The sequence below is a fragment of the Bactrocera tryoni genome, chromosome 5 (genome assembly GCF_016617805.1).
Source record: "Bactrocera tryoni isolate S06 chromosome 5, CSIRO_BtryS06_freeze2, whole genome shotgun sequence".
Lineage (NCBI taxonomy): Eukaryota > Metazoa > Arthropoda > Insecta > Diptera > Tephritidae > Bactrocera > Bactrocera tryoni.
Window position 1 is genome coordinate 3,337,410 of NC_052503.1, and position 60,948 is coordinate 3,398,357.

General features: G+C 39.2%; 2 protein-coding genes across 2 annotated transcripts; one reads left to right on the top strand and one right to left on the bottom strand.

The window, feature by feature from the left end:
- Positions 1-31,804: 31,804 nt before the first annotated feature.
- LOC120778716 (polycystic kidney disease 1-related protein-like) lies at positions 31,805-36,202 on the top strand. Its single transcript, XM_040110679.1, has 4 exons — positions 31,805-32,660; positions 32,716-32,873; positions 32,934-33,147; positions 33,210-36,202. Exons 1-4 carry the CDS (start codon positions 31,805-31,807, stop codon positions 36,200-36,202), a joined length of 4,221 nt encoding a protein of 1,406 aa, XP_039966613.1.
- A 1,239-nt stretch (positions 36,203-37,441) lies between these two features.
- LOC120776571 (laminin subunit alpha) lies at positions 37,442-60,329 on the bottom strand. Its single transcript, XM_040107334.1, has 15 exons — positions 59,809-60,329; positions 58,139-58,285; positions 49,409-50,033; positions 49,140-49,349; positions 48,791-49,063; positions 48,585-48,722; positions 48,016-48,288; positions 47,102-47,954; positions 46,769-47,035; positions 46,311-46,701; positions 45,948-46,231; positions 45,445-45,670; positions 39,795-45,391; positions 39,486-39,703; positions 37,442-39,427 (listed from the first exon to the last, which is right to left on the bottom strand). Exons 1-15 carry the CDS (start codon positions 60,058-60,060, stop codon positions 37,800-37,802), a joined length of 11,382 nt encoding a protein of 3,793 aa, XP_039963268.1. The 5' UTR covers positions 60,061-60,329; the 3' UTR covers positions 37,442-37,799.
- Between the last annotated feature and the right edge of the window lie 619 nt (positions 60,330-60,948).

Here is a 60,948-nt window from a genome sequence, read left to right on the forward strand (position 1 = left end):
TTCTTCGATTCAACTTTTATACCCTCAATTGAGTCAAAATGATGTCCTTGGAGTGGTCAAGTGAATTTGCTGAATAGCCAGAAGTTACACGAAGGTAGGCGAAATGAAGAAATTCTATTCGAAAATCACGCGATAGTTAAAATGGTTCTAGGTATAAAGCTTGCAGAGAGAATATTTTTACAGAGAGTTGCCCATTTTTCGAAATCTTATTTATTTAGTACTCTTACATGGAAAGTAAATATAAACTTCTTCTTCTTTACTGGCGTAGAAACAGTATTACAACAGCGCGGCAGTCGTTTCTTTTTTTCGCAAGGTGGCGCCAATTGGAGATTCCAAGCGAAGCCAGGTCATTCTCCACCTGGTCTTTGCAACTGAGTGGAGGTCTTCCTCTCCTTTCGTCGGCGGGTACTGCGTCAAATACTTTCGGAGCTGGAGTGCTTTCGTCTATTCGGACAACATGACCTAGCCAGCGTAGCCGCTGTCTCTTATTAATTCGCTGAACTATGTGAATGTCGTCGTAAATCTCATACAGCTCATCGTTCCATTGGATGCGATGTTCGCCGTGGCCAACGCGCAAAAAACCATAAATCTTTTATAGAACCTTTCTCTCGAAAACTCGTAACGTCTACTCATAAGATGTTGTCATTATCCATGCCTCTGCAACATATAGCAGGACGGGAATAATGAGTGAATTATAAAGTTTTGCTTTTATTCGTCGAGAGAGGATTTTATTTCTCAATTTCCTACTTCGTCCGAAGTAGCACCTATTTCCAAGAGATATTTTGCGTTGGATTTCAACGTTGTTGTTGGTGTTGATACTGGTTCCAACATAGACAAAATTATCTACAACTTAGAAGTTATGACTGTCCACAATGACGTGGGAGCCTGTCAAGTTGAGTGCGACGACTGTTTTTTTGATGAAAGGAGATATTTCGTCTTGCCCTCGTGCACCACCAGACCCATTTGCTTTGCTTTCTGTCCAGTCTGGAGAAAGCAGAACTAACGGCGGAGTTGTTAAAGCCAATGATATCAATATCATCACCATACGCCAGCAGCTGTACACTCTCAACGCGCTGTATAACCTAATTAGTTTATATTCTTCCGACCTTGTAACTTTGATTATCAGTTTTTTATTCTTAGACCAAGATATGACACAATAATGAATGAAAATTTGTTTTTAATGTAATTTAGCTTTGGAAAGTCAAATTTCTGTGGAATTGACCATGAATTAATCGGACGCTAGAAGTTCAGTGCTCATTTAAACAAAAGTCAGTAGTCAAATCCTGATCCCGTCTAATGATAGCTTCCAAATATCACAAATCAAAGGTGTATTTAAAGTCCAAATTTTGTACCAAAGTCAATTTTCAGATATACCAATGTAATCTAAATGAACTCTCCAAACCAAAAGACTTTTAAAATTCAATAAAGTAAAAATCAAAGATAAAATGTGTGTAAGTATAACTGAAAGAATGTACGCGCGTATTCTTAGCCATAGAAACAAATTATTCCATAGGCGTAACTGTGCGATGAGTTCCCTACATCTGCAGTTGTCTGAGTCTGGTGTAGATAATCTGTGATTTAAAAACTCCCACAGGTCAGACGAGCACATCAATTACGTTGGCGCTACAGAGCTGCAGTCACAAGATCCGGGCAATATGCCAGCCAAGAACAGGCGGCCGATGCTGCAGATGCCGAAGTTCGCGATCTTTCAACGGGCTAACGGACAGACGTACTGAAACAACAATGCAAACAACACCAACAAACCAACAACTAAACGACAGTTACACGGCGTAGAGATGAGTCTGGCTCGAGCATATGGCACTTGACGTTTCGATTGAGCCAAGAAGACACACACAAGGCGCACACTGCAAGGCCCGCGACTGCAACGAGTGACCTCTCAATTTATCGTACACCCTTAGAGGCGCTGAGCGGCAATCATAAGCAATTGTGGCAATAGTGTAGGCCGTATGCACAATGTAAATACTACGAAAAATGCATTGGTAATAAGAACAACAACAACAGCTGCAACAATTACTGCATCAAAAACGCTTTAGTACCCATCAATGCGCTGGCGCATTGCCGACGAGACCAGTCACTGTGCCGGCACACACAAACACACACTTGCTTACAAACGGGGCGGCCCCCAAATGCGCATGCGCCTGCGCACATTCATGCGTTGATTGTTTTATTATGATGATGTTAAATTATTATAATCCAGCAGGCGAGCACACACGCAGCCACAAACACAAATACGAATATACATATGTACACACACACAGACGCATACATATGTACGTGCAAATGACGGCAATTGCAGTTGTCGTCGACGATGCGCGCATCTATCTGCAAGAATGTCTCGCATGCGGCGCAGGCGTAGTGCGGCTTTTCGCCTTGCAACTTGCGAATATCGGCAAAGGATGCCACAATTGCTCCTAAAGATCGCAGCGATGCTCAATGGACGTTGATAATATGGAAAAACAAACAAACGTAAAATATAATTTAATGATTACGATCGACAACGGCGCACACACACGCCCGCACATACACATACATACAAATGCTGGTCTGAAGTGGAAGAAAATACTGAAATTTGTGTGTTTTTGCGCGACTGCTTTGGCCGCCGCGCCGGCTCGCTGGCATCGCGCGCCAAAGTGTTGATGCCCTATTGTGATAATTTTGGGTTGTACTTACTTAATATGCGAAATTTTACAGATGAATGGTGAGAAATAATTTTCATTTGCCATTCGTGCCGGCCGCAACGCTTGCCACGGCGCAGCCAAACGCATTGGAGCAGGCGGCGCACGCGCAGCCGATGGCGCGCATCCAGAGAGATCGCTAGCGCCGGTGCGCCACTCAACCGCCTCCGCATTTGCATCGTTTTGCGATTTTGTATTCCCGTTCGTTTGGTAAGACGGTCTCTTATGGTTTCATGCTTTGTATTGTATCGACTGTCCAGCCGATCTGGCAGCCAAGCGCTCGTGTGTGTGTGCAGCGTTTTGGTGAGCAAAATGATTCTTATTGATTTTTAGATGATATTTCTTTGCGCAGCCAAATCGATTTTGATTGCTGGCGATGTAAAATTTTAGATAATATTAGAAGTTGGCACAAGGTTAACGGGGTCTAATGGATGAAATGTGGAATGAGGCAGCATGGAAATGTGCTCAGGAAGTAACTTGATAAGAAGTGTTGTGGTATTGGGCTTCGCTTAAGTTAGGGCTAGTTATTTGTGGTCTGAGTTTTGTGTGCTGTGTTTTTATTGACTTCGGAAAAGGGAACTCTTGCTACAGTTTGCCTGCCCTTTTAGCATATTTCTTGATTTGAAGATGTTCCACGAACAAACCACTTTTCGTGCTGAGATAAGGAGCAGAATTTAGTCGCCCTTTAAAATATTTTAAGTATGATTTGATTATGAATTGATTTGTAAACGTAGTCCAAGTGAAGCTCAAAAACTTTCGTTTCATCCTTGCTATGAAAATTCATCGCCTGACTATTTTTAGAAGCAGTCTCCGTTGGTGAATTTTTTTCGAAACTATCAGGGTCACACTTGAGAAAATATTCTTGTAAAAAGTTTTGAGCTGAAAAGTATTCTAAGCAGAATCTAGGTAGATCTCTATTCCAAAAAACTTAAAAAAAATCAATCCTTTGCGGTATTAAAGGATTTTTATTGATGAACAAACTTCTCTTCATCAGACTAAAACTTTTCACTTTAAGGTCTCATCATTTCAAATTTTAAAATGTCTTTATAAAGCTGGAATACTCTAAGAAGAGTTCAAAGACTTTGTCGTTTTAATGAATTTCGATCAGACAAAAAATTAGAGAAAAATTTTCAAGTAAAATAAACAACAAAAATAAATAATAAAAGACTATAACTCTTTTCGAACAAACAAAATGGTATGCTGCATTAAGTTAACAATAAATTATGCCAAAATTAACATCCCCAATCTACAAATTTAAAAAAACAATTAAAGAATTACAACAAGTTAAGAAAATCGCAAGAAAGAAATCGCCAAATTTCAGCTAAGCTCTCTACATGACAAAAGAAAATATTTATTATTAATCCAAATAACCATAAGCATATATACATAGATATTCAAAATACAAAACACCAGACAGATATTGAGCTACAAGCTGGTGGCCGTAGCAAAAATATGTGGGCGTTACTAGCATTTATTTTTAGACACACACACACAAGCTTACATGCGGTGATTTCAGTAAAAAGGAATTTCAAAATCGAAATCAAGAAACTGGTGGGACCACATGAGGAGTTTACTGAATCTCTGGCGCTTTCGACGATTAAAAATGTTTTTATAATTGCTCGTATGTTTTGGGGTGTCGACATTCATTAATGCTCTCAGGTTGGCTTGTTCAAATAACTTTTTTGTTTGTGATAAATGTGTGCATAACATAACAGTTAGGAAATGGGCAGGAAAAGCATATCTGCATTGGCGTTAGAACCCCTTGAAAGATATGTTTAGGTAAACTAATTTTTCTAATGGAAAAGCTTGCTTTTGAAAAAGTTCTCACGATTCGAATACGCGTTAGATATAATTTTCTCATATATTGAGAGCATTTGAGGGAGACAATAAATATTACTTTTATTTCGAGCATATTATTAACATTTTAGTTGGAAAATCTTAACAACCTCTGACTGCAAGTTTCTAATCTTTAGATCTTCTTGTCGAAGAAAGCCACACCATTTGCGTCCACTTCTGCAGAATCACTTGCAGTAATATTGATTTTAGTTCGGATTCAACAATTTTTGAACTCTTTTGACTTTCGAACTGGTAAACGTAATTTTACTTGATACAAGTTATAGGTTAAGTTTTCGTTGACTTCTCCTCAGTTGGCATTCCTGACCAAAATAGGCTGAAAAGAGGCGCTGTTTATTACGAAGTTCATTCAGAATTTGGTAAACATTTTTTTACGTTCTTTAATATTCACTAATGAGGTTATCTTTAGATTTTAGAGGGTAGCCGAGCGGTAATTAAGGATGACAACTATTCAACACGATATTTTATGCCAAAAAATCAGTCAATAAATATTTATTGGTACGCTTTGTAAAATAAATTGGATACCCAGGCACATAGAAAGAAATCAAAAATCAGTCGTCATGAGCTTCATGTAGTAGTTCGGCCCATTTTAAGTTTGCATGAGGCACGAATGCGGGGCATACCACGAAATGACTTTGATACTCGTAGTGTGGATTACTAGACTAGTACTTTTTGGAAACACAAGACACATAGTACATACTTCTAATATCTCACCTTCAAAAACAAAGTAAAAGAGAACCGGAAGACTCAGTGACTGACCTAAAATATGTCTCACAATACGGGTAATGGGTTAATTCCCGTCCCGTGGGACTATGTAGGTGTGGAGAGGCAGTTGGTAATTTTTTATTGGCGGTTTTTTACATGGCGGGTCCAAACCCAGCGCACAACCCTGTGTAGGGGATATTTCGGCTTCTCACTTTAGCTCGCCTTCAAACGGATGTTCTTAGGCTACCCAGAGGATACTTGGTCAAAGACTAGAAGTCGTGAGCTGCTTGAGCCATATGTAAAAGAACCGTTTCTGGCCACTCCCAAGTGAATGGCGGTCAGAAATCTTTGCTCACTTGCGTGAACTTCTACACATGACTCCATCCTCCGATCTCAAAAGAATATCGAATTTCCTTCTTTTATGGTCTGAGATAAACACGCGTTTGAGACTATTTCTAACCAAACAAAAACCGAGATATTAATCTATGAACGGGCGATAATATCTGAGAACCACGGTAGCCGAACGTTTCAGTATTACAGCGGTTTGGATATTCTAATGATTTTAGAACCTAAATTGTACTCTAAGTCAAATCAAAAATCATATCAAGGAATAGATTTTTACGTCCAGGACTAACTCTATAATCAAAATACTATAAATCGAGTTTATTGAACACTTTTTTGTTAGCATTAACTCGTTTTACAAAAGTCAGAATTTATTTTTTTAGAAAATTGCTGTAATTTGTTTTCAGGTCCATTATTTGTCTCCCTGTGGGGATAAAAATTTCATATAATCGTTAAGAAAACTCACAAACTAAACTCAAAGTTTCTGAGAAGCCTTTATTAGACCATTAACCCTCTTTCTTAACCACAAAATTTAGCCGTTATTCGCTTTTGTTACCACCAAGACCTACACACACATAGGTACACACTAAGTATCATCTGTGTAATGCCGATGATAAGCGCGACTGTGCTCGTACTTCCGACAGCCGAACATAAACATAATTGCGCCCAGTGAATTGTCAACGAAAACTAAGTATTTGGCATTATCGCAAATTACAAATCTTTAATTAAGCATTATTTCTCCCAACGGGCCGGCTAAGGGAAACAAAACCGCTGAGAAACCGTTGCAACAGATGCAATTACAATTGCCCATATCAAATTTTGTTAAACACACACAACCACAGACGCAGGCGCTTAGTGAGCAACTTAAAAATAAATTCAGCCACATTGTTAGCTGACAGCAAGAGAGCGGCACACATTCGTTTACGGAAAAACATGAAAAAAAGTATTTCAATCGTGATATGAATAAAAATTTTTCCGATTCATATCTTGTCAGTGCGCGTTAGGCAACAAGGACCTGTTGTCTGCTGCCGCCGCCGCCACCGGCACTGCTGAGGCAAGTGAGCTTGCCACAAATATTGTTGTCGCCCGTGCGATTATGGCCCAGCAGCTTGAGTGCGCAGTTAGCAATGCATTGCCATAGCTGTTGTTGCTTTTGTTGCAATTATTGTTGCCATAATGAAGCGCATGCGCGGCGACGCTGCCGTCTAATGCCGCTGAGGCCACTGCACATGGGCGCTTGGCGGCGCTTCAACCGAGCGCCCGCTATCATTTGTTACTGTTGCTGATTGTTGCTGCTACCACCGCCGCCTGCCTACTATCGGCATTATTACCGCTGCTATTTGCGGCCCATTCGCGGGTGATTGGCGTCGCTTGTTGCAGCGCCACAAAGAGTGCAGTAGCCACCTTTTCATGTTGCCGTAAATCGATAAAGTTTTTTGCTTTCGCATTTGTTGTTGTTGCCTCATTGTCTGCTTTTCATTTTTGCTTGTCGGCAAGTGACGCCGATTGCCTTTTTCCAGAGGCGCGCACACATACACACACACAGCCATGGCTGTTAGGAGAATTGTTTTGAGCGGGTGGCTTCCACTTGTCGCGACTTACCCATTTGTACGGACATTTGTGTCCACCATTCGCTTGTATATGGAAGTCACATGATTTATTAAGATAGCCCTGAATGCAGTTGATACATATATGTGTGTGTGTATCCTTAACGGATATAAGTATTATGTATTTTAGGTGGGAGATTGGCTGTAAAATTCAATGCAAATATGTTGGTGCAACAGGCTGAGTTATGAATGGTGTGGTCGTATATGGTTTATGATACCTGCTTGTTGCACAGGTGTAATAACGTGTTGCAAGTTCGTGTATTTTTCCATTTTAAGAAAATATTACATTGTATTTAATTATATGCGAATATAATTAACTGAAATTATTTCATTTAAGAAGCTTTTCTCGACAACTAAGGTCCAAATATTCATGATACTTAACGGTAATGCGGTGTAAAGAGAACAAGTATAGAGTCGATTCGTTAAATCAAAAAACAAATTTCTTTTAAATTTCTTGAATTTTGGTCTTTGACATTCATTTGTACTCAAAGTGCTGATGCCAATTGATTTATAGCATATCATCTTTAGTCTAAATATAATATGTGTGGACAAAAATTGTAAGACTTTCTAATATAAAATTCACACGAAAACCTATCGGTCGAAGTACTTTTTTTTCTAGGTAAAGAATTGGTGCTTGAGAATCAACGATTGACAGTCAGAGATCTTACTGGCATCGTTGGAATATCGGAACTATCAGTGAAAACCATTTTGAAAGATCATTTGGGCCTAAGAAAAGTAAAAAGATGGCATGAAACGTATTATTACTGGCGACGACTCTTGATTCTATGCTTACGACCTGGAAACAAACGATCAATCGGCCGAGTATCATGAGAAAGGTAAATCGAAATCAAAAAACCACGTTGTTGACAGTTTTCTTCGATTATCGATATATGGTGCACTCCAAATTTCTTCCTACGTGCCAAACTGTCAACAAAGAGTAATGGGCCAACAACTATTGGTTTTTGCACAACGATAATGCGTGTCTTCGTGAATTTTAAAGAAACGGCCCGAGAAATTGCTTTAGTATACTATTTTATACTATACGAGATGCAGATTACTAAACTCATTTTTCGGAAAGGCCGCTTTTCAGTCGCGGGCCGCCAGTATATTTCAAGCTGAGGTTGCTATTGCGAAAGCCTCGAAGCTGGCCTCTAATACACCTGCAGGCATTTCCAGAGACAACATCCACGTAGGCAATCAACAGTAATCAAGGCAATAACCTGGCATCGGCCAAAAGTGTTTTGAGAGGCAAGGCAGCAGTAGAAAGTTTAGCCAGAAGAAAGCAAAATCACTTCCACTGGGTTCCTAGCCACAAAGGTATCGAGGGTAACGAAATAGTGCACGAGATTGCCAGAATGGTGTACGGCTAACAACCAAAACCGTGATCAACATTGGGAAACTCATGCATTATACGACGATCTGGACAAAAGCAACATACGCCCGTAGAATGAGGCGGACAGATCGAGCTGTCAGGGAATGTCTAGAGCAAGACATCAGGGAAACAAAGGAGCATCTCAGGTGCACTTGTTCCGCATTGGCTAGACTACGCTGTAAGCATCTGGGGTATCCACGGTATTATACACCGAAAAAGGTATTCATAGTGAGGCCACAGAGTCTGTTGAAATTCGCGTCAAGTTCAGGCATCCTAAAAGATGACTATTCTTCATGGACCTAATAACTGAACTCCAGCTAGTATCGCAAAGGATGACGACTGATCTATGCGTGGCTCATTGGCCAACCAGACTAACCTAACCTATTTTAAGGTCATTTTGGAGTTTAGTGCAATTCCAAGGATCCAGTTATAGGAATTCGAATCTTTAGCTTTATTAACATGTAATATTTCAGATGGTCCCAAGGTGCTTTTTGCCGACTAAACAACTAAAGACTACATACCGAATTATAATACATATAACACTATTTTTCTATGAAATTTGTCGCATAGAAAATGTAATTGATAATCTGGAACTCAAACTATATATATATAAACAATATACATACTGGACGTATTTATATATCTACCAAATATTTTTTTTCGTTATCCTTTTTGTACTAAGATTGGGTTTTTGCGTCAAAATGTGACTCAATTTGGTGATTTCTTTGCAGCGATCATTATCTTGAGGTCTAAGCGTAAAGAAAAGTCACTGGCTTCAGATCCGTTTGCATTCATTTTATAGGACTCTTTTTTTATGTTTCGAACCTTTCAGCCACCAAGTAACTCTAATAACCCAAATAACAACATCGTGGGAAAATCATAAATTTTTGCTTACATAAAATTCATTTTTCTATTAAAAGTCTTAAAAAAGGTAAACAAACCGCCGCAAGCCATATTTGGTTGGCAAAGCATTCGAACGCTTGTATGTATGTACGACAACGAACAATTAATTTAACAAGTACATAACATATGTAAGTGCGAATGGCTAAGCTTACCATAACGGCACGCACAACAATAAGTGCTTAATAGTATTAAATGTTTTAATTACCACAGCCGTGGCGGCACCAAATGTGGCCGCCGATTGTAATCGTTGTCAATCGCGCCAAAACGAGCGAGTGATTGGACGACTTTTGGCCACGGACTAGGAAGGTGCCAGCGCCGAAAATTGAAAATGTAAACGACAAGCGCGTGCCGCAACGGACTAATAACGGCAAGCAGACAGCTGGCAAAGCCGCAAACACATTTGTTGTAATTGTTCTTGTGCTTGTAATTAAACTCTACTTAAAATACTCATGCAGAGTACGCCAGCGCGTATGGGCGCAAGCACACGACTCGCTGCGAGTAGCGTCGGCCACGCACAGGTGTCTCCATTTTGTCAATCATTAACGAACGTTAATTAGTTTATAAAGTAGCTGCGATCGTGCAGTCGAGATTTGTTTCCCATAACACACACATACTCGCTCACACAAACACAAATGCGTGTATAAACACACACACCTTAATAATTAAGGCAGCGACGCAGCGTCTCACAGCTGTGCATGGACAAATATGGCAACGCTTTAACTCGCCGCAGCGACCAAATTAATATGGCATGAAATTATAGTCAGCTACTTAGGAACAACACACACGCACACACACATACTTACCTACTTCGGAGCGAACTTGTTTAAGTAAGTGATCGTCTAAATTGTTTTTAATGTGTCTGCCTTAATTTATTCTGCTTCTTCGATTAATTCAATGCGCGCGTCTGCAATTCGCCACGGCAATGCTAATGCTTGTATAATTGGCTTTATTATTTTAGTATTGTTGTTGTACTACATAAAGTGTTATTTTAATAGTAGATTATCAAGAGTTCGAACAAAAATCGTACAAATTCCCAAGCCGAAAACAGTTTGTATGTTTGCATGTGTGTGAATGTGTGTGTGTGAGTGGGAAGAAATTAGAAATTCAACAATGTGTCAAAAAGTCAGCAAGTGTTGGTCATTACGATCACGCCAACGCTTTTCTGTCAGCGTTTAGCTAACACACAGCTTCTATGAAACTGACCGAAGCTGTTTTTTTGTTGTTTGGCTCGAAGTGTGTCCAATTAATTAATTAAATTTCGTAAAATGTAGTTAAACGTGTTTTCCCAAGTCATTAATAATTTCGTTTGATTTGATTATCTGTAACGCTACTGGTATTTAAATGTTGTTGTTGTAATATTTTTTGAGCAAACGAAACACGAAGACATTAACATGAAATAAAATTGATGATTTACGTGGGGTCAACAATATTGATGTGAAAAAATGCACCAGAAATTGAAATTTAGATTGATGGAAACTAAGATTTCCTTGAGATTAAAAACAAAAGAAGATATTAATAGCATAACATATGAAAAATAAAAATCATAACAGTAAAAAATAAGTAATTGAGGGTTTGATACACATATCTTACGCATTAAATGATTTAGTATAAGTTCTTGGGTCTGACTGAGGCTTAGGTCCATGTGAAGGCTGGAAAATGTGAAGGTAAACTTCAACTATTTTAGTAATGAATTAAAATTCATTAGAAGAACTATTTATGTTAAGTTTAATTCCGATATCTGTTGATTTACCATCTGATCGAAACTTACTCGGACTGGTCCGTTTGAATTTGTGAAAGGCGAGCACACGAAATTGATACGTTTTTTTTTTGAATTTGGTTGAACTCTTTTTATGGTCGTGTGAAAACTGATCCCCATATGTATATTGCTGTGTATGTGGCAGTGTTTTCAATGACGCGAAAAGTTTTCTTGACGATTTTTAATACAGAAAAAAGTTGGCTAGAAATGTTGTGCCTCCAATAAATTTGCGGCTACGGAATCATTAAAAATGTTACAGAAGTGTTTTGGTAGTTTACTTTACTACGAACACAAGTAGTTGAGTGACAAAAATCATTCAGTGAAGGTCGTGAAATCATCAAATCCTTCGTGTCGTTCATCCACCTCCGTTAATGACCTCGAAAAAGTTAAGGAAAAAGTGCTTTAAAAGCTTGGTGCTGGCATCAGAGAGATAGTACCGAGGATTTAAACATCTCTTATGTATCGACTGAACTTCTTCTTCTTCTTTATTGGCGTAGACACCGCTTACGCGATTATCGCCGAGTTAACAACAGCGCGCCAGTCGTTTCTTCTTTTCGCTACGTGGCTACGTGGGGGTCTTCCTCTTCCTCTGCTTCCCCCGACGGGTACTGCGTCGAATACTTTCAGAGCTGGAGTGTTTTCGACCGTTCAGACGACATGACCTAGCCAACATAGCCGCTATCCTTTAATTCGCAGAACTATGTCAATGTCATCGTATATCTCATACAGCTCATCGTTCCATTGGATGCAATGTTCGCCGTGGCCAACGCGCAAAGGACCATGAATCTTTCGCAGAACTTTTCTCTCGAAAACTCGCAACGTCGACTCATCAGTTGTTGTCATCGTCCAAGCCTTTGCACCATATAGCAGGACGGGAATAATGAGTGACTTATAGAGTTTGGTTTTTGTTCGTCGAGAAGGGACTTTACTTCTCAATTGCCTACTCAGTCCGAAGTATAGTATCGACTGAACACATTTTGGGTAATGTTTTGGGTATGAAGGCGCCGTCCAATTTCAGCATGATTGTGACCGGGATTTAGGCAAAACTTGATACTTTTATCGCTCAACCACCTTTTACTTTCCGAGTGAAAAATCTGCTACAGAGAACATATATTCGATTCATTTTTGATCAGATTATACAAACAACATTTTAGAAGGAAAGAATCTGGTGTAGTATCGGATAGGAATTGGGTGCTGACTGGACGACAACAGTTTCATTTCTCATTTTTCAAGGATATGTGAATCAATTTCGTTGAGAGCTGTGCTTGCTGCAATATGGAATTTCACCCAAAAATGGGCGGTATTACGCTCATTGTTCAATTTTTACCTCTTTGCCCACACAACTCGCCTTTGTCATTTCTGTAAGACTTAGCGCTTCTAACGCTTCCCTTTGGGGAATTATCGTACTTTTATTATTTCTTAACGTAACTTCTCTGGAGACGGTGTGTTTTACATCCGATTTCATCCGTTTTCAAATTGTATGATAAACGCTTGGGAATAAATTTACAACAAGTTTGATGGATATACTTTTCGTAGCGTCAGTTTGTGGAATAGAATACACATTAACACTTTTAAAAATCACTTTTAAAAATCTCCTAAATCAATTTATTGAAATTCAAGAAATTAGAGCTCTTCATAGTTTTTCGCTCAAGAACAATTTGTGCGTGTGGCAACAGACTGATTTTGCTCATCTGCAATTCAAGGTTGAACCAAGAAGCAGTTGTACTGATTTTCAACAAAATTAAAAATAGTACTCATGGCACTCCTGATAGCCAACCAGAATTCAATTTACCCCGTCATCTTAATCTATTTGGTATATATAACGCAATATCTATCCCTATAAGCTATAGCAATTACAAAACAATCCTCAGGAGAACAAAACTAATCAACACTTGACAGAGACATTGTAAACATTTCCTGGAAATGTAACCACATTCAATCCACAAATATAATTCACTTCTGATAATCTCAAAAATCTTCGACAAAAATCATTTTCACACCATCAAAAGCATTAATCAACCGAAAAGTGAAATTCGACGAGCGCTTCGCATTTCAATTTCGTTAATTCGCCAACTGCATAACTGTCACTTGAATTACAAATTTATGCCATCAACGCCACCAGCGTTGTGTGCGCAACCGGTACACTGCTCACCAACCGATTCATGCCAATTAAGCTAATGATTACACTCCAAGTGTCTAATTTTTCGCCAAAGAGGCGCAAATGACTCAACATTGCCATTGGCACGAACAAACGTAGGCTTCACCTAACAGCATAATAAACGAATAAACGGTACAAAACGGCAACCAAACTGCTATACTTAGGCGAAATACATTTATTGACGCCCAAACAAAGTCAACAATCCAGCAACCATCCGGCAAATCGCATTGGCGGCAGGAGAACTGGTTGGCTGACAGCCAAAGTGATTGCTGCAAAGGCGACGTCGCTGCGGTTGAGGATGTGGACTTCGATTTCGGTTTCGGTCTGGCTGCCAATGTGACTGGCGATGACGAGCAAGTGACAAGCATTTCAGCATTTTTGCCAACATTTTCCACAGACGAATAAATGCACACTTATACACATACATATACACACAAATATAGTATAGAGGCAAAGCGCTGCAGCTGTGATTGACGAATCGTGCTGCAGGCAACCCACTGCTGCTCGCTTTAATTTAGATTTTCCAAACGATTTTTCCGCTCATGGCAAGAGCCTGGCATATGGCAGCTTTGAAACGCAAAGGCAAACTGCGATAGAGTCAGCTAGATAGGCAGAAAGATGGATGGACAGACACAGACAGGCCTGCCATGCTCTGCGCATGCGCATGGACATGCAGGCGTTCAAGGAGACACGCAGGCGACTGCGCTCGCACTGTTGCGGCGCGCACGAAAGAACGCGCCGAGCTGGCCGTCAGTCATTCAGACCGGCCATAATCAATGACAGCTTCTTGATTATCATTACAAATGTAGCAACAAACAAAGGCAGAGTTATTATATTACCAAATGGTCTGGTAACGATCAGGCGGACGATATCTGAGCTTATTGATTTTCAACATCTAACTGCACTTCAATCAATTGAAAGCGTTGAAACCGCAATGATTCTAACAGCATTGAGTGGAACTGAACTGAATTGAACTGCATTGAGCTGGGCTACTGTTAACTGATGGCAGCTCGACCGATAAAGTCAGACCGTGAGCGGCAATGTCTGGTGATATTACGAAAATATTGATTGCCTACCGCAGGCGCAAGGAACGTAGAAATTACGAATGGAGCACCGGAAATAATGATTGACGATTGGTGGTGGATTTTGTTAATTTGAAGGTTGAAGGTCAGGCTGTTTGTGTGGAGACAATATTCCGAGCTATGTATGTATCATATGTTATGGGTATTCATCAGAGCAGAGATGCAGTATATTCAAAGTCACACAAAAATATTTTTGAACGACGTTTTCCAAATAGCATTGAATCAATTGAAACGAATATAGCTCACTCTTTATTATATCATAAAGCCTCCCCTTATATTCTATAAAAGGAAAACGAAAGATTACAACTTCCCAAATCCAAAATATATTCACTTTTGAAGAAAAATATGGCAGCTACATTACAAGAGCCTCATTCAATCATTATTATGCTCTCTATTGGTTGAATTGTATATAAGAAAGCATATAAATCGTTCTGCATCCAAACCCAAGAGCCTCCGCATGACAAAGCACGTTTCTGTAATTTTCGGAGTATTTGTTTACATATTTCATTAAATATTTTTCTACACGCTTACAATTCAATTGACATCAATTTAATTGTACCTCAAGTGGGTACTCTGTAAAAGACACCAGCAATGTTTGCCACTTATGTGTATAAACATACATATTTATCTTGTTGTTCATTTATTACCGACCAAACTCATGATGACTTCACTCTTTCATGCAGCAAATACTGTCTTCATAATTTCATGTTCAGATATACATATGTACATATATGCGAAGCGGTGAGTCATCCAATTAGGCAAACAAAATATTAGAATTTCTGACTTCATATTGAACTAGTACGAAAGTAACCAGTTTACTACTCATCCAATTCTTATGTTCATCCATTTGAGTACGAACTATCGTTTATATGTATATATAATATTTCTTTTTTGTTTAAGTGATTTTGATTCAACATTGAACTTTATGCCATATTTCTGCACAAATATGACTCTCATGGAACTCTGCCTTGTAAAAAGTACTATGAGGTGCCTCAGTTCGGCGAGGAATTAAGACTAGTTCAAAATTAGTTCAATGCTTACCCTTCACTGCTGGGTAAATATATTTTTCTCTTCTTCATCTATGTTTGTATTTTATATCGTATTCACAATAATTGTCGCCGTGACTGCTCTTCATGTTGCAATATTTCGATAAGCATCAAACGATTTAATTGAACTGAAAAAATGCCAATCCATTGGAGACGACATATCTCGATGCATGCCGCGTGCTGTTCTGTTGTGTATTTGTATTTTGTATTACAACATATCACAAATCTTTTAGCGCTAAATCTGGAGCTGAAAAATTAACCAAGAGAGCACATCAAGTTACCGAAGATATAATACCCTTCACAATTACAAAAAATTCCTTACAAGAACTATGACTGATCAGTTTGTATACTACAGTGACTCGATCTAAACATTTTATTTGGAGATTGCACCTTTACTTTAGAAAATAAGACATGTAAAATGTCTTGAAGTTTTCTAGTTAAATGAAAATCTTTCCATACAAGCACATTATTCCGATCTTTTAGTCTCTATGTATGCCACTGTGATCCGATATAAGCAGCATCTTTGTGAGAAAAGGTCGGAGCCAACATTTCAGATCGATATCTTAAAAACTAAGAGACACCCGGACATGGCTACATCGACTTACCTCGTCACTCTGATCTTTTTTTATATATACACCATAGGATTTCTAACGTTTTCTTTTGGGTGTTACAAACATCGTGGAAAACTCAATATACCCTGTTCAGTCCCAGACAGTGGTTGTTACCGACGACAACATCAAAAAAGTCCACAAAATAGTTTTAGATAACCGCAAAGTGAAGTTTTTCGAGGTAGCAGACACTCTAAAGACATAGTTTCAACTAAACACGTCCAACTATCATTAATTGGGTATGAGAAAACTATGTGAAAGAGGATGCCGCGCGAGCTCACTTTTGACAAAAAACAACGATGAGTTGATGATTCTGAGCCATGTTTGGAGAAGTTGAAGCGTAAGAAACCTGAAGTTTTGCGTCGATATGTGACATGGAGTAAAAGATGGCTTCATAATTTCACTCCGAAGTCCAATCGACAGTCATCCGAGTGGACTGCACACGATGAATCCACTCCAAGGCGTGGAAAAACGCAACAGTCGACTGGCAAGGTTATGGTGTGCGTATTTTGGGATTTGCATGTAATGCTTTTGTTGACTACCTTAAAAATGGAAAGACCGTCAACAGCGACTATTATATAGTGTTATTGAACTTTTTGAAGGACAAAGTCGCTGAAAAATGTCCGCGATGAAAAAGGAAGTGCTATCAAAACAATGCACCATGGCACAAATCAGCGAAACGACGCAAAAATCTATGAATTGGGTTTCGAATTCCTTCCGTATCCATTGACCTCTTCAGATCTGGCCTCTAGAAACTATTTCTGTTCGCAGATCTCAAAAGAGCGAACAACTTGGAACAACTTTTTGTCGAAAGAAGACGGGATCGCCGAAACTGAGGCCTATTTTGAAACAAAGAACAAATCCTACTACAAAATTGAACAGTTGGAAGGTTGCTATAATCAGTGTATTAGCCATAAATGGAACCATCTTGAATAAAAAAGACGAGATTTGTCAGAAAAATGCGTTTCACTATGGTAGTCCGGGACTTTTCAATTGATCTGTTAGCTAGAGTGAGCTATATCGTGGTGTTTTCAATTTTTTATCTTAAATGGCGCTCTTTATGTGACTCAATTACTTAGTTGGATTATTAACTAAGAGGGTATGGAGTTGGTAAGTTAGAGAAAATTTAAGAAAAAAAACACTTTCTATCACATATTTATAGTACTTCACTCCGACAGAAAAATCTAGCTTTTATATAGTATCCCCGCACACATTCTTCTTCAGAAGAATTAAGGAGAAAATTTCTCTCGAGTAGTACAGTATAAAGAAGTTCAGATATTTGTAATTGGTGTTAATCGGTCTTTTCAACATTAACTAAAACTTGGTTTAGAACCAACATTCTTCTAAAACTGATAGGTCTAACTTTACCTAATATTCAATGCGAAATCGGGGTACTGAAGTCCAAAATACATCGTCGAAATCATTCTTCGTTTCAAACAAGATATTACATCGTCCAGCACTCAGATTGAGACTAAAATTCTAGCGTGATTCCTGTGACTAAAACTGTAAATAATACATCAATATCTCCAAAACAAATTAAAATTCTCCATATAAATATAACGATAACCGAAATAGAGACTGAATTTGAATAAAAGATTAAATTGACTCAATTGCACTTCGCTTAATTAATGGTAATGGTGTTCAAAAACAAAAGATCGCGAATAACTTTTACTTTAAGCTTTTGTTGTACAAATAATAAAAATCTGCAAATAAGGGGAAACGGATCTCAAAGACTTGACACAATTAAATTGATTACAGAAAAACCAACAAAACAAGCAACGATATAAATGAAATAATTTAACAATAACAATATACCCACATTTATAGCTGCGCTGAATGCACAACAATGCAATGCTCAATTCAATTATGCATATCGGTCATATATATGGTAGGTAATATATTCATATTGTAAGGAATTATAATTTCAGTCAAAACAATTAGTGAAAACGTCGCGATTGTCAAGTTGATATGTTGATATGATACTACTATGTAACACACACACAAACAAGCTAACGCGCAAGTTTGTGAGTTAATGCAAGTTTATGAATGCACAGTCTACAAGAACAACAATAAAAGCTACGCTAGTCGTCACGTAGACTTCCTTGTTGCACGCAATCACCCACATAAGCGACGGCAAGCGTACATACGTTCTCATTCAACTTTTAAATAAATGTAAAAAAATACACGTAACATACAAATATATGCTATAATAGAAAATATATACATATATTCAAGTATATATCTAGATATGTACGCGTTTATAAATGCACTGCCGTTAAATACAGAAGTGTTGCTGTGATTTCCTAGAACGAAATGCAGAAGCCGTTGAACGTGTCAGTGACAAATGTCAATTGTTGAATGCTACCAACAACAACAACAACCACAACTATAGAAACGCTTTTTGTTGTGCCAACAGCGCTAATTTCTCAACACGATCGCCTGACTGACTGACTGACTGCGCGTCTGATTGAGTGTGATTTTAACTATGCATGCGTTCACCGCATTGCAACAACGCGCCGGTGCCAGCAGGTGAATTTGTTCTGCGCGGGCAGAGTTGCCGGTGTGGAGGATTTTAGAAAAACATAAACATTTTAATATTCAGTCCAAACAAGAAAAAACGTTAAAGTCGGCTGCGCCGAAGCTAATATACCCTTCACAGGTGCATTTCTTTTAATAACTATGTGTTCAGTTTGTATGGAAGCTATATGCTATAGTAATCCGATCTGAATAATTTTTTCGGAGATACCAGTACCTTAAGCAGTAATCCATGTCAAATTTCGTGAAGATACCACGTCAAATGCGAAAGTTTCCCATGCAAGCATTTGATTCCGATCGTTCAGTTTGTATGGCAGCTATATGTTATAGTGGTCCGATATCGGCAGTTCCGACAATTGAGCAGCTTCTTGAAGAGAAAATGACGGATACAAAATTTCAAAACGATAACTTAAAAACTGAGGGACTAGTTCGTATATATACAGACGAACATGGCTAAATCGACTCAGCTCAACCTACTGATCCTTTATATATGTATACTTTATGGGGTCTCTGACGCTTCCTTCTGGGTGTTACAAGCTTCGTGGCAAACTTAATATACCCTGTTCAGGGTATAAAAAGACTATTTTTGGGAATTGAAAATTCAAACTACTGTATCTTAGTGCTTTTGAGGAAAAATTTTATATTTTTTGACACCGCCCACTTTCAGATAAAATCTCATAGCTCGGGATATTGCAAGAGTATGAAATTCTTATGTAGCAGTGTGAAATTGAAACCACGCCTACTTCCCATAAGTATTTAATTTTAAATTTTATTTTATTTTTTTTATTTTCCAGTACACAAACCAAAAAGCAATTAATATAACGAGATAAAACGTTGCCCTTGAGTATGCTATCTTATGACCAAAGCTTGTCCAAATCCAATTAGAACTGTTCAAGCCACAAGGTTCCGAATACGTGAACCTCAGTACCTATAGTTGACTTTTAACCGAAAATATCGGTCAATGTATGGGATATACATTTGAAATTCAGAGAGAATCCTTTCGTGATAATAGTATCTCTGTCTATGAAAAATGAGATAAATCGGGTCAATACTTTCCTGAGCCACCATACAACTAATATAAAAGTCTTCGAACTTCCGGGTGACTTTATATCGCATACATCGCCCAAAATGTGAGTTATTTTAATAAAATTGATAGATAAGGTTTTTCTAATAGCTTAGCATATTTGTGCTGTTTTCTAATAACGGTTCATATTTTTGCATTGCATTAATCGGGTGAATACTTGCCATAGACCCCATATAACTAACAAACCATGTACCTGAAGGTACTTTCCCAGCTTTAATCCTTGCAAATTACTTGAGTATCAAGACTTTAAAAAACTGTTTTTTTATTTAATTCAACGGCAACTCCAATTGCTACAAACACCTGCATATACATACACGGTGCGTATAGAAGCCACTATTTGCATGAAAGAATGCTTTTGTGTTCACTTTGTGCTTCATATATTCATGTATAAATGTATGTGAGTACGTGTGTACAGACTTGTACTATAAAAGAAATTAATAATAAAGAAATAAATAATATAAAATAATGAACATTTATCGTATGCGACGTGAAAATTAATAAATGTACAACAACAAAGCAGCTAAAAATTAGCACTTGTCAGCTTTGAAAGCAATCCATTGAAAGTATGTAGTAGGAAGGCGACAAGTGCGCAGATGTATTAATGGAATATTCGAATAGTCGGTCGCACACACTTTTGAAGACAGTCAATTAGAAACGCAGCAGGAGAGAAGAATACTTAAATATTTTTATTAAATTTTAATGTTCTAAACTATATTTACTCTCAAGCAACGAACTTAAGCTTAAATTATTTACAATAGTTCAAGAACACTTCTATTTAGCCAATGGGCAGGCAAACCTTACGACACCGCATTTACCAGCACTCAAGGGTGCCCGCAGAGTGGACGCTTAAAGCCGAGCCGAGCACGTATCCTTTACGATCCGTTCGGCTATGAGCGTCTACTAGTGTAATAGATTGCTTAAATAGCGACATGTTCGAAGCGGATGTTTTGGAAGAAAAAGTACAGAGAAAACTGGCAAGCCGCCGATGTTTTCGGAATTTTAAAAAATTATATGTAACAATACGAACCTAATCGTCGTATTTTTTACTTGCCTAAGAGTAAATTGTACAAAAACAGATATTTTTTGACACTTCAAATATTCCGAAAAATTGAGTAATCTCAGCCGTCCTTATAGGTAAGTTATATTTACATATACATACATAAAAAGCATCTCCTAACAATTCTCTCATTCATTAAATATATGCATTCATGAGCTTTGCTTCTAATTAGCTGACAGCAGCTGTAACTGTCCAGATATTATTTTGTTCAAAGCAGAAGCGCTTAATACACATCCATATGTATATGTACTCGAAAAGTTGAGAAACTCAAAATAACCCTACATCAACATCAACTGGTTATGAAGAATATTTCAACCAGAATAGACCACAAATACAACTAGTCAGCGAACTGTCTGTTTCCATACAAGTACCGCATATTTTTGATGTGTTTAAAACCTAAGTGAAGTTAGTGTTCAGATGTCAGTCAAAAATGTACTAGTTTCATACTAGTCCAAAACAGATACATTACTGTGTAGTTTAAAATATATTTTTGCAATTTTGGGCGGTTTCTGAACCATCTTTACTAAAAAAAATAATAATAGGTCAGATACTTTCTCAACTAGTTTAAATTTAGCATATTTTCGGACTAGTTTACCTTTAATAATATATGATATATTAATGTCAAATTTTAATCACACAAATGCCTGTTATATGCCAGTTCAAAACAAATACATAACCGTTTGGTTCTGTTCATATTTTCAGGAGCGTTGATCTTTTTCTGAAGCAACTGTAATTCGTATAAGTGTGATACTTTCCTGACTAATTCGACTTTTTACTAGTTTTTAGACTAGTCTACCTGTGAAATTCTAAATGTAAGCACTCATGGGTACTTATAACATATACTGGCATATGACTGCCGTCTGACAAACGGTCTATTTGACTAGCAGTTGCCGGTACACGCTTTGCATACGAAAATCGACATAACGCCACACTATTGTCTTTTCACCTCCCCCATTAACTAGACGTTATCTATTCTGCCCATCTATTGCCTAATGAACTCATAAGTATCCGGCGTTATTTTTTCTGTTATCTTTTTTTTTTTTGTTTTTGCATTATAAATATTGCTGCTTGTGTTCTTCAGTTTCAGTTTGATTCATTTGCTGTTTCGCATATATCTAATTGTTCGGATGTTTGTATGTATGTATGTATGTATGTGCATGTGTATATTGCTTATAAGGCTTTGACTTCTTTACACTTTACCTGATTTTTTTTTTTTGATTTTTTAATATATTTTTAAGCATTTTTTTGCTGTTTTGTACGCTTAGTTATTCAAAGTTCATAGCGATTCACGCACGTTCACATTATTTATTTTATTGTCATTCATTTACACATATGCACACACTTATGTAGGTATTGTCTATGGAGAAATTTTGTGTGTCAAGATTTTTGACACACGTGCAATACAGCGAATTTCAAATCTGAATAGAAAAAAAATAAAAAATAATTAAAAATTCAAAAGTCTTCTCATTCATAAATGAGAATTTGAGTAAGCTGGAAAACGCGAAAAAAAAGCATAGTAAAAATTCAGAGGAAAAATCAAAAACTAATTTATAGGTCTATATGAATTATAATTCAATAATTATTGATGTGTGTGTAAATAACGGTAAATAGTCAAAACTCATACCTGCGGCAACACTAGTACCCATTAGAAGCTTAACACATTTATCACAAATTCTTTGCCAAACACCGCCAATATTCGCACATAGTGTTGCCAGCTAGCATTTTGCTGCTATTCGGCTATTAAGCCAGTTTAGCCGAGTTAATTACACACACATCGTAATGTCTTACATATAAATACTCAATGTATAGTATATACCGTTATTACTCATCGGTTTGCTTGCAACATGTGCCAAATTAAAACTGCCGCAGGCTGAGTGGTTCTAGCACCCACTTGTCTCTCTTTAAATTTGTTTTGGAGGCTTACGGTGCGTTCAACCGGTCGTGTGTGAATGAACCAAAGCGTGGTGAGCATTTAATATACCATTTTTCACCTGTGTGTAATTGTCAGTGTCATTGCAATCGTAATTGTAATTAATAGCTGCCGGTGTTGCAAGTGACAAAAATATTAGTGAATTTTTATGAGCTACCCACGTTTGCGCAGGCGTCCGCACTTCATACTTTCGTATACATACTATACTTTGGACTATTGCAGTTCTTGTTATTCTTTTGTAAACTAGTACATTGATGATTCAGGGGTTCATATTAGAAGTTGCACATATTGAATATTTATTACTCAACATATAATAGTTGTCACTGAGGATGTAACACCGATGATGCCGATTTTTCTATTACCACTATTCTTCGCTTACACTATTAAAGTAGAATAATCATTTTGCATTAAAAGAGGCCTCCGATCTCTTGAAGTCTGTGAACTGTAAACAGTTCTAGAAGCCAAATCCGGACAATGCGGAATTTTAAACTCAATCAAGTTTGTAACTTTGTCATTGTTTCTTTTTTTAACTTTCTTCTACTTCAATTCTAACTTAAAATTATCCCACAAATGCTGCAATAACCCTCTTTAACAGTCGCTGCTGATCATTTTTCCCTCTTCAAGATAGCTGATATCCATATGTTTCTATTTGCACTATAACTTTACAAGCTAACTCTTGTCAAGCTTTGGATTGGATTCCGTTCCTTAAATGGACTCAAGTGTGAAAGGATTGAGCTATTATCCCATGATGAAAAAATCGGATTTAATAAATATTTGTAAAATGTTAGTGTTATTTATTTCTTCTACACGATATTATTGAAGTTATTGCTCAAGGTATAAAAGTTATAAATATGTATATCTATTGCAAAATCAAAAATCGCATTGCAGTTTGCTTATCGATAAAGCGTGAGAAATTTTTTAGTTTTATGTCAACTTTGTTTTATAAATAATGTAAAGAGTACTTACAGGTAAGCTCGTTGATTGTGACATTTTCTCAAAAGATTAAAATGATAAGTGATTAGTAAATATTTACCTTATCGAAAGAAAAAAATTTAATTATTGCTCGAATCAATGCAAATAATTTTGCATACAAAGCTGTTGCATACTGCGAACATTCGATAATATTGAGTGGAAGGCTTTCGAAGTTCAAAAAGCAATTTATATTTATTGAAGAATAAAACGATTGTAAGAGGGAATTAAGTTCGAAGTTTATCGGGGGAAATAAACATTTACTTGACACAACAAGATTATTATATTAAATATAATTGTCCTTATGCAGTTTAATATCATAGTGGAAAAATTTCAAATCGATCTTCTAAGAAATCTTCAAATCCTACTGAATTGAAAAACACACTATAAATCGTAGCCGTGCGGGTGACATACTTTATTGTAATGTATAATACTGTTGTCAGTTCGTGTATTGAATAGAAAATTTCAGGAAACAAAACGATGTGGGCCGAGTTTTGAGAATCTTCCGAAAACTTCTTCTGCAGTGACTTAAATGTTATAATGCATATGCAGCAACGCCAGGCCGATCAATCAATCTTGAAGCACGTTCGTCCTCAGCCACGTTTTCATGCGGCGAAGTGTCGACAAACAGCGGTCAGAGATCGCATTCCTTAAAGGAAGTGTGCAAAATATGCGAAAAAAAACAATAAATTATGGGGTCTACTTCGCAGTTCTTCAGCGTTTCCAAAGCAGTAGTCGGTAACTTGTTGTCTTTGGACTTTTGCTTCTGCCCCAAAGGCACTGCACTGTGATCAAGTTCTTCTTTGTGCTTCAAACGTCGCACGACGTTGTCATTGTTTAAAAGGTCTTTGAATCTATCTATCAAGCAGGCAATAAGATTTTCCATTTCTTTGGTTTTCAAAGCACATCATTTTTCTGGAAGCAGCAAACTCAGTTGAAATCCATCCAATACTTCTCTAGAAAAGCGCGTTTTCGTCGACTGTATCCAACAGTGTATTGTACACTGAGACCCTGTAGTATTCTTCGCAAGTTCTCACGCAGAAATTTTCGCGATTTCTTAGCCGGCCGCATATTCTTGGTTTTTCTGCGTCAACTTTCAGTTCAGCCGCCATTTTTTTCGTGTCTAAATAAATGGATCGAAAATGTTCCTCATCGTTTTGTCTTCGACTTTGAAACGTTGCAAGTAGTGTATCGTTTATATTTGATTCCTTTTCTAGATCGATCGATTATTTCTGAAGAATTACGCTGAGTGAATGAATTGGAGATAGAATATCACTTAGGCAGAAAATCCCAATTAAAAATTGAAATTTGCTCACGACTGCGATGAGTATCGTTGCTTTTCCCGCTGTTTCCTCATTTTTCCAGTTACTAATTTTTCTTTCTTGTAAAACTTGGAGTGATTTCCCGCATTTTCCCTCTCTGAATCCCCCTCTGCCTAATAGAACACGATTCTTTGGGGCGATTGGTTTCTTAAATGGCTCCAATTTATGAATTAAGAGTTTATCCGTAGAGGAGCAGCTCATATTAGACGATTCCCCATACCACCTAACACATTTTCAACCGCCTGGCCTAAGTTTTTGCTTTATAGAAGAAAAACTATAAAAAAAAGCGTCTTTTCTGCAAACTGGTGTACAACTTTTACGTGTGCGCTCTCAATACTACGTCAACTAATCACAAAATTGTCTGAGTAGTTTTTTAAATAAAAGCTAACGCAATATTATATATGTAACCTAATCGCATATACCATATATATAACATATTCATACATATGTATGTACAACACAATAATATCAACTATTGTAAAAAGAATCGATTTCTATTTGTACAAATCATACTTTAATTGGTTGTTAAGCCTTTATTAATGATAAATATAATTAATCCAAAATGAAACGAGGAATCCAAGCTACATATCCATTCATGCCACCCTTACAACATTTTGGCTGCAAATAATTTCTGCTGTCAACTACAAGTGACTTTGTTAGTCACATTACTTTTGAGAATCAACCTTAAAAATATTTAATATTGGTATTTGTAACTGAGAATCTAACACCCTCTCTCACGGTGATAGTAATTGAGTGCGTTGAATCCGGAACTAAATCTCCGTGTATCAGGAATTCAAATTCGACCACAAAGCCATCGTATATCAAAATGAAAAGCGAATAAGCCGTTAGTAACAACAGATGCACAGTAACTCCTCAGGAGTCCAAACGAGAGGTAAACATTCTAACTTTCCCGAGTATTTTGGAGTGTGGTTTGGAGAGAAAAGAATGAAATTGCCTCATTGGAATTGAAAGCTAAACTTATTCCTGCAAAAATATTATAATTATTCTTCACATGATATTTAAGCCACTAATCTGACACACAGGTGTCTTGCTGACCTATTTTATGTCCTTCTGTTGCTTTTCTATTTGGTTGTAGTTGTAAACAAATCAGAAAACAGATCAAAATATGTCTGCCTTTCATTTTGTTGTCATTGACTGCCCCCAGGTTGTATGTATCCCAATTTATGTGAAACACAATTGTTGTAATTGTTATTGTTGTTGTTGTTGCATACGCTTTATTTGATCGAAAATCCTGTGACAACATGCAAATCGACATGAACACATTTGAGTATGCAGCAGCAGCGAACAACAGCAACAAGAAGGACAGCAACAGCAATAACAGAGACAACAATAACAATAACAACAACAGCAGCGACAGCAACAGCAACAGCAAGAGCACTAACAATAACGAAAACAGCAACAACAAAGCTATCGCAACAGCAGCAACAACAACAACAACAGCGACAGCGACATTGAAGGAGACAAACAATCAGCGAGACCACAAATAAATAATTGTTAAGGCAAACAAATGACAACAGCAACAACAATCGCCAAGTACTAGCGAACAATTGTTACAATTGCAATAAAAATCTCATCTGAAATGTGTTTATGAGCGCGACGCCAAGCATGTGGGCAACAACAAAGCACAGCGGTGACAAAGCAAGCAACTGGCAACACACAGAGCCACACACAAATCGCATATAGACCGAAATGACATTAGCAATAAACCATGGCCAGAATGACAATTGTTGCAGCCACAAAAACAACAAAAACAAAAGCAAATCGCATAAAAATGGAAAATAAATGGAATTTAATAAAATAAACAGCAGTGAATATGGAACTGGGCAAAAGGAGATGACTGTTGTACGGAGGAGACGCTGGGGAGAGAGCGGTGCAACAGCAACACATTGAAGAAAAATAGTTAGCATTTTGTCACCCGAAATGATCGAAGAGATATGACTGAAAAAGTGAAGCAATTGAGATTGATTGCTGCAACAAAACAGCGCAACAACTGCCAGCATGTGCGAGTATATTCCGTAGGAACATGCATGCCACAGCGGCGTGTGTTGCACATTGAACAAGAGCGACACAATCAACGCATTGCTGGTCGAAATGCGACAGCGACCATTTTTACATGAAATTTACCAACTACTGGCAGCGCACACACACAACCATGGGTTACAACGACCATAACAACAACAAATAATAGCGCTAACACCAATAATGCTTGCAACAACAATGGCGGCAAAGACAATTTGTCACAGCTGCGTAGGCAGTTTGCTTGACGAAATAACCTTTTTCTTACCTACCCCCCCAGTCAACAACAAAGACAAAAACAACAACAGCAGCGGCGTCCGTCATGCTCGTATTTAGATGACGCAGCCGACGTGTTGCCTAGCTGTCCGCCTGCCACTCAGCCCGGCGCTGCCAGGCAATGAGCAACGTGCTCGCCACCAACCTGCGATCTGGAAGACTTTAGTCTAATTTGCTGAGATCGGGTTGAGGCGCAGCTGAGCTCTAATAAAACGCGCTGCTGGTTGAGTGTTGTTATTGTTTTTGCCATTGTTTTGACATTACTTTTCTTGTGGTTGATGCAAACTTGCTGCTACTCTTGTTACTGCTGTTGTTGGTGAGTACTTGGCAATGGATTGTCATGTCATATCAAATACTGCAAGCAGGTAAACGGGCCGAACTGCCCGACATACTGTCACTGAGTGCATAAAACACAAATATATACACACATATAAGTATCTATCTGCATATAATATTAAGAATTATTGAGTTATGTTTGTGGTAAAGTGATGGCATTGACGGGTTTGTGCCACTGCTGCGCATGCGTAGACTCGTGCAACACTGGTACAATTAAAATTACATTTGTTCACACATTTACGTAGACAATGTTTCAGCGTTTTATATGAAAAGCGCAGAAATATTGGAAATTGTGGCAGGAGCAGCTCCGCGCGAAACCCTATAGTAGATACTCACAATAACTGAATCAATAACTAATCGAACGAGATACCATCTTTAGCTCTCTTATAATTATATCACAAAGATAAAGAGTGTATTGGCTGGCTTCATTTTTTGAAAAAATATGGCCCAATGTTTCCTCTATTCATAGAACACACCAAACAGTGATTGGTTTTAAGATAACCTCTCACTGTGAATACTTTTAGAGCTGAAGATTATATAGACAGTCGGAAGACAGCTTTTGAAGTACATAAAGGTTCCAAGAGCTATTTCATCCGGTATAGTTTGTTCTAAAGTTTATTTGTATATTCGGAAGAGCCTGATAAAAAATAAAAACAGTTCTACTTTCTTTGATCAAGAGACGAATTAGGTTCTTGATGCGAAGTAACACTTTCAGGTAGGGCGAATGAATCACAAAATAGGCTGTTTTTATGGCTTACATTTGTGGTGGTTCCAAAATCACGCTGTCTGATTAATTTATGTCATATGTGTGAAGTTGTACTCAGTAAAGCTGTGACTCGACGAGACATGTTCTTCCGTGTAAGGTTTTCAGCGTTGCCGAAGTCGAAGTATACTAACAATTCCTTTTCGTAATGTCAAAAGAGTGATTAACGTAAATAAAAAGATCATGGGTGTCAAACTGTTTATCATGTACCCAAGGTTTGGTTCTTGATAAATATCTGATCAATTAAAGCGGCACTAGTGAGATTCAACACTTTCGTTAATAATTTATTGACCTAAAGGCCGTGTGCTCAATGTCTGGTTAGTAGCCATCTGTCAGTTAAGATCTGGTTAAATATGTTTTGGTTTAAGTTAACCAAAACTTAGTTGACAGATCGCTGCTAACCACACATTAAGAAAAGGGCCATAAGTAGAGTACAGATTGAGGCCATTTCTATATATGTGACCTGGTCTACGGAAAGGGGGCTTAGGTGTCAAAAAAAAGGAGAACAATTAATAAGATAACGAGAAACTGACGATTATTTTTAACAGCTTTTCCCAGAAAACTAGTTTTCGCACGTTAGCTCCCTTTTCGTAGACCAGGTCACATATTTTGAATAATTCCGTCGGTAATTAAACGGAACTCAGGTAATGGAAGCGCAATCCATCATTCTCATATTCTCTGTACAATTCGCTATGCTATGAAGTATTTCCTGTATACTATATGTCATTTTCTCGAGATTCCTTACTAAAAACTTGGATATTATTAAATGTACCGAGGAACACCAATTAGTAGTGATGTTATAAAACAGAAGGACACTCAAGCTTTCAAAACTTTCAATAAACATTTATATATATGTATACTATAACCTTCCTACCAGTATAGCAACAAAAATATCGTATCTAGCATGTGTTATAACAATGTACATATGTATATAATGTAGTGCATTCACATACGATTTCAAATGCCGTTGAACTCTGCTAAAGCAATATATCAAAAAAGTCAAATCACAATGCATTTAACTCACAGTCATAATTATAAACCGCAAAGTCGAAAAATATTTTGCTTATTTTTCGCCAAATACTGTGTTCTAAGAAATTAGTGATAAAGGCGAAAGATATGGAGCCATATCAGCGACATTGTTTCTCAGTGTCCAAATATGTTTAAAGTATATTTGTATACTATACTATATACACATTCCCATACTCACATATTTCCATACATATTCAGCTGTGTAAGTGTTAGCATTTAGAAAACCCCCTTAGACTGAGCTTTGCACATATATAATTATGTATGTAAGTATATACCTGCATTGCACAACATGTTTGTATCTGTGGCAGTCTGTGCGGCACACCGGTGTTCCTGTTGCGAATTCTCGCTTTGAAAATAAAAGTGAATTTATCACGCATTCGTGACCAATTTCAATTTATGACAAAAAGCCACAGACGCGCGCACAATTTACACACGGAAGAGGGGCTCGCGAGTGTGACACAATGCCACTCAATATACATATGTATTTACAAATGTGCCCAGCTGACCAGCAAACAATAATATCGTATTTGTCTCTCAAATACATACATACATACATACATTTTGTTTTTGGTGTAAACTGCCATTTGTTTATGCACTCGAAATTATGAAGTGCGCAGCCGCATTTGTTTTGGTGTTAAGTTGCCGATTTCATGCAACATTTCGCTTGCTGCCACACTGATAGCGAAGACATAAATCGTTTGTTAACATTTTATGGTGTGTGTGAGAATGTGCGGAATACATACTTACCGCATGTATGTAGATTATTAGTGAACTTAATTGATTCGGGAATTACGGCAAGTGTGAGTGATTGCGGGAAGATTTTGGATATGAATTGAGAATTCGACAAAATGCTCAATAAATTTGGGTTTAATTGTGTGACTCAGATTATTTACTCAATATATTTTAATTAAAAGCTTTTAGAGGATTTTAGAAAGAGTATCAGAAATACTTAGTCACAGGATCGAGTTTCACTTTCATTATATGTCCCCAGCTCTGTGGCTCGAGGCCCATCTAAACCTATTCCGGACTTTGGATCCGGGACCCGGTTGCTATGCATTCGGGTCTTGACTACAACCGCACGATACTCCCCTAGAGACCAGTCGGCATGAGCAGGTTGGAGCGAACTCCAGTCTCCAGTCCAACCTCGTAGAAGAAACTATTACCTGTTGAACTTGCATACTGCCCTCTCCTGGTGACCAGGTGTTGGACACCATACACACACCACTCACATAAAAACCAATCCTAATCCCCAGTTAAACGCCTTCGCCGCCTAAATAATTCACTCACAAACGACCCTTACTGTTCGGCATTCGATCTAGTGGAGATCAAATCCTTAACATCCAAACGTCCATCAATCCAGCTAACCCCAACCACTCAGATCCCTAATGTCCGAGTACATTGGGCATTCTGCAATTACATGCACCCTCTACCCCCGCCCCACAGAAACAGCTGACCTATCAGATAGCTGCCTCTGACGAAAAAATGCATTCGGAGACCTATGCACCGTAAGCAGAAAACCCAGGCCCAGACTAAATCTGAAGTCTGGGTTACCCTCAACAAACCGAATGCATTCATATGTCACCCAATCGTTAGGACTATTGACCGTTAAGACGGTGCGACATGCAGGCAAGCATCATCCAACGAGAGGAGTTTTCGGCACCCCAAGACGGACGTGTCTGCTTCCCACCATAAAGCGGCTCCATAAGTGGCACAAGCCACAAACAAGCCACGATATATGGTGGGAACAGCACGACGTCCAAGACCTTAATCACTCCGCTAAAAGCGTCTTACTTTGCCTACGGTTGCCAGTAGTCGATCCTTCACATTCGCCAAGTGTGAAGTGAAACAGCTTGAATAACAGATATATGCATGCTTTAGTTTTCCGATCTAAGGACTATTTTCGGGGATTCAGGGAAGGGTTGTCATTTTTGAACATTGCCGAGAAAAGTCACCGAATGTTTCTACAAAAACATTCGCGCATAATCTCTTAATTTATCACATGTTCTGTTATTTGGTCACATCAATTATATTGCTTCTTTTTCCTTTCAAAAGTCAAATAATCCAAAAGAGTCCCAATTAACAATTAACTATGCAAAACACCAAATAAGCGATGACAATCTAGACAAGCACTAAATCAGTATTAATAATGTGTTTCATTATTACGAAATGTTCCGAAAAATACGCAAATAAATTTCCAACTTTAAAATCCAAAGCAATCAAATAGTCTTTTCTTTATTTGCAACGCGGCGCAGAAAAAAAAAACGTCGAGATTTTTCTCATTTAATTTTGAAAAACGCGTTAATCAAATAAAATATTTTTTGTTGCAGCGAAGCAAATATGAAATATTTTGTTGAAAACATATTATTTCTAGCCGTTTTTCTTTTTCAACCGCGGCGTCCGCATGCTAGTGAAAAACTCTGCCCCATCGGTAACTGCAACAACGCCGGCAAATGCGCGCTCGACGGCAATGACATACAATGCGCCTGCGTTGCCGACTACTTCAACGGACCGCGCTGTGAACAGTTCATGAACCACTGTGAGGCGAACCCTTGCCGCAACGGCGCCACCTGTGAACCGGCGCTGGGGCAATTCCTATGCAAATGTGTAGACACCTGGGGCGGACAGCGCTGCAACATGAAGAATATGCCGACATTTACGAAAATGCACTTGCTTTTCAATCCGGTCGGTGTGTTTGGTGAACGGCAGAACTTTCTGCTCACCGTGGAGACTTTGGGTACAAGAAATTTCGTGTACGAGGCATACACTTCAAATTGTCTTATCGACACCTTTGAATCTTATCCCAAACGGAAAAGTGGCTTTCGATATTCGAGGGACTTGAGAGCTGTTGCTCGTTCATTGGGTTTATTACACGCTGGGCGTTTGCCATATAAAAGCGGTTACTATCACGAAGGCTACGAGAGTTTCTGGGAAGCGGGTACATTGATTATAACAGTGCGGGTCGCCGATTTGGAGTCAAATGCACTATATGAGCAGACCTTTGCCTTGTATATTATACAACCGACGGATGTGCCTTGCATACCGGACATTGGTTTCATGCATGGCTCTGACCCGCAGGAACCACTCATGATAGATATAGCGCGCTTCAACGTCTTTAATGCCATCATACACAGGCACTGTGCGCCCAACTCGCGTATAGAAATGGAGTGGACTGTGCACAACAGCATCGGCACAAGTGAGGATGGAAATTTCCTAAAAATATATTTTTGTGATTTTGCTCTCACTTTCAGTTCTATTGTATGAATTCGGCAATACTGGCAAGAAACAGCTGAAGGTTAAGCCTTACCGTTTATGGTTCAACTATCAAGGTGCCGTGGCACAGTCCTACATGGTACGTGCAAATGTGGATGAATACTTTGACGACACGGTTGTGCACAAAAAAGTTCGGGTGAGTTTTGGACCTTACCTTTTTAACTTTCCATCAGTAATATTTATTTTTGTTGAACAGTGTTACATATTCATTATGTCCAAACCAGTTTCGGCTTTTATCTTAGGCGGCACCATACGTGAAGTGGGCATCCGTGAATCATTTTATTTGGATGGCTCAAAGAGCCGGGATTTCGGTCTCTCGCCTTTGGTTGAGCAAACAATGAAGTACAAATGGAGTTGCGATTCGAGCGATGACAGTTCAAATAACTACTGTGGTCCACATATGGGAGCAGGTTGGTAATACTTCAATATTCAGTAAAATAATGAAAGTATTCCCTTGTTGTCGCCATTTCAGGGAGCATTCTTCATATACCAGCCGGCGTACTTCAACTCGGAAAATCTTATACATTTAGCTTTCGAGTTAGCTCATATGTCAGCTTAACGCAGCAAGATGTTGCAAAACAAGTCATTAAAATTACAAATGAGCCCAAGCATTACGTATACATCGTTTGTGTAAGAAATTGTCAAATGGGTACGTTTGCCGCCGGACGTAAGGTTCATCTACGCATGCGCTGCGTCACCTGCACGGCAGCACCTACGATTACATGGGAAGTAACGGGTGGCAGCGGCATACTTAAGAACGCACATCGGCTCGGCTTCATGCCACCGAATAGCGGAAGCGTCAAAGTTGAGGCATCGGTGACCAGTGGGGGAATGAATGGAAAGGTTATAGTTGAGCTGACGCACAATGCACCACCTGAGGGTGGACAATGCAGGGTAGAGCCCAATAATGGCGTAGAATATGAGACTGAGTTTCATATAAAGTGCACAGATTTTGAGGATCCCAATGTGCCGCTCTCGTATCAATACATAGCCGAAACCTTCACCTTCGATCGCACAAACGAACGGCTAATGAATACCAGACTGCCAGTAACGAGCAGCATTAAAATTGTGGTTTGCGACTGTCTTTTCGCTTGTACCGAAGCACAAGCAGCTGTGAGCGTGTCCGCCATGCAAGTGCCGCAAGATGAAGCGGCACTCAAGTCGCTACTAGCTCGACCGGAAAGTAATATAGCCAAACTCTTGCTGGACGGCGACGTTGAGCGCGCCATGGTGCTAACAGAGGTGTTGACACGAAACATGCGCACGCTGGCAATGGGAGAGATCATATTCTATCATTTGAGGTGGCTCGAGCTGGAAACACTGCTACGCGTCGAGCAATTAACAAAAATAACTAGAAATTTCTTGGCGCCACTGCAGCCGCTGGACAATAAACGCGTCACACTTTTCACCAAATTCCTGCGTATGATCGCAAATGGATTTTACTTCATCATCGTGGACAGGGAGTACCAGGAGCTATTGCCTGAACCCTATGATTTGCTCAACAATCAAGTAGTAGACATGATTGCTGAATTCTCAGCGAAGCTCGAAGATATGCCACCGGTCGTACGAATCGAACCAGCGAGCAGTGGTTCGGCAAATCGTCTAAGTGAAAAATATGCGCCTCTGCCAGATTTCGACGAGACGGTGCTTACGCGTATTGGGCATTGGTTGGATGTTATATTCGAAGTATTTCGTTGTCTACATTTTGTGGGTATAACAAGCACAGTGATGCACGAGCCCACGGATGATCATTATAAATTGGACAAACCGGGTGTTAAGGTGGACGTTTTCAGTATAGAGGGTACAAAAATGTTGAATTTCGAAACTGAAAATCGTAAAATTGAAATAGTAATGCCTTCAGCGATGCTCGCAGAACTCGAACAAACACTGCAAAGTGCACAGTTACATTTTCAAGTAGTGTCTTTCGAGCGAAACCCGTTTTGGTGGTATCCCGACACGGAACCGCTCAACACCGGCATAGTCGCGTTTAGCGTATACAGCAGCGCCGATCCCTTGAGAGAAGAGACAATACTGGAAAATCCAATTGAGTTTCGCATGACATTATCCGATAGCACTACAACGCCGGCACAAAGCACCAATATAGTGGAAGGCTATGTTAATGACACACTAGATATGCCTATTTACCGCATTGAGATGCCGGAAAACAGTGCCGCAATTGTCAAATTCTCCGATCCCACGACTCGACTATGTGTTAAATTAAAGTTGTGCACAAAGCCGCGCAGCCATCAAGTGCGCAACTCCACGGAGATCGTGCCGGAAAAGAACACATTTCATGTGGTGAACAATAAGGGCGGCAATGCCTGGGCTTACCTCGCTGTGATGGCAGCAGAAGAAATATCTTCGCCAAAATCGTTCAAATTCGAAACTACCATGCTGAAGTGCCTCATGTGGGACTTCAAGTTGCATGACCCCGAATGGTCGACAGCTGGTTGTGTGCCCAAATTGAATTTAGCCGATGCACAGAACTTGAGTTGCAGTTGCTACCATTTGTCGACGTTTGCGGGGAAAAAACACGCACAAACCGCCATGGAAACTGACGGCTCTCGTCAGGTGCTGACACATCTACCCACCAACGGTTATATGGTTTTGTTTTTCCTAGCACTCTTGCCACTTTTCGCTGCACTTTTTTGGTGGGCTTACTACACACTACACCATCACAAGGGTGACTTAATCACCTTGCTCGATCAGGAAGAGTGCCACATAGAATATGGCATCAATGTGCACATAAGCACCGGTGGCCATTGGCATGCTGGCACCACCGCCAATATCATCCTAATGTTTGCTTTGCCTCAAGGTACACGCAAATTTGTTGTGTATCAGAATCCGCAGGATCCTCATCTCGTGCGCAACTCTACTTGCACGCTCCGTTTACCGCTAAGCGGTGATGATTTAGTGCAGCCGCTGCTGCTAAGCATACGTCGTGACAAATCCGGGCGTTATCCCAGCTGGTATTGCCGCAACATCGTCATTGAGGATTACGCCAATGAGGTGATGTGTATCTTCGAAGTCGAACAATGGATAACCACGAAACCGTTAGTTTTGGATGCAAAAAATTTTCGCGAAGGCTCGCAATCCTTCAAACGCAACTTTCGTAATACGCTGGAGAGCCTCTTCATTCAATGGTATTTATTTCAGGCTCTCATTGGTCCATGGAAATATGGTGAAATGCCCTTAAATCGCTTTGAACGCACTTGTATTTGGACCGTTAAATTAGCCATAACCATTTGCATTGTCATGTCTTACATGGGCACGACGACTTTGGAGACATACGAGGAGGAGCGCGAGAAATATAAAAATATTGCTTATGATTCTGTTGAAATATTTTTTCTCTGTGTTTTTTCTTATGTTATTTGCTTTTTCGTTGAGACAGCACTTAAAGCTTTCATTTGCCATGACGAATTGAAGAATAAAGAGGATGATGAAAACTTGTCGAAGGAAGAATAATTGAAATGTCAAAAACAGAAATTTTTGTATTTTCATGTTAACATTTGCTGTGGCAGTTACAGCATGTTAGGTATGGGAAGCATATTTTACAGCATACTTTTAGGAGCCAAAACTGTTAACATTATAGCAGCGAACATTAATGAAATCTATCTTTTTATACTATTCATAACATAATCTGCTAAAGTGCTTAGCATTAATCTTATCGTTTATATTCTCAGTATAAAAATAATTAAATTAGTAGAATAAGATCAAAATTTCACCAGTATTTTTCTGACAATTTATTCAATTGGTCCAGTCAGTCAGTTACTATAAGGGCTTAAATTCAAATCTGTTAAGTTTACATCTGAAAGTTCACTCCTAGCGGCATCTCCTCTGCGCACATACTTATGTACCTCTGAGGGATATATGAGCGGAATAGGCGCAGTGAGCTTTGTCACGGATAGATCGAAGCTCAAAGAGAAGATTAAAATGGGAGTCTTCTGCCGGGAGCTCTCAATCGACTCTTGTTTTTGATTGCCAGACCACCGCAGTATACTTCAACGAAGTGCTGCTGCTTTTAGAAAGGTATGCATCCACTCTGATAACCGACCTGCTATTCAGGCCTTGAGCTCGCTAATAGTGATATCAAAGGTAGTTATGGAGTGTAAACGGTTTTTACGCCAGAAGAGAAGATGATGGGAACGAGCAGATGTTCCCCTGACGAGTGCACCCGGGCGTTGGAACTATGGGTCACACCCGAACTCAATAAGCGTTTGACAGCCTACCGCAAAGGTAGGTGTTATAACACTGTCCCATTGGCACTCATGCGGTGAGGCAAAATATTTTCAAGGACACAACTTGTCAAAACTCCAGGAAGGAAGATAAGATGGGAACATCTAGAACTTTCTCCTTCACTGTCCAGTTTCGCTAGACTAAGATTGAAGCATCTTGATTACAATAATTTCTTCAAACAAGGCGAATTGACTGGTGTAGATATTCGCCGGCTCTGCAGATATGCCTTCCATACTTAGAAGTTCTGGCCATCATAACGGAAATGCGTTTCTAGCAGTTCAAATGAGATATTTAGTGGTGTAGCTATCCTAACCTATATCTGTAAATCGTGAATATATAACCTCATCCTTGGAAAGAAAAAAATTACTTACATTTCTCTAATAAAATGAGAATCAGAGTTAGGTATTTTCCTTTTACTTATATTTTCGAAGACAATATAAAGACACACACTACACAACTTTTGCATGTACAAATTTAAACTTTATTAAAAATTATTTATCGGACTTTACATAAAAAGGAAGAACAGATTGAATGAATAAATTTAAAAAATTTAATAAAAATATACCAGACCTTGTTCTTTATAAAACAGGCGCAAGCATAATATAAAATAGCAAAGATAAGTAATAGATTACGTGAAAGTAAGAAAATAAAAATATAAAGAAAATCAAAAATTACAAAACAGAATAGTCAAAATCAAAACAGTTTGCGTTTACAAATCGCACGGGCCATCGAGGTTAAGAGCTCGTGGGCATACGGCAACTTTCGGTCGTCGACATTTTTGTTCGTTTTTGTTTTGTTGCTTTTGATATTATTAGAGATAATCTGACTAATTAAGCGGGCAAGCGCCTTGCCAGATATCGCCATGTATCATCTTCGGTGTAATGCGTACTGCCTTCTTGTTCACCTGGACATTGCGTATGCAACCCTTGAAGGTTTTCTTCGTCTTCAAGCCTGGCGCCTTATTGAAGGCAATATGACCGCCCAAGAAGAGCGGACGATTTGTTTTTGTCGAAGTCGAACCATCTGAGCCAACACCCGGATGTGTGCTGATGTAATCCACGGAAATCGTAATGACGAATTTCGATTTTACCGCTTGCACATTACGCCACTTGCCGTCACAATAACTACCGTTATCAGGTAATGTATAATTGGTAGTGACAATGTTTTTAGAATCGGACTTTACGGTGAACACTAGACTATTGTCGATCAACTCCAGGATCATATAGGCGTTTTTGCCATGCACAGAGAAAAGCAGTCCGTCTGGCTCGCGTGGACGGATATCGAAATTGATGTTGAAATCAGTGCCGACGGTGAAGCGTTCGAAAAGCTTCACGTAGCTCGCCTGTTTGCTGAAGAAGAAACCTTGTTCGACTTCTGTTGAGCAGGGCACTGTGTGATATGCTTCTGGTTCCTTCTTCAGGTTTACATCATTGAGCCGTAGGTCTTTCAGACAACCATTGTAGAAGGGTTGATCTTCTGCAACATAATCGATTCTGTCGAAAACTTCCGCCTCCCAGAGTTTCGGCACGCCGCCAAGGAATAGTCCCATGTTTCGCACATTCAACTCATAACTATCCTCCACCATTTCAGTTACTGAATCCACTTCAATTTGATCGATGAAGAGGCTAATCGTATGGTGTTTGCGTGTTACTTTCACATTATGCCATTCATCGTCGTTCACTTCCGCTTTGCTGGTGACATTCACCACCTGTCCTCCAATTTGCACTTGATGATGCAATTTACCCTCCCACAGATAGATTGCAATATAGTCGGGTTGCTGTTTAATGCCCGCATAGAATAGCAAGCCGGCGGGGTAGGCAGTCTTGAAATTCAGACTTATATCGTATTGCTTGCGGAGCTTCGTTGGCGGCGATATTTCTAGACGCTGCTCACGCAATGCGTAAAAGCGATAGCCAGCGTCATCGTAATCGACATCGAAGTTTGGATTTGTGGGCAGTTTGCAGCGCGGATCTTCCGGCACATTTTGTGGCGGCAGTGGATGCACTGGACCAGCTAATGGCTCCAACGGTTCTTCTGGTTTCAATTCGGGTTCGGATTCAGGTTCTGGTATTGGCTTAATGTTTTCTTCTTGTTCTCTTTCCCGTTCACGCTCTTTTTCTCGCTGTCTTTCTCGTTCTATTTCGCGTTCTCTCTCACGTTCAATTTCTCGTTCTCGTTCTCGCTCTTGCTCTCTCTCCCGTTCTCGCTGTCGCTCCTGTTCCAATTCTTCTTCTCGTGTGTCAACGATTGGCGGACTTTGTGTAGGTGGCTCCTTCGTTGATTTTGTCGTAGTGCTAGCTGTTGTAATGACTACAACTGGACGTGATGTCGTTGTAGTAGTCACAGGCGCGAAAGGCGCCAGTGGTACTGCAAAGTTACCCGGGTACTCTGGCTCAGGTAAAAGCTCGTTTGCACCTTCTGGGAAGAACAATGGTATTGCTGCAACATCATAAGCTGTGCGGAACAAACATTAGTTTTCTTTTCAGACTATAAAATAGACACAATAGCCTACCTAAAATATCTGTTGGACAGTTATTGATATTGCCTTTACGTTTCTCAGCGCTGTCGGCGAAATTGACTATCTCACCGTTGATGGTCACATCACTAATGCAGCCGACAAAGTACGCCATGGTAGGCAGTGCATTTCGCACGGGTCTATAATTATCTGGTAATCCAGCGAAGAATATATCACCTGCTTGGATGTTTAGGGCTTCCGGTGTGTAGGGTAAACTAAAAAGGAAAGCCCCAAAAAATTATTAAGTACGGTTTAAAAATGAGATGTGCATCACTTTTTGCTTATTATTATCCAAACATTACTTACCGCTTATCTTCCGTGTCGTCTATGGACAAACGTAACTGATCGCCGTCATGCTGCACGGTGACCACATGTTCCTCACCATCGTTCAAGCGTTTCATATCCGACACAACCTCAGCGCCCATACTACGCAAGGTTAAATATCCGTCGTTTAGTGTGAGACCTATATTCGCGCTCTGATCATGATTGGCGCCATAGAAGATCAGAGCATCCCGTTGACGGGTCTTGAACTTCAAATTAACATTCAACTTATTATTGGACGTGACATTGGCTTTACGCAAGAAACCATATTCGTTGGGGGGATATGCCAACACAGTTGAGAATTTCTTCGGGCAGCCAGGTTTAACGCCATGTGCGTGCACATTATTGCCCAGATCCACCTTTGTACCCGAAATTGACACCTCATCAATGCAGCCATCAAAGTTATGCTCAGTGACCACCGAATGATTACGCTTGCCGGGGAAACCACCAAAGAACAGACGCTTAGGTATTGGATTGAATTCAGTCGGACCGGTGGGTATGTCTTCTTGGGCCAACATCATGTCGTCTACCTTCAACTGACCCCGTCTGCCATCACGTTCGGCTACTACACGATGCCATTTGTCGTCATTGTAAAGATCTTGTGTACCCGCCGACATAACATTATCGCCCAGTTTATAACGGAAGAACACTAATCCGTTAACAAGCTCCACCGACATAAATTGATCATTGCGTCCGTAGTAGAATAACAAACCGTCTTTGGAGTCTTTCGAAGCCTTGAAACTGAATTGTATGCTGGAACGTGCACGCAGATTATATGGCGAGGCTTTGAGTGCCACGTAGCCGTTGCCGTTGAAACGGTAACCTGTTGGCGGTATCTCTTCGGTTAACAATTTATTACGCGGTTGTGCGCCTTGGTTATTCTCCAAACCGAAAACAAAGTTCCACAGACCGGCATGTTCATCACCTATTCGCAGATCTTCGATTTCACCCTCAAAGGCGTTGCTCTGTATGTCATGTGGTGGCGTAAAGTCGGCTGGTGGTGGCAGACCGCCCACGAACAAGCGACTGTTGCGGTCAACATTAAACACATTATTGGCGCCTAGCAATGGTTGCTCCTTCTTATGCTCCACCACAGTGCCGTTCTCCAATTCCTCGCGTATGATCAGTTTTGCGTTTGAGCCAGTGCGATCTACAATTGCCTGATACCAATTGCCGTCGGCAACGTATTTTTCATTTGTAATACGCTCAGGTCCATTGCCCACATCCATGGTCAAGATTGGATAGCCATTTACGATCTCTACAGCCATGAAGTCCTCATTGTCTTTATTGGCGGGTGTGCTGCCAGCCGACGAGGTTCTATTATGGTTGCCCAAGTACATTAAGAAACCATTGGGTTTCTCGGTCTTAAAGTATGCTGAAGCTTTAGTTTTGGTGGCCAACAGTGGCGTGGTCTCGGGTGTTTTCAGTTCCAAAACGGTACCTGGCGAGAAGCGTACGCCCACCTTAATAGCATTGGCAATTTGGCGTGCAGTTTCAATTTGTCGCTTCAAGTTCTCAATATCTTCGCCCAATAACTGGCCAATCTCTTCGACATTTGCCTGCTCTTGCTCGATAATTTGCGCCAATTCATTCAGCTGTGGTATGGTGTCTTCCACGGTGTCTAATTGCGAGCGCACTTGTGAGACATCTTTTGTCGTGGCATCAATGTCTCTTGATATATTTCGTGCCTTCTCCAACTCCTTCTCGCTTTGTGCACCGACAGGACGCAATACATCGAGGACATCTTCAATTATGTCCAGCGCTTCGGTAGCATTCTGATTGGCGTTATTCCACAGATCATGCTGCGTTTCCACTGGCAATTGTTGCAATGCAATATTTATCTCCTCGAGACGTTTCTCGGTGTTTTTATTCAAATTCGATATGTTTTCTACTTTCGAAGCGGAAACGTTCAACCGTGGCTCCAACTCACTTTGCACCTTATTCAAGGCGCCACGCGCATTTTGTAACAACTCGCCGGAGTCCTTGTCAGCGCGTCCAGCACGATCTTCGATGCCATCGGTGATCTCCGTGGCGTTGCCGGCAGCGAATTTGGCTTCTTTAGTAAATTGTTGTGCTGAAGTAACTGCATCTACAATGCCACTGTAAGCGGTAGCCGCCTTTATTGCTGGCTCAGCATTTGCTGTCATGTGGGCATATTGATCAGTGAGGTCGTGAGCGCGTGAGCTCAATTCATCAGCACGTCGTATGGCCTTTGCAGCCAATTCAGTTACCTCGCTGTTCTCCTTTTCCATCTCCGGGAAATCCTCATCGACATTTTTATTAATATCTCTCAAGTCGGAGAGTACACTCGAGAGTTGATTAATTCTCTTGTCAATATCAATTAGCGCCAAGTCAATATTCACAAAGTATTTGCCAGCTTCTTCAATATGTTTGTCAGCTTCCTTTTGTTGGTCAGAAACAGTATCGAATTTGGAGTTTTCAAAGGCAGCCTTATTCAAATTGTTCAAGCGTTCTACTGTGATGGCGTTTTCCGTAGCATTACCACTCCAGTAGTATAGGTCTTCGAGTTTGTCGCTTAAATCCCCTATATCATCCTTCAGCAAAGTCAGTGCATCATTTTGATTCTTAATTGGCGCCACAAGTATGTCAATCTCGGTGTAGAGCTCATTAGATTTGTTCAAGACCTGTTGGGTGGGTTTAGTATCAATTGTCGTTTCATTCAGATCTTTTAAAATGCGTTGCGCTTCCTCTAAAGCGGCATCGATTTTTGTGCTTGCTGCCGTTTCTAGATTCTTTGAGAGCGCATCCACTGAATTTATAGCATCTTGGGCCTCTAAAGCACTCGCCTTGGCCTTTTCGCGCAAATCAGTTGCATTCACTATAAGTTCACTGGCAATTTGAGGGCTTTCTAAAGCATTGCTCAAACTAAAGTTCACCTGTTTACCGTAAATCTTTGCGCCCGATTCTATTTCAGCGACCAACGAGCGCGCCGGATCCAAATTAATGCGTTTCGGGTCCAGATTTTGCACTTCTGGTGCAATTTTATCAGCCAATTCATCGTAGTAGTTCAATTTTTGGCTGGTGAAGAAAGCTAAAGCAACTGATTGGAACTCTTCCACCACTGGATCGATTTGATAGCGCAGCCGATCGGTCACATCCAACAAAGCGTCATGACAGGAGTCACACTGGAAGCAGCCTTCGTCCTTAATGAGCACCCAGCGATTTGGACAAGCATCACAACGATCACCGATAACACCTGGCAAACATTCACATTGTCCCGTAAACGGATTACAGCCAAAGCCACGCGAATAACCCTGATTGCAACGACAAGGTTGGCAACCCTCATTTGTATAATTCCAATGATCCACAGCGCAGTGATCGCATTGACGGCCCGTCACACCTGGCTTGCAACTACACTTTCCAGTATGTGCATCGCACTGTGTCGAATTGGAGGCTACACCACAGTCGCAAGCACGACAGCCCAGTCCTGAGTCATAGCCATAATGATCGGGCTTACACTGGTCGCAACGCTCGCCGATCACATTGTCTTGACAACGACATTTACCCTCATAAGGATCACACTCGGATGTGCCCAACTCTTCGCAATCACAGCTTTGACAATTCTTCAAATTTACCGCGTCACCATAAAAGCCAGGTTTGCATAGGTTGCATGCCACGCCAGAGGTATTATTCAAGCACAGCAGACACTCACCGGTTATAGTATCACACGAACCCGGTTCGGCGGGGTTGATATTACCCGAACATTCACAAGGTTTACAATAATCGCCTGCCTTTTCAGGCTCGCCATAGTAACCATTAGCACACGCTTCACAGCGTGGTCCTGTATATCCCGGTTTGCACTCACAATGTATCTCATCACCAGATTCGGAGATCTCACAGCTAGTCGCAAAGTTATTGCTCTCATAAGGCAGTGGACATGCACAAATCATGCAATCATGTGGTGAACCATATGTCGCATTACCATAGTAACCCTCCTGACAGAGCTCACAGTGTTCACCAGTCGTTGAATGTTGACAATCTTTGCAAATGCCTGTTGCGCAATCGCATGTTTGTGCGTGACCGTTGCACTCGCAAGGTATGCAGTAACCGCCATAAGGACCGTTAGAGTCGCGATAATAGCCCGGCGCACAATCTTCACAGGACAAACCAGTGTAACCAGGTGGACAGTTACAACGTTCTACGGGCAATAATTGATATTCGCCTAGATTATCTTCATCCTCATCGGCCAGCGTCAAATATGTATCGGATAAGTATGAAATAAATGTTTGCTCCCAGTAATTAGCACGTATAAAGATCATCTTGAGATCACGCAAGGCCATCATAAAGTCGGCACGTGTCACAGGTTTGCCATCGTGTGTTTGGAAATTGGACTCTACCATTTGCACACGATTTCTAAATGCCTGATTGCTCGAAGGTTGTTCATAACTTTGGTGTACCAATAAATGATCTTTACTCAGCAGAACTACATCGGGTGCGAGCAATGGTTTGCCAGACAAGCCAGTAGTGTAGTACAGTGAATAAGCGAGCTCCCCACCATAAGCAGAGATGTGACTATTTTGGTTCATTAGATAATCAAGTACGCCGAAATAGACAACTTCCTCAATCTCTACGTCATTAACTTCGTGGAATGAGAAATCTGCCTTCAGTGTGGTCTCATTCACCATTAGCTCGTCTTGTGGTATATCCCAAATTTGGAAATCAATAGTATTCCCACCAAAGTGCGCTGAATTCAAAGTGATATTTTTCAACAAGCTCAAATTGTAAATACGCAGGTAGGCACTCTCGCAACGTGTCGTTCGACCAAAGCAGAAACAAGACGTACAACCATCCGGATTGCTCTCCTGCAAGTTGTATGTGCCCTCTTGACACTGCTCACAGTCGCGACCCACTACGTTGCTCTTACAGAAACAACTGCCATCGACTTTATCGCAAATTTCCGCCAGAGTTCCAGCCGTATTACAGGTACAATGATCACAACGTGGAAAATCGTAGTAACCATTCGAACACATATCACAAGAACGACCCTCAATATGTTGACGACACTCGCATGAACCATTGAACATGTCACACTGTTGATTACCATTAGCAATACCCAAATAATTGCAATTACAATCTTCACAACCGATTATTTGATGGAAGCCATATGTATTGGGCACGCACTTTTCGCACATCTCGCCCATCACATTCGGCGGGCAAACGCATTCGCCCGTGTTCGGTTCGCACATGGCAGTGCTGGGGCAGTCACAAGGCTTACATTCAGGGAAACCATAGAAACCGGTGCGACAAGCATTACACTGACGACCGATCACATTCGGCTTGCACTGACATTGACCGCCGAAGGGATGACACTCAAAGCTGATGGAACCTTCGTAGTCACAGTTGCAAGGTAAGGCGCCAATATTGTGCTCGGATGTCAACGAAAAAACGGCCTTCTTACAGAACTCGGATGCGTTGTGTGTGATGTGGAAGTGGTCTTGGCCACATTCCTTGATGAACTCCTTGGTCTGGTCGAACAATTCTTCCACGAGCAGATCTTCATTATACTGATTTATTGGCACAATTACTAAATAGTCCAGCCAGACTCCTTGTGGGCGTGAGTTCTGTAGAAGAGTAAAGATGACTATATATTGATTAAAAAAGTTAAATTGCATACCGTTAACGTAAATTTAAAGTCATCTTCAATATCGAACCACCAATCTTCGCCGTTAGGATGTATAACACCACGACAGCCCGAACTGGATGGACAATGGCTAATATCGAATTTACCGCTGTATTGATTTTTGGCAGTGGTAAGCGTGTAGAGTACGTTGTATTTTGGATGATGCGGCTGATAGTATTTGACCAAAATAACATAGCGGCCGGGTTCGCCTACCTTCGATCTGCAAATGAAATAAGTTTTAAAATAGCAGTATAAAATAGCTAGATTTACAGTAAAGAGAAGGTAGTACTTCGTCAAATGGAGAATTTGGAGACGAGAAAAGAACTACTGTTAATTGGATTCAATGGATCTCCAATATCCATCTAGAGATCTCCAATCTTTCAGCATTTTTTGGTCAATCAAACTGTTTTTTCATGGATAGACCTTTATTCATGTCCTTCCTCCACTCCGAGTATTTTTCGAAGTTCTCACTAATATATACCATATTATCTACTCACTCAATAACAATTGTGCTTGTATCTCCCTTATTATCCAAATATACCAGTTTAACACGTTCATCCAGAGCGGCATATGGGGGTTTATTTTCGGCAATACGATCTTCATGATCAGTTTCGAATTCAATTTTCTTCGAGTCGGGCACGGAACGGAATTTCGGTGCGGCACATTGATTATTGTGTGTGACACAAACCGGACTGGGTTCGATGTAATCTATGGACCACTTATCGACTGGAATAGCGGTAACAGATATTATTGCAACACGTCCAACATCATCATAGTCAGTCTGAAGAGAAAGTAGGGTTAGATTAAGTTAGTATTATATTTAAATTTCCATTAAATACTTAAAAAAAGCGATAACCTACCGTAACAATGACCGGTTTTTGGCCATCCTTAGAAATGTAGAATGCTTTCTCGCGACTATAGTCATCGATTATTGGCGTGCGGCAAGCCATTGAGTAGAGACAGGGATACAAAGTTGTTGTACCATAATCCTCTTCATTATTACCTAAACTTAATTTGAGGAAAAAGGGTTCGGGAAACTCGCGAGTACTGACATAATCGATAACAAATATGTAACGGCCACTGTGCGGTACATCGACCATGTAGTTCAATTGACGCTGTGTATCGCTGATGACGGGTATATCACCCACATGGCCAATAATGGCCAAATGTTCAGGATCGGCGTAGACTTCGGAAGGCATGTTGGGTTTATCATTAGCGCCGGCAATAAATGGCGTCGTGGATGGTTGGAAACTGTAATATAACACATATTCAAAAAGTAAACACTTATATTTTTAGGAAACTATTTTAATTAACTTACTCATTGACGGAAGCATATTTATAATGACGACAAAGCTCCATATTGCCCAATTCGCAGGGATTCGTGATTTTGCGTGTTAGAATGGAAGCTTCGTAGTAAGCCGCTGGCAGTAGCACGAAATAATCGAGCATAACATTCTTGTTCGCCTTTGTTGTGAAGGTGTAACGCGAGCCCGGGTCCAAAACGACAGGTGAGGGTTTATTGCCTTTCACACCGGAGACTGTAACGAACTGCGGGGACGTCGTTGGACGCAAGAGCACTTTGACACTAAAATATGTGGAGTAAATATATAATGCATATAAGGCGATAAGAATTTATCAATACTGTACATACCTCTGGTCAACTTCGAGTGGATTTTCCGATTGTATGAGTATGCTCGCCGTAACATTGGATGGGTTTTGATTCACATAACGTATAACAATGCGATACAGCGAGGACTTTTTCACCATAAACTCATTACGTACTTCATTTTGTATGTCGTTGAAGACGGCATAACCTTTGCTGCTGAAGCCGGGGAACACATTCTCGTCGTATTGATAGCGCACCTGCGCACCCGATGGTTGTGAGCCTTCCTCGTATTCATATTGGAACTGATGTAATGTGGGGAAGTAGTGTGTTGTCAATGGTTGTGTGCAACCACGTCCCGTTACACGTGGATGACACTTACATTGGCCTGAGGACTTGTCACACTCGCTGTGCTCCGAACCGCCCACATCACAACTACAGTCCTTACAGCCAAACAGCGATGAGCCATCCAAATCATAAGTACCGTCTTTACATTCCCTGCAAGTGCGTCCTTGTGTATGTGGCTTACATGTACATTGTCCCGTCTTCGAGAGGCAAGTATCCAATGCAGCAATAGTACCATCGGTCCAACAATCGCACACTTCACAACCGTCCGGATTGCTGATATTCAAGTTCCAATAGAGCGGCTTACATTCATTACAAATGCGGCCCGTTACGCGTTCCTTACACTGACACAACTCACCTACCGGCACTGAACCGCAACCGGCAAACTTGTCAATAACACCTGCGGGATCACAATTGCAGTCCTCACAACTGGGGAAATTGTAAAAGCCCTCCTTGCAGGAGTCACACAGTTTACCGCCAAAGTTCGGGTAACACGAACATTGGCCGTCCGAATTACAGGTGACACCCTCCGAACCGTGGACGTCGCAATTGCAAGCTGTATGTCAAAGAGATATAAATTACTTATTGCTTTAAGTACACGCTCCCAAAATACTTACGTAAGCACTCCGGATAGCTGTAGTAACCGGCACTGCAAAGCGTACATTGTTTGCCAGCGAAGTTGGGTAAACAGTTACATTTGCCCGTATTGTCACAAGTGATGGCCGTACTGCCTTGTGTGGAGCAGTTGCATGGCTTGCAAGCGGGATAGTCATAGAAGCCAGGAAGACACATGTCACAACGTGGTCCCCCGAATCCTTCACGGCAAATACATTGACCCGACTCTTTGTTACAGATTTCTGCTTCTGTGCCTTGTATGTCGCAATCACAATCTAGTTAAGAAAAAGAAAATAGGCTTTAATTAAAATTTAAAGTAGGTGTTGTTGTAGCGGCCGAAGACAATATTTGGAGCACCTAGAAAAGGGGTGGAGGAATACTGTCGATTTGGCAGTACTTGGGCGAATCAAAATCCGGGTCCTCCGGACGTAGACCCGACATTCACGGGAACGGCTTAACGAAATTTAGAGTAGTCTTCACTTTTCTTCTGAACCATCTTATTATTATTGGCTGCCCCAAGGCTATATTTGTTAGTCCCATGTATTGACTTTGTGTAATATCCAATACTCACATTGACACTTGGGATAATTGTAGTAGCCGTCCTTGCAATGCTCACACCGTTCTCCACCAAAGCTGCTCAGACATTTGCACTGGCCACTTTCCACATCGCAGTCATTACTGATCGAGCCAATTTTATTACACTGGCAAGCTAAAAATGTACATAATTTAAGCAATTAATAATTAAAGAAGACTTGATCTGGAAAACGGGTTCCGTACCTTTGCACTCTGGGAAGGCGTAGAAACCTTCAGCGCACTGCTTACAATAATGGCCGGCGAAGTTGATCTTGCATGGACATTCACCGTTGATCGCCTCACAGTGATAACCGTCTGTACCATTCAAGTTACACTCGCACTCACGGCAGTTCGGATAGCCATAATAACCATAGGCGCAGGAGTCGCAGTTTGGCGGTTGGAACGCCTTGCGGCATTCGCAACGACCAGTGCCCTCCTCGCAGTGGCCGGTATAGTAGACATCGTCGCAGTTGCAAGCTACAATTGAAGTTTTTAGTACGAATATGGTCCAAAATATAAGAGGCCATGTCGAAGCATGACTTTTTCTACTTACGTTGACAGACGTCGGTCTCGTTCCAGGATTTGTTGAAGGGACGATAGAATTTGCCCTTACATTTGTTGCAGTTGATGCCCTCTGTATTGTGTTGGCAATTCTTACAAACGCCACCGCCATCATAGCGTCCGTGAATATCCAACGATAAGCCTTTACGATCGATCTCCTCATCGTAGTCGCATTCGTTTGTGTGACCGTGGCAGTTGCAAGCTGCAATAAAAAATACAAAGCTCATGACCAACTTTCCTTCAAAATCCATTCCCACTTACGTTCGCATTCGAAGGGACGTGCATTGGTGTTCTGGCGCCATTTCTTCTGCTCGAAGCCCGGGCAACATTCGTTACACTGTATGCCGCAAGTGCGATGCTGACAACGACAGGCCAAAATACGCACTGGACTCTTAGGGTCTTTTACATCACAAGTGTCCGCGTGACCATTGCACATACAACGACCGCCAATCGAGATATCTTTGATGGAGTAGAAGTAACGACGCGTAACTGTCGGATCTTGTCGTGCTACCGACATCAAATGGCCGAGTAAATTCTTCGTACGTAGCAAGCGTATGCGCACATTTGTGGCACGTGTCCACTCTTGCAACACGGTCGAGTTAAAATAGTTCGAGGCCGAGGGACGATCATTCAACAACATGACTGGTATTTCACCATTCTCCAATGGCACAATACGCGAGAACTCAGTTGAGCAGATGACATCATCATCACGTGTGATGGGCTTGTAGGAATCCTTGCCGAAGTAGGTGATACAATCGTGCACCGAATCGGAGAAATGCATCCACGGGGTCCATGACTTACCATAATCGGTAGATTTCTCCAATGTCCATAGACCAGGACGTGGCGAGTTACCCATACGAATGAAAAGATAGGCCACATGGAATTCCTGTTGACGAAGAATTCAGAAAATATAGTATGTATGTATATATAAAAGGGAAGTTGAGTAAATTATTTGCTGTATGTATTCGTGGTCATATCTGGCGGCAACAAAGCAACTGATCTACACAGTTGAACAAGATCGCCAATCAAATTGCATACTTCCAGGCGCACGTCTTTGTTTTGCTCGCAATATAATGCGCTATGTTCGGTCAAGCCATCAAACTTGTGGAGTTCAAAATAAACCAGTATTTAAAAAGTTTTTTAAAACCTTTAAGTTATTTAAAAAGAAATCCCGACAAGAATTAAATATCAAAACGCTTCGATAAAATCGAAAATTACAATTATATAATTCTCCTAATAGGGACCATAGCTCTTCATGAAAGCTGAAGCCCTACCATGTCACAGAGATTTGTATAAAATCAAAATAAGTCCATCCTAACTCTGAAACCATAAAATATATGGTAAACAATTAAAAATTCAATCCCTTATATATTCTATATAAATTCTTTCTTTATTTATGGAAGTAAATAGCATATGTATGCTACTCACACAACCACAGATGGCAATATTCATGGCTGCGTCAAAAATCTTTTTTGTTGTCCGCATGCCCATAGCCATTTAAATTCTCTAAATTAATTTGCGAGAAGCAAACCAACTGTAAATATATATAAACTTGTGTTTGCGATAACCCATCAGTGCAAACTTGGGTAAATAGACAATAAAACTCATGAATCATTCATATCTCTAATTGCATTAAAAGAGGTTTGTAACTAGTTACTGACTATATCAAGAAAAATATATTTTTTTAAATGAACTGATTGTTATGGATTAAATGGTGGACATTTTAGTATTCTCAGTCTTTAAGAGCATGCACGCTGGAAAAAAAAACCTTAGCGACACTGAAGAGACAATAAACAAAACTGAGGCTCACTCTGAACATTTTATCGAAAAAATTGAGGAAGATTGCTGTAATCCCCATTCATTTAACATTTGGTGAGTATTTCGCCAAAAAAATATAAAAATACGAACTGTCAGCCTGAATGTTAAATTCGTGGAAATGTAAAACTAAATTTTTAACATCTCCAATACAGATGGTAAGCACGACCAAGCAGCCGATTTTCCGATATTTGCATGAGTTGAATAACTTGACTTAGAAACTATGCATATGATATACATATGTATCCAATAACAGTAAATCGTGCGATGGTATTTAGAGTGGATCTGCGAAACTTGGCCAAGAAAAACATTTTCAGCTAAGTGTGAGTACAAAATTTTGAACAAAGAATATAAAGAAAGAGCATACGCGTACACGAAATGGAAAGTTAACAAATGCACTCCTTTAAAAATAAAAATGATAAAATATATACATAGACATATCCAGGTATGAAACGAGCTTTAAGATACAAATGTGTTTGTGAGGAACATTTGTTGTGTACGTGCCGTAATTCTTTTTACTTGGTTGGAATGGCATTTGTCAAATATATTCCATAAGGTCACAGTCATTCAATAAACATCATATTTTTCCATTGTGTTGAAAATATAAAATTTTGTACCGAAAATCATGATTTGCGGAAAGCAATATTTTTTTTCCATTTGAAGAAAAGTGTTGTACAGTCGCATCGAACGCTTATCGAGGCATATGGTAATCATGCTCTTTCAGAAACAACATGCAAATGTCGATTTCAACGGTTCAGAGATAATGATTGTGGTGTGAGAAATGAAGATCGTGGAAGATCACCAAAAAAATTTGAAGACGCCGAACTGCAAGCAATATTGCATGAAGTTGATACCTTGAGTCAAAAGCAAATAGCAGCCATGTTAAATGCCGCACAACAAACAATTTCAGACCGTTTGAAAGATATGGCAAAGATGCAAAAGTCTGGAAAATGGATGCCACATGGATTAAATGAAAGACAAATGGAAAACGCAAAAAACACTTGTGAAATTTTGCATCAAAGGCCCGAAAGAAAATCAGTTTTGTAGCGACTTGCCACTGGCGATGAGAATCCCTAATGAAGAAAGTTATGAGTTATTCCGGTATAACCATCAACATCGACTGTACAGCCAGGTCGATTCGGTAGGAAGGCAATGATTTGTGTATGATAGGATCAGGACTGGACCGGAAAGCCTGGTGAAACTGTTAATACTAATCGCTACTGACAAAAAATTATCAATTTGAGCCATGCATTGAACGAAAAACGGCCAAAAATGGCATGAAGACACAGCTACGTAATTTTGTTACACGAATCGAATTAAACAAGCAACTAGCGTAATGAAGTAGTAATCGATCGGTTCGCCATTTCTCCTTCGATAGCTAACTTTGAGTGCAACCCTCTTTTCTGAATAAGTACATACATACATACATACATATGTATGTACATATTTTTTCCAAAGCCAGAGATTACACACTCTGACACAGATTTTTACCAAATTTAATATGGTGATAAGTTACCGATAAGCCTACGATGAATGCTTTGACAATTTTAAGAGCATCAAAACTAGACTCTATGCATACTTATATGTACTTATGTGCATATGTACTATATGCACCTTGAACTAGAAAACTGCAATGACTTCATTCCAGTTTATGCAAATATAGAATTTGCATTACAGTCACATATCGTATATGTACATATGTACATAAATATTACATAAATACATCCGTCCACATATGTTCATGTTCATTAATTTCTATTTAGACATTTGTACATACATACAAGTTTTTACATATGTATAGTATGTACATATAAGTATGTACAAGGTATCCAAATATTCTACGGATTTTTCTAAATATTTCTTGCGGTGTGTATATTTAATTTTTGTAGCGCCAAATAAGCTTAACGCACTCAAACTTCACACACAATTCATTTCAATAAACAAATAATTGTCTTGTGTACTCATACAAATTTATTTTAGCAGCCAAAGCTTGACGGCAGAATGAAATAAGAATTAGAAAATGCTGAGAACGATGAGATCACTAGCACGCTCCAGTCGAACAGTGACACTAAGCAATATCGATCCAGCTACTCAGCGCCAAAAACAATAATAACATAGAATATGAATAATAAGCTAATAAAATTACACATAAAGGGTGTATATTTAGGTCGATAATTCATATTTTTTTATTTTTAAGTTGTATCTTATTCGGGATTTAATATTTTGAATTTCTTTATTGCCAAGAAACAAGTTGCTATAAGTAAGTAAAACCCATCGTTTAAAATAATTAAAATATGTTTAAGGCATCATAATGCGAAATTTAGCGACAATTAAAAAAAAAAATACTTCGTAACTGCTTACAGGTATAATTGTTCGAAATTATTATCAAACTTTCTGATCTGACGAACCCTGCAAGTGACACATTGCACAATAACTAAAAACTACTTTAATCAATTTTTCCAAAGAAAATTTTATAAAGTCCTAAATGACATCCTTTATACCAAATTTACATAGACACATACAAATTTATATGCAAAGTAAACAAATTTTAGGAATTATATGAAGCATGAGCAATCAGCATAATATACATGAATATACACCTAAACATATACATACTTTGTCATACATAAGTATGTCATACATATATATGCAATCGCGTATGTAATTCCATTCGAACTTGTTGTGGAAAGTATTTTTAATGCTGAAAGCTACTCAAATGCTCTGTAAGCATTTCTCGCATATCCGATTGCAAAAGTGGCGATTAGTGAACAAAAACAAAAAATTAAACAAAACCCAAAAATAAACACGCTCTCAGGCAATTGAGCTTAGCGCTTTGTGTTTTTTTTCATTTTGGCAGCAATTAAAATGAGCTATAAAGATACTCATGCATTTAGCCTGTTAATTCTTCATGTGATCTGCGCTGGATCGTAATTAAAGCTGTTGCATGAGATAAGCGCTGCTGCAAGCCTTTGGCGGATGCGCACACATACACACATATGTACGAAAGCTATGCCAGTCCATCTGAGAACATGTTTACATTAATGAATAATATGTGCATAAATATGTGTGCGTGTGTGTGCGTGAGTGTGTTTCCGCACTTCAATGCTAATAACCGCTTGTGTTGGCGTTAAAAATTATTTTATATCATCCATTCTGCTATCTTGTTGCAGTTTAACGCGTCTGTGGCATGCCACATGATCAATGTTGAGTCTACTTGGAATGCATAAATATTTACATACGGTTGCATATAGCGCTAAGTTGTCTCAGATGGACCCTGTTGGGAAAAAACCTAAATATGTGAACTTATATTTCTTCACGTAAGGCGGAAAGAGTTGATGGGTGGACCCAACACTTTTATTTTCGCTAATACCAGCACAATTTTTCCAATTTAATTCAAACCAAGTTTATAGTAAAAAAGTAAATAAATACAGTCTACGAGTAACAGATTATTGAATGCAGATACTGAATACTTTCAGTTAGTAAGTGCTGCCATCAGAAGTTCTCCGGAATGAAGTTTGAATAAACGTTTGTGATACGAATTTCTTACTGGGCGTATACGCGATTTTTATATTTACACTATGAAACATAATATATTAAACTTTACGCGCTTATTCTTCGTCAGATTTGTCTACCTCTGACTTTTTCCTGTGCCCAAAACCTAAATATTCGGTATATGTTAAGAGCTTTTTAAGAAAAATAAAACAACCATTAACTCAAAAGAAAATAATTGCATCAGAAATTTCGAAATCGTTAATTTCTTTATCAATTCAGGTCACAATTTGTCTACAGAATTTTTCGACAAAAATTTCTTGAGAGCATCCCTGATTATTGTTAGTGACTTTTGTCTGTATTCATAGCAAAAAAAATCAAATAGTTTAGATTTGTTGCATAGTGTGTGTATACAACACAAAAAATAGTAAGTTTAGTTGAGAGTTTAAGGCGTTTGATCAAAATACACATACATACATGCATATATACATAAACAATTTCATTAATTTTGCCTGGCGACAGTGACCAAGGCTCGCAAGACCCGCGATAACGGACAAACTCATGGTCATTAATTTATGTAATCACATTTGTGTGCGTATTAGTGACCAAATGTTGATGTTTATGCGAGAACAAACCATAAATACCAATTATAATTGCTCGTTTAAATCTTATTACTTCTATATGTACATATGTATATTAAATTCACAAATGTGTTTGTTTATATATGTGCGCGACGAGCATTTCAAAATGTGCTTTAGAAAGGATATCCGTTATTCCACCATTCTATAAACAAAAGCAAAATTACATGTGCATGGAAGGCATTCGAGCTAGTGGCAGACTTTTGCTTCCCCATAATTTCAAACATATCCATTATTTTGGGGAGATGAAATAAAATGGTCAGCTGAGGAACATTGGTACATGAAACTGTGTTTATCTTCATACCCCAATTATGTGGGATACGTGAATCGGAAATATTGCCTAAAGTATATTTTAAACTCTGTTCTCACGATCGTCGGATCTACGAGGAGGGTACCGGACTCTTACTCATATCCAGTCAAAGACTGTAACCTCGGCAGTATTTTTCCACTATAAAATAAACTGCTAACATTTTGCCCAAGCAGGTGTTATTGTTGAAAGTGTATTGACATATAAACATGCTCTCTTTCTGTGCCAATTTTCAAAATTATTTACGCCTGATGCTATTCGGCCTAGACTACTTTTAGCCGGAAAATTCCAGTTGCGAATTGGTACTTTTTATACCTAATTTTCATTTGATTGCAGGGTATATAGAGATTCATGCTGTAATGGCAATGAAACACAGCGAATCCTGTGTGCTACTTAAACTACTTCCATTTGTAAGCGATAAGCGCGGCTACTAAGGCTACTAATGGAAATTATGTACGAGTATACACAGTAAAACCACTTATATATATCATAAGAAGGAATCATTTAACTTCAAAGAAGTGAAACTTTAAATCGACTCAGTAATACTTTAAAATTTGTTAAACTAAGCCACATTTTTCTAATCCAACTCAGAGCTAATAATGTGTTATAAACTATTGACTTCTGAAACAAGAACTAGCTGATAAGAATAGTTAGAATGCCTGCAATGAGTTCAGCTCTTGTTGATACAAAGACGCACATTTATTACAAATGCATATAAGTAACTGTATGTGAGTTTGAAAGTTGAAAGATTTCATTGCTTATCAACTGGAACTTCCTTCGACAGAAACCGCTCGACTTAAGAAAACTTATAAGACTTCAATTAAACACCACATTTGTGTGAGTAGTAAGAGTAAATAGGACAGATTAAAATGCGGCATACACAATGCTTTGAAAGAACGCAAAACAGAAAGTGTCATATATAGACCCAAATATACACATACATATGTATGTATATGGGTATACTAGTTGGCTGTTAGAGCCCTGTAGGAAAAACGTGAAATAAAACATTTTCCTATTATTTATAGAAAATAGTATATAGTTAGGTTCTGCCTCTATTCAAGTAAAGAGTCTTTGATAGGTGAAAACTCCTTACTGACAATATTAGTAATTTAATTCTAAACAGCTTCAATCCTCAGATCTTGGATATAAATTATTATTTCTTTTGAAGAGTAGTCATGACTCTGTTTAATTATTCATTAAAGGTACACTATTCGAATCAAAATTATAGCCAAATTGAATTGGGTGTGTTTTAAATATTTATGAAGAAGCGATTCAAAGATGGATATGTCCATGTTTAGTTTGAAGGAGCTAACTGAATTTATTTTCCAAAGTACTCATCCATAATTACACTATTTTTAACCCTCCATACTTCAACATTGAATATATACGATTTGAATTTCCTAAGTGGGCACCACAGAAAATATTGTGGCAAACAATAAAGTCGAAGCAAGCATAACGGAAGCGTGTTGATGTGCGCATGCTTGTATTAGTATAACTTATGCTTATCACATTCCGGCGGAGATGTCAGCACAATGAACTTATTTAATGTATTTCTTCTTTCCATAAAGCAGCAAATATTTTAAAATATTAAAATAAAATAAAAATGTGTGTTTGGAGGGAAGTTTCAGCCTTTTACTGACCCGAGTTGATAACCTCAATATTTAAATTTAGTCTAAACCATTTGAGATCTCAATAAAAGAACTACTTTTGGACACCGAACCGAAAGTTCTGTATGAAAGCAACGCGATGCTGGCATTTTCTGCACTCATTACAGCCTTTTTCCACAAATTTTGCTTTCTCAGCAGGTTTACACTGCCGTTTACCAGGAAAATACACAAACAAACACATGTCTATATGTTTGTGAGCTTTGTATCTTCAAGATGCATCTTCAAATCAAGTTACTCCGTATCTTGTGACAGTCTGACATTTAATCACCGAGCAGAACAGGCCACAGCAGACCGGTAAATATGCGGACCAGCGCACAAGTTAGCGGAAATTCGATGCGTCTGTGGCGAGCGTTAAGCATTTTGTTGGCTACTCCACTCACACTTTGACTTTTCCTACAAGTTTATGCTTAAATGCATTTATTTTAACTTGACTTCACTTTCTGCTTTCTTGTGGTCCTTTAGAACTGTCTTCTGGCGTTGACGTTAAAAAACGATAGTCAAGTAAATAAATATAAAAGAGTTTTTGTCGGTATGGAAAAAGGTCAGCCCAAAGCAGAACCAGAAAGTGGACTAATTTTTATGACCCGCCTATACGGGTTGCGTGGCATTCGCTACAAGACACATGCGTGGCACATATGGCTAGCCCGTGTTCTATATACATATGCAAGCATATATTTAGTAGAAATCATTACCATCAGCTGCCTCAACGTTTAGCCACCGCATATTCCACATTCTTAAGCGGCTTACACTGGCTTTTTTATGTTCTGGATGTTTGCTCTTGCAACGCGCTGTCAGGGCTGCATCTTTTCTTGTTCCCTACACCTTTTATTTGTTATTTTGATTTTATCGTGATTTTTTACCCATGGCTTTGTCAGCTCGTCGCGTGCGTGATTGTGCATTTCAAATGAGCACCATGAATACCAAAATGTTTTGCTTTTTTCTCACTATTTGAGAAAATATTCTAAATTTTTTTGGTTTTTATCATTGTGTCGCTCTTCTTTACCACATTGTGGTTTTGTTGTTGCCACCATATGCTTTATTTACAATGTACATATGTTTTGCTGCAAGCACTTACCTGTCCGAAATCGATGGTCAGATTGACTTCATTGTATTTCATACCACGAGAGAGTGGAGGACTCTGCCACCATGCCTCGGTGCCGTCAATAGCGTACTCGGCAGCATGATTCTTTTCGGGTATACTGGGATCACAATAGTCGCAAACCTGAAATGGATGATAGAATCAAATATTGTTTAAAGTTTTGTATAAATTCGCGGATAGTCAAAGTTTTAGATATATTGAATTCCTACAACTAAAATAAAATTTTTAAAATGTGTATATAAATGATCAGCGTGACGAGCTGGCTCTATTTAGTACATGTCTGACTACACGAACTAGTCCCTTAGGTTTTGAGATATCGTCCTGAAGTTTCTCACACATATTTTTTTCACCAAGAAGTTGCTCATTTATCTGAACCGCCAATATCGGATCTCTATAGCATATAGCTGCCATACAAGCTGATCGATCAAAATCAAGAAAATATATTTTAAAGAATTCATCTGTGAAAGATATTCAGCAACGACCTACCGAAGTTAATGTATTTTTTTTGTAATCCCTTAAATATCTATTAAAAATAATTTTCGAGGTTCTAATTCCACTTAATAGTTTGAAAAGGTTATAATAATTTCTAAATATTCAATTGAGAAGTTAAAAAAATCCCTATCTCATTTTTTCGAATATAATTAGTTGAGTACTTTCCTGATTTTCGGTGTAATTTGTGACATTTTTCTTACTTTCAACTCTAGTGTTGGAATTTCCTAACATTATTTAATCATAAAAAATTGAGTTATTTTACGTTACCTCTAAATAAGCTTTTACGGGTGATTTACGCCTATTTTCAAACTGAAAAATTTTTTCGAATCCATCGAATTTGATTAATTTCCTTATTGTCGAAAAAATTTGTTCATCTTCACACCTTCTTTTCGTCTCACAACTTCAATATTGGAATTTCTTAATATTATTTCTTCATAAAAATATGAATTCTATATATTAAAGCAATATTGTATTTTTTATCTACTGGGAACAGTTTTGCTCTTAGCTCTAAATAATCTTTCCAGCAGATGTGTACAAGATACATAAAATTTTGTGTGTTTTGAACAAAAATAGTCTGGAAATAATTTTTGAGTCCAACACATGTTGCTAATATGTGTGTTTGATATTTGTTCTCCGATTTTTTCAACTTTTTATACGCCCGAGTAGATATTTTTGCTGCTAGCAAACGACTTAGACAAACAAAAACGCAAATTTTAATTTGCTTAGCCATTAGATCAGCAGCAACTAAGTAAAATAAAAAAATTAAATCAACACACAAATGCGCTCATCAAGACAAATAACAGCCGAGTAAATGTTTGCATATATGTACGAGCTAGGTATTAAGCAAGTAATCTAAGAAGAATTTGAAAATTTTGTGGCTCGAAAAATTCTAATATATACAAAAAACTAACAGTTATGCAATATACATAATAGATTTTTTCTAAAAAATTGTTTTCTAATTTTTTATATATTTAATATGTTTTTTAATAACCCACTGTATTTCTATCACACGTCCTTAACACCACTTCCGGTCTAAAAATTCTAACCAAAAACATTTACGAATACATGCGAACGGTTCAAATCAATCAATCCCAGCTATAAATCACAGCAATTCATTATATATCCCTCTCTCTCTCTCTTCCGCTCATCCTTACCTGTCCTTGAATAACCGAATAGTCGATGTGATCATTCTCCGTATTAGCGCCCACCAATTTACAATACAATTCCGGTCCATCAGTGCCCACACCGCAAGTGGCCGACGCATAAACCTGACGTCCTGTAGCCAAATTGAAGTACGGTGGTGTGAGTTCGGCCAGCACCAGGCTGCCGCAGCAAGCGACGAGCAGTGCACAGAGAAGTGCCACACCCACGCTGCCGCCGCTACGCCACCATTGTGGCTGCGCCATATTGCAGTTCAGTATGTAATCGTTTTATTGTTGTTGCTAAATTAATCCTTTCGTTGAGACGGTTGCACCAACTCACACACACACACAAATACCGCTAAGCGGAAGTCCTTTCTTTAATGCACAAATTAATTTGATTTCTTTTTCTTGTGCTCTCATGCAATTTCACTTTTTAGACATTTTTTCTAGCACAATTTTTTCACTTTTCACTTTTTTTCTTTCTTCACTTTTCACTTTATTTATTGGAGCCTATCCATTTATCCAACCGTCTGGATGGCCCTTCCGCGAGCAACTGAATTCAAATTTCAAAAAATTTTTCCTTCTGACTTCGGCGTGAAGTCAATCGGCGACGGCCGCATGATCGTGTAGATCGCTTCGTATGCGTTTATGTGTGTGTGCGTGTGAATTGCTTTTTTTCTATGTGTGTGAGTGTGAATGTGGCGGCTTGTGCGTGCAGCATATATGCTTATCGGCAATCTCAGCTGTTTATGACTGGCAACGGACAGCGCACATCCATGCATTGCTGCAACACGCACACGCAGTCGGCTGCATGTGGAAAGGGCAGAGGCTACAAGTCAAGCTGATATCGCGGCATTAAAAATTATGTTGCTGATAAGAGCTGCTTCATTTGATGTCTTTACTTTGTGCTGCATTTAATTTGTGCGTGTATGTGTGTACGCATATGTATTTGTATGTTTGTAGAGAATTCGACTTTTATATGTGTCGAATAAATCTTGTATTACTTTTATTATGTGTATGAACAATATATATATATGTAGGAAGATAATATTTATTTGTAGTAGGCGATAAGCGAGGGAATTAAAAATACATAATATACGAAAAGCTTTTTTTTCAAAATTAATGTTTTATTTTCGTACTTTCAGTTAGTTA

Excerpts from the sequence above, each read along its gene's own strand:
- LOC120778716 (XM_040110679.1), top strand. The coding sequence starts at position 31,805 with ATGAAATATTTTGTTGAAAACATATTATTTCTAGCCGTTTTTCTTTTT. Across the intron at positions 32,661-32,715 it reads GCACAACAGCATCGGCACAA|TTCTATTGTATGAATTCGGC; the intron begins GTGAGGATGGAA and ends TCTCACTTTCAG. Across the intron at positions 33,148-33,209 it reads TGGTCCACATATGGGAGCAG|GGAGCATTCTTCATATACCA; the intron begins GTTGGTAATACT and ends TCGCCATTTCAG.
- LOC120776571 (XM_040107334.1), bottom strand. The coding sequence starts at position 60,060 with ATGGCGCAGCCACAATGGTGGCGTAGCGGCGGCAGCGTGGGTGTGGCA. Across the intron at positions 58,286-59,808 it reads ATTCGGTTATTCAAGGACAG|GTTTGCGACTATTGTGATCC; the intron begins GTAAGGATGAGC and ends CATCCATTTCAG. Across the intron at positions 47,036-47,101 it reads CCACTCGAAGTTGACCAGAG|TGTCAAAGTGCTCTTGCGTC; the intron begins GTATGTACAGTA and ends CACATATTTTAG.